Consider the following 72,089-nt stretch of genomic DNA (forward strand, 5'->3'; position numbering starts at 1 on the left):
TCTATCATCAACATAGTTTTGATATCACGACCTGCACTGACAGATGACCTCTCCCAGTGGTTTCATATAGATGTTAAACAGTACTGAAGAGAGGATCAAGTACCTGATTACCCATTGGGCTGCCCTCTCTTCCCCCATTGATACTGACTGGAACTACCCACTCATGAAAGAGTGGGACAGCTGAAGCACGTTGCCCTTAACACCAACCTTAAAAAGCAGTCAGAGGATACCTTGGTTGATAGTATACATATGCCACTGAGCAGTCAAAAAATACATGGAGAAGTGCACTCCTCCAATGAGGTCCCAACAAAGATCATCCACTAGGGTGACCAATTCCATTACTGTCTCATGCCCAGGTCTGAATCCATTCTTAAAGAATCCAGATAATCTGTTTCTTCAAGAGCACTCTGTGGCTAACTCCTCACCACATTCTTAACAACCTTCCCTAGATAAAGTTAGAGACTAGGCAATAGTTGTCCAAAACTCCCAGGTCAAGGAGGCCTTCTTGAGAAGTAGGTATCTCCCTTCACAGCAGGTGGTAACACCCCTTCCCTCAAAGAAGCATTGCCACCTTTTGAACTGATCCTGTCAGTCTCCCTACCAACTGAAGGAACCAGGAGGAGTATGGATCATAGATGGTAGAGGGTACACTAGAGAGCATTCTCTCCACTTTATTGGAGTCTACAGGCACAAAAGAGTTGCAGAGGTTGTTCCAGGCATCCCATCAGATTCTGCCCATGAAAGCCAGTGTGAAGTTTAAACTGTTGTGTTGCCCATGAAACTCAGGCACTAGTCCCTGAATTTGAGAAACACCCAATAACCTTTGCAAAGTGGCTTTTTAGCTTCCTGACTTTATTTATGTATGTATGTATGTATGTATGTATGTATGTATTTATTTATTTATCTATCTATCTATCAATCAATCAAATTTGTCACCGCCCATCTCCTCCCACAGGAGAGGTCAAATCTTTATATAGGGTACAGAAACAAATGATTACACACATTCAATATACGATATGTATATTGTCAGTCTCATTGAACATCATTGATGTTCAATAAATTCTTTGGTTTTGTTAAAGTGAGAAAAGAAAGGCATCCTTAGATAAAACTCCTCAAGTGGTAAATTATGCATCTTCGGATAGCTGATGGTCTCAGGAACCCTTTTGTCTTTTGTAAAATATGTTGCATCTCCTCCTTTCTCACCGGGGTTTGTTTCTTTCTTAGCTTTGATCAAGGACTTTAGAATACAGTCCTATTGTTTGATTGCTGAAATGGCTAGTTTTTGCACATCAAAGGAAATGGCTTTGGCTCAAAGGAAAAACATGGTTTCCTACATCTTATTCTCTAGGCCAGTGTTTCTTAATGTCCCCAAGTTTAAGATGCATGGACTTCAACTCCCAGAATTCCCCTGGCCAGGATGCTGGCTGGGGAATTCTGGGAGTTGAAGTCCATGCATCTTAAACTTGCTGACATTCTGAAACGCTGCTCTAGGCTACAGGAAAACCCCTATGCAGAATATTAGTATATCCCTTGATAAGGTCACCAGGACATTTATTCAATTAACCTCACTGTCTCCATTCACATGAAGGGATCACTCAGGCTGGGGTTGCCTAATACCCAAACCTAAAGCAGAGTTGGCTGGTCTGCGGCTCCCTGTCTCTTGCGAACGTTTTGAAAGCTTTCTTCCCCTGTTCATTGTAAACCACTGTTTATGGCTTAGCATAAACAGACAACTGCGGTTTATTCATGGCTCCCTGCAACGTGTGAACCAGCAGACGCGTGCCATACGTATCTCACTGCCTTTTGAAGCCTCCCCCACCCCAATCTTGCGGCAGAGGACCAGGATGGACAGCACACGCGGGGAGTTTTCCATCTTCTCTCGTCTGAGGACTCCAAGAGAGCCGCGGAGAACATCCCCACCCCGGGGTGGGTTCTTCCGCCGTCTGGAGGAGCACTAGCCCAAGCGGGCTGCGAGAACCATCTTCCGAAAAACAGAAATCGGAAAAATTCAGAACGAGGACACGGGAACGGCCAATTCACACGTGTTTCCCTCCCCCCCCCCCGCCCGGGCGGTCGAGCGCAACCTCCCGGCCGCGAGGCGCGTGCGCGGGTCCCTCCCTGTGAGGGAGGCGAGAACATGGCGGAAGCGGAGTGAAGGGTTCGTACGCCGAGTGAGTGCGTTTTCTGTTGCGCGGGTGCGAGGGAGCGGCCGACCGACCGGCGCGGGAGGGGAGCCTGACCGGCGGGAAGCGGGGACTGGCGCGGAGCGATCCTCGAGGCGCCCCGCCGCGGGGGTGACAGGCTGGGCAGCGGAAGCCGCTGGGCCCGGGCTTCTCTCGACCGTCCTTCCCCAACCCGGCGCCCTCCAGAGGTGCACGCGCGCTCCCTGGGGCTGCGGGCTCGGGAGTTGCGATACAGGCGCCGGTCTGGAGAAGGTTGCATTGGCCCAGCCTTGTGCCTAGGGGGAAATCCAGGCCAGAGGGTGGCCAGGATAGTCTGATGCGTAGGGAGCCATGTCCTGAGCCGCGCTTTTTTCTTGTGGGGCTCCGGCTCTTTTCTTAAGGGCGCTGACAACAACAACTGCTGTACAGAGTCTGGTATTGGGGCAGAAATGAAAGTTGCCCCTGTTTAACAGCTCTACGTGGAATGGCCTGGCCAGGCAAAGCAGGATGGAGGGTTTGACAAAGCTGGCCTATAGATGCCTTGGAGGCGGGGGAGAGAGAGAGAGAGGGGAACACGCACAAGGACACACCTATGTACACCCCTTTACTTGAGTTGCTGAGGTGGCATGGCTACTCCTTTTCCTAGAATTAAAATGAAGTTTGTGCCAGCTAGAAGTTGAAATTGGTACTGGATTCAATCTCTAGGTCCCACTGATGGGATAAAGTTGCAGCCTTTGAATTTATGTTTGCTGTCTTTCCTACAATTCCAGTAGGTTTAGAAACTACTGGTGTAAAGTGAATGATCAAGAATCTTGTGGCATCCTAAATACCATTCATTATTACTGTTGTTATTGTTTGTTAATATTGTAGGCTGCTGACTCCTATCAGCTTAATAACATGTGGCAACTTTTAAGATGCCACAATGCGCACGCTCTCTCTCTCACTAGATACTGGTGTATTTGTGAGCAGGACATACCTACTCTGTGGACATAATCCTCACTAATATTTCCTCCCAGGTAAAGTATAGACAGTACTAATGGATAAGCCCACTATATCTGGCCTGCAGAATTTTGCCTGGCCATTAAATGAGGATAGACAGAGTTTTGCTGCCCAGATATGCTCTAGCTAGCAACACATAACTTGCAGTGCTTCAGATGTTATTGGACTTGATCTCCTGTCATCCCTGATTATTTGATATGATGGCTGGACTGATAGAATTTGGAGTCTGACATCCATATCTGGAGGGCTCTATGGTGCCTACTCTTGTATAGGAGTTGCAGCCTAACCCAGAATATGAAAAAATTACAGCTTTAATATGGGATATAATTTTTACTCTGTAATATGGGATATAATTTTTACTCACTTTCCAGGGTTACACTAAGGATTGAAAATACATAATGCAGGTGAAGTGCCTTTGAACCCTTAAAAGTACCCAAATGTTAAGTATGATTATGTAAAAACAACTTGATAGGTGGTATTTGAAAAATGATAATACAGGTATTTCAACTGTTTTAACAATAGCTGCTAAATAATTAGAATTTACAGATAAAGCAGCAACTATATGCCATCTGTGATAAAAGTTGCATTCTCTCCAAAATGTTGTGAGAGGAGAGCAGCTTTTGATTTCACAAGAATCTTCTGAAAGACTTTAAATATTGTAACATTCCTGTTCTGGGTAGCTGTATGTTCATTTTGCATAGTACAACACACAGAAGAAAAATGGATCAGCTAAACACTGATGCTGTAGAGGTCAGTGTGATGCAGATATGATTGTTGGTCTTACATAGTAATCCCATGCACAATTACTTGAGAATGAGCATTATTAAACAAAGCAGGATTTAATTCTGAATATATTTGCATGAGTTGTGTTGTTAAACTTGGAGGTCCAGGTTCAAATCACTGCTCAGACATACTTTTAATAAGTTAAGAGTGGGCCATTTGTTTTCTTTCCATCTAAAATAAAACATTACATGTGCTGTCTTCAGTGTAGTTCATTCCCAAGGTAAAAAGTATTTCATTGCCATTAAATTGGACTAATACGTATGGCAACCTTCTGCACCAGCTGTGCAGAATTTTCATGGGCAGCCTCATAGAAAACAAAAGCATTGATAAGTATGATTGGAAACAGCAGAGCATCTGCAATAGGCACAGCCATTTAAAAGGAAAGAAACACCACAGTTCTAGTCCTAAAATAGGCACTCCTTATATTTTAAATGATACCTGTAACAGCGTTTTGAGATAGACATTATTCTGGCTCTTTAGCTGTGGAACTTCAGGCAAGAGATTTGGATTTGCATTATTGGATGTTGTGGAATGTGACCTTGTTTTCTACATAGAATCCTACCAAACATGTATATTTCCTTTTAGATTCTAAGCAGAAGAAAGTGGTATGAATTTGAACCATGTGTATTTTTTTAATATCTTGCTCAGAGGCAGAATCATTCCACAACTATGGAGAATGAATCAAGTGCGACAACTTCTTCCACATGCACAACAACCATTGCTACTACATCTTCCCCCTCCCGTACACAGCCACCCCAGATATCTGTCTACAGCGGCTCAGATCGACATGCTGTGCAGGTATTTAATTGAGGAAACACTGATAATATGTATTACAGTTGAAAATAAAAGCTAAAAAGATTGTAATTAAATGCAGCTTCTGTGATTTCAATAACAACTCTTCATCACCCCTTCCTCCTTGTTTTTTTCCTTTGCAACCAGTGAAGAGATTAAATGCTTGCAAACTATTTTGTGAAATGTGCAGTTTTAAGAATATCTGTGTTCTGATCTACATAGTAATCTACGAACTATTAATTAATTTACTTAAAAGCATAGACCAAATGACATCCTTTGGTATCCCTTCTTGGACTCTGCATCATTTCTGGATTTACTAGTAGGGGCAACTAGAGGGAGAAATGGGGTGATCAGAAAAGTCAGAATGGTGGCTGTGAATGCATATGCAAAAAGGCATGGGGTTTTGCCTTGACTTTTTTGACCCCCTGTGGATGCCTCTGTTTACCAGGGAAAATAAAGAATAATTAGCAAAGCTCTTAACAACCCATTCTACCTCTGCTCTCTCCTTTCATCCTTTCCTATCCTATTCTTTGTTTCTTTTTTAAAAACTTTCTACCCCTATCTCATTCCTTCTCTTCCTTTTTGACTTTTTCCAGTCTCCAGGCTCCTTCCAAATGCTAATTTATCTTTGGTCTTATTTCTGCCACTGATAGCCTATTTGGTTCATATAGAATCAGACATTCTGAACAGTTGTTTAATACAGCTTATTAATTTCTGTTTGGCAAGTAAATGCTTGATTATTACAAAACTGTGGTGCTGTGTGGAATGTTAGTAAAACGGCCTTTTGCAACCTGATACCTTCCAGGTGGGTTAGATCTTCTAGGATTCTCAGCCAGGATAGCCTGAGGCCGAGAATTCTTGAAATTGCAACTCCCACATTTTGCGAATGTGGCCTGGGGAAAGCAGAGTTAAAATACGCAGTTTCAGTTAGTTGCAAGAAGCCATGTTTATGGCCTTTTGAGAGTTCAACTGAGGGCACTAGCACCAAGAATTTAGCCCTCCCTTATCGAGCAGTGGAGCTAATTTTCTTCTGGCTCAACTGCTCAGTATCTCAAATGGCAAAACTTCATTTTTCAGTTTCAGATGCTGAAGCTCCTTGGAAGTTTGGGGGTGGGCTAAATTCCTGTTGGCAGGAATTCTCACCAATCCTGGCTTCCCAGATCCTTGGCATTTCCCACCCTCTAGACCAGTGTTTTTCAAACTTGGCAACTTTAAGATGTGTGGACTTCAACACCCAGAATTCCCCAGCCAGCATGGGAATTCTGGGAGTTGAAGTCTATACATCTTAAAGTTGCCAAGTTTGAAAAAAACTGCCCTGGACGCAGCAGACAAGCCACCATTGTGTTGTGGTGCCCCTGCAGAGATTTTGGAGCTTCTAGTTGGCCAGTGATAAGTCAGGATACAGGGGAGGGGCATAGAGCAGCAGCTGGTGGTGTTGATTTCAGCGTTCCCTCAGTGGCCCTGGATGGAATGCTGATTGGTTGCAAGGAACACTTGCAGTGCAGTGACTGTTTTGGAGATAAGCGTGGGCTGCTACAAAACTATATCTGAGGGTTTGGGGGAGTGGCAGTGGTAGTGATATAGTTCATTGGCTTTAAGCACTGGCATCTGATACAATTGTCCAGACTAAGAATGGTGAGCCTGGCCTTGTGGCATGGTGACTGCACAGCGATCCCGCTTGTCTTGCACAGATGTCTCCTCCATATACTCTGATGATGGAGATGGAAGCCTGTGTTTGTAGAGCTAGCAGTGAAGTCATTGGTCAGCTGAATTATATGGGTTGCTCAATGTAGCTAAAATTCTGGTTACTAAGGCAATGATACAGTTCCTTGGAAGTGCAGGCTATGCTGATGCTTGAATGGCTGTTGTGATAGCACTAATCTCTCCGTCTCTTTTTTTGCCATGGTTACCACTACTCAAAACCCCACAGGTCATTCAGCAGGCCTTGCATCGTCCCCCCAGCTCAGCTGCACAATACCTTCAGCAGATGTATGCAGCTCAGCAGCAGCATCTAATGTTACAAACTGCAGCTTTGCAACAGCAGCATTTGAGCAGTGCTCAGTTCCAGAGTTTGGCCAGTGTCCCACAGGTAAGACTGGGGTAGATTAGAAAATAAACATCAGGGAATTGACCTTAACTCCTCCAACAATAATCATAATCATAATAGTATAATATTTTGGTTTTAAGGGAACATTTTCCAACCTTCCCCCCCCCCAAATATTTGACTACAGTAGTAAAACAGAATGTGGTACCTAACAGCAGTGGAACTTCAATTGCCACTAGCTCCAACCATCATAATCAGTACTGAGGCATGCTGGGAATTGTAGTCATCAATAGTAAAAGATCCCAAGCTTCCTACTTCTGTTATTGATAATCAAGAAAATCTTGATATGTGGAAGGGTCAATTTAAAAAAAAATGTTTCAACCCAGCAATGTAATGGTTTGGTGATATAATAATAATAAAAAAGAAATAACTTCCTATCAAGGAACAGAAGACTGAACCAATTGTTTCCATTTTGAAACAATTTAACACCTCAATCATTAATTATGAATGTCTGATCATTTTAATCCCTTGTGCGATTGATACTGTCAGTTTCATTTCCTCTTAGTTCAGAATGTGTTCTGAGATTTTCTTCTTTAATATCTTTCTATAATATTGCATATACAAAGATTTCTAAGCATCCAACAATGTTTAAAACTAAAAAAAAAATGAAAGTGGCATATCAAAATGCAGTTAAAAGCTCGAACTCACTGATTTTTATTTATATGGAGAATATAAGCCCGTTTTCAATGCCCCAGGATTTCTCAGGGGTAGCTAACAGTGCTTCAACAAGAATAAATGATTGCATTTCTTATGAGACAAATAATGAGAGAGGCACTAGTGTCATCCAAAGGGAAGGACTCAAAGCAGGCAAGATGCCAGTCATTGCATTGTAATTGAAGGCCTGCCTCTTTGTGCATGCACATTGCTGCACATTTGTGCATGAAATTGCTGCACATACAAAAGGGGGCTTAGATTGCAACACCACAACTGCCATCTTGCCTGTTGTAACTCCCCTCTGTGGATGTCACTAATCTCTAGCAGAAAATCAGCTTTACAGGTGAGGTTAATAATAATATTTCTGCAACCACTAAGAAGGCCCTTTCCCTTGTCAAAACCATCTGTTTCCACCTGAGTTGGCAACCTAGTATTAGTGTCCTAACAAGCAGGAACCACGCCGAGACGAGGAATAGGTCTCTAGTGTTTTATTACTGCTACATTAGACAGAAAATCCTACCAAACTGAAGAAGCGTGAGAAAACCCAGACAAATAAACCCCAAAAGTCAAGGCGGGTCTGTTCGGTGTCTCTTTGGCAGCTCAGATTCTCGCTACTACGCATGCGTTTTCCCCCCTGGATAGGGGCCCCCTCCTGCTCACCATCAGTGCTCATGACAATTAGAGGTTATTTGGAACCTTGGCCATTTAGGGCTGAAATAATAATGACCCATTTTGAACTGCACACTGCAACAGGCTTGCAACTGATGAAAATATTGCAAGATGGGTTAACACAATTTTATAGGCAACTATGTAACCTTCTCCCTACTTCAGAAATCAGTCAGCTTTGGGAGAATCACTAAACTCTTTCATATTTTTCTTATTATGTGCAAATAATAACAAAAATGGAGAGCCCTACCTTTCAGTGCTTTTAAACATGTTAATCAGTAACAGGTTTCCAGTGTATATTTCCATACTAATACTTTTATCATGAAACTCCCCTGTTGCAATTATTTCTTAAATTAGAATTTAGTTGCTTCAATAATTTGTAGGTAAATTTTACCATTTTAAATACATGGAACACTTTTCATGTATTCACTAGCTAAGGATAAGTGGGGGGAAAACAGATCAGAACATTTTGAGGGATGGAGAAACACATGTACCTTTCTGCAACATTTCTAAGAGTTTAGTCAGACTGGGAGCAAATGGACAATCAGCAACTTCAAAACAGATCAGTGGATTCTTGACCTCCCTATTTTTCTGCCTTGGATCAAGGTCCTGGTAAACAGGGATATGTAGCTTGAAATCGAGCTGCCAAAATTTGGCCACAAAAAAGCCAACTTTGGCATGATTTTGTTTGTTCATTTTCAAAAATAAGCCCCTGGGATGTAAACTGACCCATGTTCACTTTGAACAGCCCCAGTCCTCTTCTAGAATGTCCAAAATCATGCCACCAAAATGTGACCTCTTGCTGCTGAACTTCAGTAGCATGATTTTGGTCCATTTTTCAGGGCTGGAAGCTTTACAAATGGGAGCAGTTTACCACCCGGAGCAGCGTTTCTCCACCTTGGCAACTCTAAGATGTGTGACCTTCAACTCCCAGACTTCCCCAGCAAGCAATGCTGACCCAGAGATTTATTGCTCCCATTTCCACCCTAGTCCTAGCAAGGAAAAGGGGGGAAAAAAGGAGGGGCGACAAAAATAGCTCCCACTATTCCAGGAACATCACCTGGATGGTGAAAGGGAATCACTATGGAATTCATGACTGGGTGGATGGATTGTTAGCTCAGGATAACATTTTCTATATTACAACTCTTTAACTAAGCTTTCAAAAGAGACAGCAAGTTGTCTGTGGGATTAAACAGAATGAGGGCCACAAAAGTGATTATGGGTATCACGTGGCCGTTGGGCTGCCATTGACTTTAGTGTGGGTACACTCAGTATTAGTCAAGGCACTTTTTATTGCAGTGAAAATGACTCATTTGACTGATGTGCTTGCTATTTAGGCAAATCTTTCAGGTGGGAGGCAGTGTGCTTCTCCTAATGGCAGTGCCTCTCAGCAGTCAAGCATGTCAGAAACCTCGGTAAGTGCCTAGTAAAAGTATTTCTCTTAATCTATACGTGCAATGTTTATTCTCTACGTTCAATCACATTGTTTACGCAAAGGCTGGAGGAACAAAAACTGGAATTCTTGTCCCATTATAGTCTCAGTGCCTTTATACTGTTAATAGTAATACAAATGTTTAAACATTAACTTGCCTTTGGAAAAGGCCCTGGTTGAGCTGACACTAAATGCAAGAATAAAAGAGATTCACTTATTTTGGGAAGATAATTAGAACCAGTTTGGTCGTATTTTGGGAAGATATTTAGAGCCAGTTTGGTCTAGTGGTTAAGGCAGCAAGCTGGAAACCAGGAGTCTGTGAGTTCTAGTCCCGCCTTAGGCATGAAAGCTGGCTGGGTGACCTTGGGCCAGTCCCTCGCTCTCAGCCCAACCCACCTCACAGGGTTGTTGTTGCGGGGAGAACAGGAGGAGGAAGGAGTAATGCGTATGTTCCCCACCTTGAGTTATTTATGAAAATAATAAAGGCAGGATAGAAAATAAAGAAATAAAGAAGGAATTTCCTAGATTTTTTGGAGAAAGAATTTACAAGAGTAATTGGAACTTTGGGGAAAGAATCCACTAAGAATGCTAACTTTATATTAGCCTATTTTAAGCAACATTTTGGTTTTAATGTGGCAGTATTGAGGAATATGTGATATTTACAATTGACCAAAAGTTGTTGGACTTTTACTGGAACCAGAGTCTTTAAGCTTTAGAACTGAGCAGCGGCACTGGCTTCTGATCAGGTAGCTCAAAAAAAAAAAAAGGGGCAAAGCTCACATAAAAATGTATGGCTGTTTAATTTCCATGTTTAAGCTTTGGAAATTGTTTTATTATTTGTTAGCAAATGTTAAAATGTAAGACTGTGTCCAGTAATCTTTTTGAAGAGGAAAGACCTCTGGTTAAAATAACAGTTTTGAAAGCTGAGACTCTTAACACTTTATGATACCCAAATTCTGCCCTACAGAGCACAATTTCAAAACAAAAACATGATTACACAGGGGACTGAATGTTACTTAGGCATCTGTTTTTAGTAGAATTTACAACTGAATTGAATTGTAGGGTGTAACTGTCTTTAGATGTATGGGATAAGATAGTTATTAGTATTATTTTTCTTCCCTAGATTAATCTCTCTGCTTCTCCTACACCTGCACAGCTAATAAGTCGTTCACAGACCTCCAACACTAGTAGCAGCAGTCTTACCCAGCAGACCATGCTATTAGGGAGCACTTCCCCTAATTTGACTGCCAGTCAAGCTCAGATGTATCTCCGAGCTCAGATGGTAAGTCTTACCAATTTAATTTTACCATTTGGGGCATTTTTGTCTTGTCCTGGCTCTATGTGTAGCTAATCGCTGCATTTTGTAAATGCACTTTATTTATTGTTTTAGAGCTTTAGAGATACATGTAGCGCAAAAAATTCGTGCTTAATCATAGTAGAAAAAACTACCTTCAAGTTCCTATATATCTAAATTTCATCATAGTCGAGAGTCTCTGATTGGTTTGGGCAGCAAATAGTGCATGTATGAGACCTAGTGCAATATAACTGTCAGAGCTAAAGGCAGGAAAGTTGACGGAGTGGATTTACAAGCCATCCACATTTATCTTGTGTGTGTTTTTGTTCATGTCCAAAGTCATCTATTAGAATCGCAACCCGCCACATATTTGATGAATGTAACTCAAAATGAATGATGTTTTTACTCCAGATATGAAGATCTATCAGATCTATGGCTTGAGCAAAACTTCCTTAGTTTCATATATGATCTTGCAATAAGGGCTGGACATCTTGGAATTCTATATGAATAATCTAATCTCAAGTTCAGAAGAACATATTTAGCTTCCTTATGGAGAAAGAAGTCATAGAATGGTTGGAGTATTTGAAGGGGAGAAGAATAAATTTCCATATTAATTTTACCCAGGCCTCACATGTTACTGCAAGTAAAACTCACTTTATTGAAATAATTGGGCGGAGGGGATGTCCACTATTCCCCCAAATCCTATAAACCAAACGATGCATCATTGCAGCAAAGCGAATGATGCAAATGGTATCATTTGTACAATGACATCATTAAACAAATGAATGACATAATTATGCAAATCAGTCTGTGGTACGCAAAGTCCATTGCATCAAATTTCAGAAAGTGAAAGTTCACTGTTTGTGATAGTGTAAAATTTCATCAGTAGAACTAAAGTTGGACCTTTTCCTGAATATAATTCTGTTTTGTCCTACATAAAATAAATGGCATCTTAAATAGCATATAGAAACACTAGGATACGTTCCAGGATTGCTTAGTTCCAAATCCAGTGGGTAAAGATTGTGAGAGATTTGATTAAATTGCTTCCTTGAATTTCTTTGCTGGGTAAATTTCATGGGTAAGATACGGTAAGAGAAGACTCTTGACTTCCATTCTTCCTGCTTCTTTTTCTCTGTCTCTCTCCTTCTCTGGTTCCCTCTCCTTTTATCTCTTTTTGCAATATTTTATGGGGCCTTTAGTGCACAGATAGGAATTGAAATAAGCTAACAATGCAAGAAGAGAGCTTTCTAATTCGTGCACTGCCAGCTAGCTGTGTTTCCCTCGACTTTTCAGATAGGAAACAAGAGATGAGAAAAGTCTGCTCTTTTGGCAGTCACTGCCTGAAACTGTTTTGGTGCCTGGTAGCAATTCTTGACAAAGTACTGCTTTTTTTGCCACCGTTGTGCTCTTTGTGTTTGCTTCCCCACCCATATGTCTAAAGCTGCCTGTGATGATGCCGCAGTGACAAAATGTGTGTTGTAATATCACAACACAAACTCCACCCTTTTGAGTTGCAAGGTCAAATATAAGCATGCAAGGGGTGGAGTTTGTGTTCCACAGTTTGTGTCATCACTTGCCTCATTTGTCCCCCAGGGATGCCTAACCCCCACTATCACACTGTTGAGAAGATTGGGAATAGGAAGTAGCTGCACTATTGTCTCAAGCTACTGAAAAGTATCTTTTAACTTCAACTTTTGCAACTGCTGTTGTGGATGGTTTAGACTCAGTGCATAAGCTCCACACTTTTGTCCATCTTTACTCACATCACTTTCTAAGGGACTATGAGTTGTCTAAAACCTAGGTGACCTGTAATTAGTTTCATGCTTTCTGGATTTATTGCTGCTGCTGCTGCTGGACTAGTAGTCTTCTGCCTGCTGAATGGGGACTACCAATTTCCTACCCTCAGGAATTATTTTACACATACACACATCTACACAAACCTGCTACATTCTGTAAGTCCAGCCATGCTACTTGCATACATCCAGATTGCACTCCCCTTTGTTCCTTTTGAATAGGTTGTGTGCTGACGTTAAAGAACCAGACTAGGATTAATCTTTTGTTTCTTTACTAAAACTCAGAAAGTTTACATAAAACCATCCATTTCTGTCTCTGCCTGAAATGTTTACGATTTGTTGTACTCTAGATTATAGAAGGGAAGGGGCAAGGAAGGGAAGAGGGCATAGGAAGGGAAGGGAAGGAAAAATGAGACATTTTTTAAGATCTTCCTGAATCAGTCTAGCTGAAGATAAATGTCTTTCACCATCCATAGTTGATCTTCAGAGATGGGATTAGATGGAGCAGGAAGCAGTTAGTAGGAGAAAACCAGAGACAGAAGAAAGTGAAATAGCTGGATCTTCTTCCTTCCTTTTGCAATGTCATCCACCTCTTTTTTAAAGCTCAACACTTCTTAGAGTGCAGTGCCATCTCTTCTTTCTCTAATTGGTTCTTTCACCCCAGTTCTCCACATATCACAAAAAACCCTTAATGTCTTGTTTTTCTGACTTTCCATCTGTCTGAATGCATGACAAATTAAAGTTTTCACACCCTGTAAGTCCTGTGAGAGACTGTGCATCAGTGTTTTTCCAACTTCTTTCTAGCTGACTCTTTGTGGTTAGCTAAGAACATTGGGAGCCTGGGGTTCAAGCTGTATTAGTTACTTGCAAGATCTGATAAGGGAGGAAGGGGAAGCATCTGTGCCTCTTTTTATAGTTTTTGGACTGCTCTGTGGAAGATCCAGGTAGAGGTCTAAGGTGCCAAGAAGTAGGTATTGCCCTTCTTGGTAACAATATAGAAATGATTTGATCTTGCCTTCTTTTGGGAGATTTCTTCTGATATTTCCTAGTGGTATCTCAACCAAGTAAGTACTTACTTCTTATGAGATCAGCCATGGTTAGCTAGGTGTTTCCACCTATTTGACAGTTTCCTTCTTAGTTCTTTTCAAATACCAATGAAGAACAGCATGTAATTAAGTTGTTTCGGGGGTGGCCTCATTCTTGTTCAAAGAGATGAAATAGCTAAGCGACTCAAAAAGGCTGAACATTCTTTCTAAGATATTAGAAGAAATATTTGTAGGTCTTGTACGAAAGAAAAAGACACACTAATTTGTCTTCGAACTATGTGTGTGCTTTGTGTGGCTTTCAATTTTCTTTTTCCTGCCTTCACAGCTGATTTTTACGCCTGCTACCACTGTGTCAGCTGTCCAGTCTGACATTCCTGTTGTGTCGTCATCATCTTCGTTTCCCTGTCAGTCTGCAGCTACTCAGGTGAGGTTGCGTGGATTGTGGGAGTGTGTGTGTCTACCTGTAACCCAGAACCATTGTGAAGAACTGGGATGCGATTCTACTCTTTGTGTTCATGTGCATTGTTGTTTGTCAAAATACTACCGTATCAGTGCTTTTCCGTGTGCAATCTCCCACAAAATGCTAGACATCCCCAATGCTAAATGGACATTAGACTTTTGCAAATGTGCATATAGCTATTTACAAACACTTTCTAGATACACATTCTTTTTTTTAATCTGTTACAAAAATTTCTAGTGTGAAGTTTGTGTATTTTTATTTTCTTGGAGATGACAATATTGATTTTTTTTCTTTTTTTAGCATGGAAAATAGGATGATCACCATAAAAGAACTGATGCATAAGGTCATACTTAGCTAGTTCATATTTAGTGAGAAAAACAACTTGGAAAGAAATGTGCCAATTATTATATAGCATACTTGCCTTAACTTTTAACACTAATTCTTTAAGTATCCAGTTAATAAATATATTTCTGCAGAGGCTGTGATCCTAACCATACCTGTATAATACTGTATTCTACTACAGGATTAATTTCTAGAAATGTTCATTAAATGTTGGCTATTATCAGCTGACTATTCAAACTTTCTTTAGTATATTTTCCTGGTAATTTAATCATATAAAATTTAAAAGTGAGTTATATTGTCTTTTCCTTTCAGGAGAAGTATTGTAGTGAAAAAAGAACTAAGGGCAAACAATGGCGTTCAGATTCTTAAGCCTTCTTTAATTCATCTTTGAGCAAATAAGACATGCATTTAAACAGTAACGAAATAGATTGCATACAGTCTGGGTATAATCTTTCAGAATAGCTCCCTTCTGGTTCCAGAGTTGAGGTAGAAGTAGGGTGGCTTCTATTACAGCTATGTGAAGCACTTTCTCAGTTACTTGTGTTTAAAAAAATTCAACACAGGCAGTGTTGGCTAATCACCTGTAATACTTGAACCATTCTCATGGTTCCTGTGCATTTCTGTCTTTAACCAAAGTAACAAAAATTGGCAATAGAGAGCTTTAACTTCCAAATAATTCAATTGTGAAAATGCCTACATTCTTCTGTTAGGTAAAATCCAATTGTTTATACAAGCATGAACATAACTTTGGCTGAATTAGTTATTAGTTAGCAGGTAATAAATAACCCCATTTCAAAGAATTGGAAAGGGTTTATGGTTTAGCGAGATGGCAAATTTTGCAGAAATTTACATAGAAGTCTGGGTGTGTGAAAGAAACTTTTCAGAAGATATAAATCACTACAATTTTTACTGTGGATTAAAATAGCCCTCTGTGTTTGCTTTAATAGTCACTGCTATTATGGATTTTTTAAAATAAACATTATTTAACAAAACACAACAAAGGGGGGAAAAATAATATAATAGTGAAAGAAAATAAAACAAAAATCGGTACAGTGGGAGAGAGAGAGAGGATTCGCCTACATGTAAATATGTTCATGAAACTTTTTGCAACAGTTTCAGTGAAGGATGACCATATTTCATTAATTTTAGTATTATGGACTTAAACCAGTGGAATGAATAAATATTGGTAAATATATTAGGATAACTATTTTCATAAAGGCGTTAAAGGTTAATAGACTTTGATTAATACACAGTAAAAATTGGAAATACAAAAAAATGTTTAGCAAGTTATCGTTCAACTTTGAATTATTTGCTAGAGTTAGTAATGAAAGGAAGGAAGAGAAAAGGAACTCTAATTATGCTCAAAGTAGAAGGATGTTATCTGATGCCTTCGAAACAAAAACAGAAGTCAAAGATGATACCATCAGTATATTAACTGCTTTCATAACAATCCAATAAAAACATACTTTTAGGATTTGTTTTACTCTGGGAACTTATTTATAATAACTACATAAAAAATAATAAACAAATAAGTAACAGTTGACATTTGTATTTTTTTATTGGTGATTTTACCCAGCTTGTGTGTGACAGCCTGTGGAATGAACTGTTGTCTATGGAAAATGAGCTGTATGGTTGTTCCATCCTATAATTAAGATGGCACTTTGCTGGGTGGAAGCAATGAGAGGGAGGTGTTGGTCCTTGTCTACAGATTAGCAAGCAACCAGTCAAGTAGTCCGCTACGAGGCATGTTTCCCACAGCGGCATCAACCTGTTGTTTCTCAAAATACCTCATTACCTCCTGCAAAATATCCCCCACACTTGCACCCTTCTTGGCTGCTTTGTCAGCCAGTTGAGGGAGCTTCTTCAGCTCCTCATCATTCTCATTCATGAAAGTGAGATTCGGCACTTGGAAATGGGAGGCAGCCATCCACTGGAGGACAGCCTGGAGTTCTCTGTTCTGTGAGCTGGTGTTGGAACTCTGGTTGTTTACTATCACCTCAGAACCAGCAGGCACAAGTGGTTTTCCAATATTATTATTAGCTCGTGGAGGTTTCTGGGGTGACATTGAATCTGGAGTTGATACACCTTTGTTTCTTGCAGTAAAGTATGTGGCTTGATCATCAGAGTAATCTTCAACAACAAAATCAGGGCTTTTAGTCATGTACATACAGAGCTTCATCACAGATTCCATCAGCTGATCAATGAATTTCTTGTTTATTTGATCCATATTTTCAGAATCCACATCTGAACCACTCTGTTTGGGTGAGGATTTTCTGCCAGATCTATCTTCAAACGAGTTTGCTTTGGAACTCTTGGTTATTTCACATTCGTCTACATTGAAACCAGCCTCTTGTAGGACCTTCTGGATGATTGATAGAAGGGCGCTTTGTATTTCTCCCCTCTGGTATTCCTGCTGTTGTGGATCACACCTGGAACTATGAGATTTAGAACCATGTTTGCCTCCCTTCTCATAAAATCCAAATGAAGACGTGTTTGACTCAGAAATGGGCTCTTTGTATTGAGTTAAGAGATGTTGCTGTATCAACATTAAAGCTGTCAAAATGAGGTCTTTTGCTAGAAACTCAGTTGTAGAGCTACCTTTTTCTGGCCTCTTATCATGACATCCCCTATCAGAACCTTTGCCTCCTGTTCTTGATCTCAGCATACTAATTCCATCCTTAATTATTGATTCACCTACTCTTTGTGCTGATGTCTGTCCTGCTTCTTGCTTTACCTTTTCCCTCATATGCACCCCACCTTTCAAAGATGCAAAGTGCATATTTGGAGCATTGGGGTCTAATGAACATCCTGTTTTCAATAAAGAGTATACAAGACTATGCCCTCTTTCCTTAGTTTCCGACGTCAAAGCATTATACATTCTTAATACCATTGCTTCTAAAATCTCAGTTGATTTCTGGGTTCCTGCATTGAAAAGATTTTTCTTCACTGTAGTAACAAAATCTGAGTCTGTCATGAGGACTCCAGTGACATTATGTAGATTTTTCATGGTAGAGTCAATTAAGTCTGATATGACATCCTTTGTGTGTTTGAGAAACACTCTCTTCAGAATCACACAGGCTGGGAGAGGTTGCCTCTTGTGTATCTTGGTGGCATTCACAAATGAAAACGTCATATCCTTAGCATTTTTATTTGCATATACCATTAGCCCTTTGTTAAAAGAACTACTGTCATTGCGAGCTGACTGTTTCCTTGGATGTATCAAGTGGGCATGTGTTGATTTTCCATCTTCATCTGGTATTGATTCGCTTTGGTTGGAACATACCTCACCATAAAAAAGGGATGTTTTCTTGGGGAGTCCTTTACCCTCATCCTTCTTGTCTTTATTACTAGAATCCTGGGCATTTTCCATAATCTCATTCACCATCTTGGATGCAACCTTACTTACAGAACCAGAGGGATTAAGAGCTTTCCCATCTTTCGTGGCATAAATTGCCTGGCGTATACATTTACTGGCAGCATCTTCCAAATTTTCAGAGATCTCTTTACTTGCCATTTGCATAACCAAAGTACACAGCTTTTGGACAGTGCTTGCTACTTCATCCGATGGTCCTTTCTGACCTTCAGAAGCTTTGAAAGCTGTATTGTTGTTATTCTGGGACATCTTGTCAGCTGCTGATGGCTTTTGTTGACGAGGGGCACTTGAAGGGGACAGTGCATGTTGAAATCCACATGCATATTTTTGCAGGTCATCAAAAAGCCAGGTCACAACATTAAGTTCTTCAGTTGAACCTTGTTTGAACAGACAAACAGCTCCTTCTGTCTTGGACTGTTCTGGTGTCTCACTATCTTTTATTACTATGACCTCTTTGTCCTGCATTTTCCCCAGATCAAGCCCTGTGACAGATTCACTGCCTTTAGACTGGCCAGCAGCATCTTTATCTGTATCATCTGTTTGTTTAATGTTCAGACTGGAAACATCAACAAAACAAATCACTTTGCGGTCCTGGTCCTTCCCTGCATCAGGATTATAGAGATCTACCTTACACACACCTGCTTGGCTGTGTAACCAGTCAACTTCCTGAGACATCTTCTGAGGCTTGGAAGTAGAACTGTACCTAGGACTGTAAGGTTGTTTCTTATCAGCTGAACTGCTTTGATGACCCTGCCAGACTGAAGATGTTGCCTCCTCTCTCAACTTTCCATGCTCTTCTGCTGCCAGATGTCATTTTCACTTGTGTGCACACATAGTTTCTATGGCAGCAGTGACATCACAAAGAAGCATCTTGTCACCCTCTGGTAATATATTTTCAGCTACTTTTTCTCATTCACCTACCCCGTTTATGAGAAATTTGTCTTGATTAGAAAAAACTAATGTTGCATTCATTAAAATAATAGTGGAGAATTAAGAGTGGTTAACTTATTTCTGTGGGACGCGGTGGCGCTGCGGGTTAAACCGCTGAGCTGCTGAGCTTGCCGATTGGAAGGTTGGCGGTTCGAATCCGCGTGACGGGGTGAGCTCCCGTTGCTAGTCCCAGCTCCTGCCAACCTAGCAGTTTGAAAACACGCAGATGTGAGTAGGTTAATAGGTACCGCTTCGGCGGGCAGGTAACGGCGTTCCGTGTAGTCATGCCGGCCACATGGCCGCGGAAGTGTCTATGGACAAACGCCGGCTCTTCGGCTTTGAAACGGAGATGAGCACCGCCCCCTAGAGTCGGACACGACTGGACTTAATGTCAAGGGAAACCTTTACTTAACTTATTTCTATACCACCTTCTATCAAATCTTACAGGACCCTTTAATTATAATGTCTTTCTAAACATCGCTACAAAAGTAGTGTGACAAATTACATAGAGTTGGCAAGCACTTACATTCAGAGAACTCTTACGCTGTTCTCTGTGTGCTCAGCTACCATACCCATGAAAAAATCCAGTGGGGAAGGCCTGCCATCTTTAGCTGCAGATCTGCTTGCAGTTCAGTACTCCAGTGGGTAAGAGCTGGAAGCAAGCACTGAGCTGCATGTGGTGCAATATGGACATGCAAGAAGCAATAAAATAGGGACAAGAAGGTGTCTGGGAAAGTTTTTACACTCCTTATATGGCAGAAAAGCAGTTTAAGGCAGCTTGTCTAGTAGTCCTTAATAAATCTGGAAATTCACTGGTAGTGCATTTGCATTGCAAGTAGAATGTCCCAGCTTCATCTCAAGGTAGATGTGGAAGCCTTGGAGAAACTCTGTCGAACGCTGCTGACAGTACTGGGAGAGTTTCTCGTGGTTCTATTATTTATTCTCCATAATCTGTGTGTGTTGCATCTATATCTCTCTCTCTGAACAACTTGGAGCTCTTCCTCTACCACTGGTTACTAAGCTCCCTGGAAGCATTCAGGGGTATGGAAGAGCCTATAGGTATGCCATCTAGCGTGACATTCTTTGGGGGGCATGGAGCAGCCATTCATGAGCAGCCACAATCAAAGTTCCAAAGAGAGCCCCTGTCAATCAACAGGGAATAACGACCAGCTGTATTGGAGCCACAGAGGTGGGGAGAAAAGATTCCCAAGCATCTGACACAACCATAAGTTTGTGGATAAAAGGAAACCTGCACACACAGACTCAGTCCTCTCTCTTTGTGTGTGTGTGTATCGTACTGTGGAAAATTGACTGGACAACAACGGAGTTCTGCAGCTACCTGTTAAAGAATACTATTAGATCCTTTTTATTTAGGAAGAAGGCATGGCTAATTTAAAAAACCCAACAAAATAAGCGGAAAGGGCACTGAAAGGGGAGGAAGGATAGATTACATGATAGCTAAACATGAGTGCAGGAAGGAATCCTTTTCCTCCAATATAATGTTTGAAATTTCAAATCTTACACATTATTGTCTCAAGTTTCTCTTTTACTGTACATTAAGAGGGGTTAGTATTTCAGAAAGCAATACTATACCACATACCTGAAAATAAGTCCCATAAAATTTGGAAATTTGGGGTGTGCAACTTTCATCAAGCCAAGGACCACAGCTTTTAAATGGCATGGTGGGGGATGTACTTTAAAAATGGATAATGCTAAACCAAAAAGAAAATTAAGATAGCTGGCGGAGAAAAAATATAATGGAGTTAAATATTTACATTATATTTAATTTATTTAAAATGTTAATGTGCACACACAGTTCTCCAAATTCTCTGGCATCTCAATTGACTGAAATAAATTAAGACTATGAGTAAAAAGAAAGAAAAATATACCATTGTCTCATTTGCTAAATATGGGAAAATGTCAAAGGCGGCACCTGAATGTTTGGCAGGCTGAAAGTTGTGCTGGTTCACATCCATCCTCACCCATGAAAACTTTAGGGTGACTTTAGGATATTAGGGCTAGTCACTCTCTCTCAGCCCAATGTGCCTCACAGTTGCTATTGGGATAAAATGAAAGGAATCCCCATGGAAGCCATCCTGAACTCTTGGAAGAAAGATAGGAAATCGAACAAATCAATACATAATGATCTTGAGGATTTCATTTCTTCCCTGAAGAATCTCATGATAATATTAATAACGTTTGTGCCTTTTTCTATAGCAGAAATTGGTGCTAGTAAACTGTTTTAGCTTGACTTCTTAATGTGTGTTATTATCTGAAGCCAGCACAGAAAATAATATTCTGTACTGGGAGAGAATAGATAAGGATAATACATCTCATTATGTGGAATTTGGGAAGGGAGTGTATGGAATCTAATAAAAGTTGGGGTGATGTTGGCATATAATTTACTTGCTCTATTAAATTTTCCTATCTGGTCTTCCAGTTGCATCACCATCCAGCTTTGTCAGGCTGAGGAAGCTATACACAATATCTTTCTGCCGCAACATTTAGGGAAGAAGCTATAGAACTGATAATTGCCATATACAGATGGGTTGCCTGAAACATATTGTTTCTTGAGAGATCAAAACCTAGGTACATTTTTTTTTTAAATTTCTAGAATTATAAATCATGCTTTGTCTTTGACCATCCTTAGCAACTGATGTAAAGCTGTATGTAGCTTTGTAGCAAGTGAATTTAATGAGTCTTGTGATTGGACATATGCAGCCCTGCAAATGACATGTGACATCTTTTCAACCAAATTTTGATAGCCTTAAGCTCCCAATGTGTTATGATTAATGTACCTAAAATTCCTACCCAATAATTTCATATATGAACATCTGCAATGGAGGCAGAGAAGTGATATGACACCTGTGACATCATGGTGGATTCTTTCAGCCTGTGATATCCCAAATTGTCTAGAGGGCAATGGGTTGGAAAAACTGTATTGAGTCTGCTTTTAATCAAAGCATTTTTGGCTTTCTGCAAGACATTCAAGCAGCAGCAACAAGAAGCCCTAAATGTAAAATGTAAAAAAAGTGTAAAATTAGGAGGAGGAGAAGAAAAAATAAAATTTCAAAGAAAAGTGGGGGAAATCATAAATAGTTCAAATTTCACAAGGACTGAATGTAATGACCTTGTGATTCCATATTCTTAACAAGGCTTCTTAATTATTTCCCTTTCTTTGTAGTTTAACTGTACATCTCATCTATCCTGTGTATTTTTCTTTTGATTTGATATTGTCCATTCAGGTGAATTCAGGGTATGCCTGACCTATGTACACTAGACTCTCAGTTATCAAGAACTCAAGCAACTGGCACTCTCAAGCAACCAGCACAAAAATCGAACCAGAAAAAAACCGGCACACTCAAGCAACCAGAAAAAAAAAATCTGTATCTCTCTGCTGCCATCTAGTGGGTTTTACGGTTTAATAGTAACTCTCAAACAACCAGAAACTAGATTTGTCCGGCATCTACCAATCCCCATGGGTGCCGGTTAACTGAGAGTCTACTGTAGTTACTTAAAGACTGGACCTGTCAATCTACCTAATATCGAAGGGTCTCAGTAGTAATCTTTTATTTAAATTAATTTTGCAGAGAACAATAGAAATACTTCAAAAATGTCATGTTTTAAAATGTAAAACATATCTTTCAATAATTTCAGGTAGCTTCTAGACATTTAAGATTTTTGGTTTAGCTTACCTCTTTGCCTTGGTACTAATTACGGCCCGCATGGAGGCACAATTTCATGTAAAGTGTTGTTTCTGAATAGTCTCTTTGCCTTTATGAAGGATAAGCAATAATTTGTGTGAGAAGAATCTTATATCACCTGTGCAGCATGTCTTCTTGTGTTACAATTTTTTGACCCTCTTCCCAATTAAGTGACAAAAGAGGCTGCTTTTGTAGTATTTATAATAGCAGACATTTTCCATTTCCAGAAATCTCTCTGGAGCCATTTATTCTAGCAAGGCTTAAGTGAATGGAGACAGGTTTGTATTGTTTGTATGTGTGACAACTGTGTATAACAAATTTATACTCCTGTATCAGAACTTGGCTCAGAGAAAAACCTGCCTTAGGAAGAAAAGTAGTACCAATATGTTGGAAAGCAGTGTTGAAATCGCTGACAAGATTCTTCCACTGATAACATTTTTTCATAAGTCGGCTCTGCTTCCCTTTCCAGCCTGGAGATTCTTTTTTTGCATCATAACATCAATGTTGTAAATGATGTTTCTAATCTGATACTTCCCCGGCTTTCTTGGTAGAGCGCTCGTACCACATCATTAACTTTAGGTTACAGGTAGTCCTTGCTTAACGACCACAATGGAGACCAGAATTTTAGTGGCTAAGTGAAGTGGGCATAAAGTGAATCTGACCCAATTTTGCAACCTTTTTTGCAATGGTCATTAAGCAAACCATCATGGTCATTAAGCAAACCATGATGTTGTTAAGTGAATCACACGGCTCCCCATTGATTTTGCTTGCCAGAAGCCAGGCAGAAAGGTCAAAAATGGCGATCACATGACCATGGAATGATGTGATAGTCATAGAAGTGAACTGGTTGCCAAGTGCCCAAATTGTGATCGCAGGGACACTGCGATGGTCGTCACGTGTGAGGATTGGTCACAAGTTGTTTTTTCTGCACTGTCGATGTCCAAACCATCACTAAACAAATGGTTGTTAAGCGAGGAGTACCTGTACTGTAAGCCCTGGGGTAGGTTCAGCAGAGCCTATGTTGAAGCTGTAATGATAGGCACAGAGGACAATCTATGTGAAAAGCCCTCTAGGAGTTTTTTTAATACATAGATTGCATGACCATTTCATTACTTCTTTGTTTGCTGAACTTCTATTCAGTACTACCTCCCCTATAATTACATCTCAGAGCGTTTACAACATCTAGGTGTAAAGCTGGAAAGATCAAAGGAAATAGTCTCAGTCCAAGTTCATATTTTAAGGTCAAGGCATAGTTTTGCCCATGTTCATCTAACACAGGCCCTGGGTGCATTTTATATAAATACTTCAGAATCAGAAAAAGAAGTTGTGCCTTGTCAAATTGTGCTTTTAAGTTGAAGAAACAGAAACCAGTGTCCCAAATAAAAGTGTGTCTAAAAGAAAGGGGAGAGGTACTTCCAAGTTGTACTTATTGTTTGTCTTAAAAAGTCTGCATTTTCATAGAATCATCAAGTTGGAAGGGGTCATTCAGGTTATCATGACTATCCCCAAGTCAGTATAGTAATCCAGATTAAAGAATTCCTGACGGATGGTTCTTCAGCCTCCACTTTGATACCTCTGGAGAAATGTTTAGCTATTACCTAGGTAATTGGTACTGCTGTAAAATTCCTCTCACTGTTAGGAAGTGTTTCCTTATATTCAAATAGAATCTGCCTTTCTTTAACTTTCTATGTACTGCTTCCTGCGGTAAGAGAAAACAAGCTGTGATTTTGTTCTGTTATTCATTGGTACTTTAAGTATCATGAAGATGCTTCGTTAATTGCAAATCACTAAAACAAACATTATAGAGTCTTTCCTCTTTCCAGGGCTTTTTCTGTATAAACATTGAAAGAGATGCATTGTGACAAATGCTTAGACAGATCAGTCAGCCAGACTGGGTTAATTTACAGAACAGAAACACGTTTTTCCCCTGTAAGTGTTAAACTCTTCCAGCTGTAATGTTTTCTGTGTTTTCTTTTTTTATAAGAAATAATTAGCGTGTAGGTCCACTGTTAATTGTACTAGCAAATGCAGATGCAAAATTCGTGTTAAGCTAGAAAAAGCATTCATACTACTTTGTTCAGATTTATTGTTAAAATAGTGCTAGCGAAGTCTTGTGTGGCGTGGAGTGGTAGGCAGCAGTACTGCAATTGAAACTCTCCCCACGACCCGAGTTCGATCCCAGCAGAAGCTGGATTCTCGGGTAGCCGGCTCAGGTCGACTCAGCCTTCCATCCTTCTGAGGTCGGTAAAATGAGTACCCGGCTTGCTGGGGAAGGTGATGGCTGGGGAAGCCAATGGCAAACCACCCTGCTATAGTCTGCCAAGAAAGCGTCGCGAAAGCAGCATCCCTCCAAAGGCTCAGATATGACTCAGCGCTGGCACAGGGGACCCTTCACCTTTTTTTCCCCCCACAGTCAGCATATGGTGGTTATTCATCTAATCTTAATTTAACTCACCATATTGTCCACTGCTGAGTTCCAGAAATGGTAGGTGCCCACCAGCTTTGTGTTACATGCTAAACTACTATAAAATGGGGTTGGGTAGTTTGCAGTTTGTATGAATACAACATTTATATTCTGTTAATCCAGATTCAGAGTATACAGTGTTGTGTAAACCTAGCCATCTAGTCCTTATTTTACCTGCTAAGACTGCAGTGAAATCTACTGCATGTCATTTAGGCATGAAATTAATGCTTAAAAGCAGGATACCATGACTGATGGAAGGTCCATGATTCTTATAATGAGGAAGTCCCATTCTCTTTCTCCTTGTTCTCAGGCTGTACATGATTGAGAACATTTCTTAGTAACTTATATCTGTTAATGAGCAATAACCTCTGGAACTGAGCAAGAGCTACAGGTATGTAGCATGGTATGATGATTCCACCTTTTCTGTTACAGTTTGCAGCTAAACTAGCTGCTTATGGGTAAGAAGAAGAAATTTCTCCTAAATGTCAGAATGAACAGTTTGCCTAATGATTTATTAATTAAATTCTTAAGCAACTGGTGCAGTATGGGGTGGGGGAATGCAACAGGATTTGGTTCCAGCCTGTTTCCCTGGGACCACCTGACATCATTGGGATAGAGTCACAGCCTAAACCATGTCCCCAGTTAAGGTGTTTGGAAATAAATGCTTCAAAAGCCAAGAATGGCTTGAAGGAACACTTTCCTGAGCATCATGTTTGGCTGTCGTATACTCCCCCTCATCATGGAAAGTGTAGGGCAACTAACGAATAACAGTTGGAAGGACGAAGAGCCCTACTTTAGACTCCCTGATGAGTGCAGGTTACTGAAACAAAGCTTTGTTTTTTTCTTACTATTGGGGAGGAAGTTGAAGTCTTGCTTAGGGTCCTGCGGGCTTCCCTGGCCCACCAATTTGGAATACAAGAGAGAGCTTCTCTATCTCTGTACAATTCACAACCTGTTAAGTGGTTGACACAACTATTATACTGACTCAGTTGCTGTGATGGAGATATGGATAGTTTCAAATGTTTCCTTGTTAAAACAGCTGAAGGATATAAAACCTATTATGAGTTTACTTTGAAATGCCACAATCTGCTGTAATGAACTCTGCCACAGCCTGGGTAGTAGCAATGAATAAGAGTCTACTACCATCCATTGTTTTGAGCTGGAAAGGTTTGTATAAACAAAATTATTGTTAGGAAAATCACATTCCAAAATTATATGCTAGAGCTAAGTGGCATTTCAGTAAAGTATACTATGAAAGTTGCACAGAAAAAAAAATTAGGGGAGTTTTATAGGAAAAAAAATAGATCAGAGTAATCATGTAAGCTACAGAAAAACATGCATATTGCAAAAATATGTGTCTTATGGTCACAATTGCAGATTTTTAGGCTATTTTTTAAAAAGAACAAAAAAAGTTTGCTGAAAATTAAATAGAATGTAATAACATTTGAGTACCCTCAATGTTAGCACCTGGTGGATTTATGGTAAGCCGCACATTCCAAAAATTCATCCTGATCTTTTATGTTTCAATTCTTTTTTCTTTGTTTTTTTCAGTAGTTTTCAATATCATTCTATGGGGATGGTAGAAATCTGAACGGCTGTAACCATGCCGCACCTTTTTTTTTTGCATATTTATTCATTGTGCAATTTCCTGGAGTCCTTGGATGGTATATAATGGTAAAGCTAGCTGGAATCTGGCTATCTGTAAAGCTTTGTTTGAAGTGATCAATAAACAGCCTGTCTCCCCCCTCACTTTTTTTTTATTCTTTTTTTATTGATGAGCTTGCCCAGCTACCCTGGTTCAATTCAGTGCGTTATTGCTTGGAATTGGGTTGCAATGGTGGTATCTGTTGCGCCAGGAAAGAATGGTGTAGGCGCCTAGGCTGGGGACATGAGAGTAACATGAGAGGGAAGAGTTGGTTCTTACAGGTTAGCAAGCAGCCAGTCGATCAATCCACACCGAGGCATGCGTCCCGACATGGCATCCACCTGTTGTTTCTCGTAATACTTCATTACTTCCTGAACAACGTCTCCCACACTGTAGCCTTTCTTGGCTGCATTATCAGCCAGCTGTGGAAGCCTGGACAGTTCCCCATCGTGCTCGTTCATGAAAGTCAGGTTTGGCACATTGAATTGTGAAGCAACCAACCACTGGAGCACAGCTTGCAGCTCTCTGTTTTGTGCACTGTTGTTGCAGTTCTGGTTGTTCACAATCACCTCAGATCCTGCACCTACTAATGGTCTCCCATTGTATCTTCCATCAGAGTCACTGCCTTTAGCCATCAACATGCACAACTTCATCACAGACTCCACCAACTGGTCAATAAATTGTCTGTTGATCTGTTCCATATTGTCATACATATCAGGGCACCCATTTGATTTTGATAAGGCTCTTTGTGGTCTGCTCTCAGGGAAAGCAGGTTGTTTGTAGCCTTTGTCAAAACACTCATCTGCACAACCAGCTTCTCTTAGTACTTTCTGGATGATTGATAAAAGGATGCTTGAGATATCACCTTTTTGTGACTCGAGGTTATCCTGCCTTCCTCCACCTGGCCTTGAACTATATTTGGAACCACTAGATCTGTCATGGACATAGCCAAATGATGTAGTGTTTGTCTCACGGCATGCTTGTTCTTTGTTTTTTTCTAATAGGTGTTGCTGTATTAACATTAATGCTGTTACAATAAGGTCTTTAGCATACACGTCCATTGAACAGTGCCTATCTGAACCCTTGCTTCCAGATGGAAGAGGCCTCATTTGTCCATTTCCTCTGCCACCTCCAGGGCCATGCATCTCACCCTTTAGTGTTGCGAACTGCAGTCCTTGAGATCTGGAGTCACAGTGAGCACCCGCTTTCAGTGCTGCAAAAGCTAAGCTTTGAGATCTTTTATCGTCCCCTGAAAGTGCTTTAAATAAGCGTTTCACCATTGCTTCCAGAATCTCAGTTGATTTCTGTGTTCCAGCATTGAAAAGGTTCTTTTTCACAGTATTAATGAAATCTGAATCTGTCATGAGCACTCCTGTAACATTGTGTAAGTTTTTCATGGTGGAATCAATTAAGTCAGATATGACTTCTCTAGTATGTTTGAGGAGAACCTTCTTTAATACCACACAAGCTGGTGGAGGATGCTTTCCCTTTTGGACTTTCATTGTTTTCATGAATGAGAACATCATATCTGAAGCTACCTGGTTTGCATACACCATCAGTCCTTTGCTTACAGAACCGTCATCTTGTCCTGACTGTTTTCTTTCCAACATTTGTCTCTCTGCTCCCTGTCTGTAGCCATTCTGATTAGACATCTGATTAGACATCTCACCATAAAAAAGTGAAGCCTTTCTGGGGTCGTCATGAGATGACTTGGGAGATAACTTGCCGTAGTCATCACCATTCTTGCCATTAGATCCTCTAATTGACTGACGAATGCACCTTCCACTGCTTTCGAGTTTATCCTTCATTTCTTTATGGGCCATTTGAACCACTAAGGAACAAAGCTTGTTAACATAATATGAAAGGTCGTCTCCTCTCTGGCTACAAGAGCCTCTGAAAGATGTGTCACTGCCCTGGGACATCTTGTCAAGTGTAGGCGTATCGTAAGCTGATCTATGAGGGCCTGAGGGGGTTAGTGCATGCTGGAACCCGACTGCGTATTTCTGAAGATCGTTGCTGAGCCAGCTCACAACGTTGACTTCTTCAGAGGAGCCTTGTTTGAAAAGGCAGACTGCTCCTTCAGTATTGCTGTGCTGGTCTCGGTCGTTGTCCTTAATTACAATGACTTCTTTTTCTTCAAGATTACGTAGGTCAGCAGCACTTCTCTTACGTCTGTCTCTATCCTTTATGTTAAGGCTGGCAACATCAACAAAACAGATAACTTTACGATCTTGATCCCTTTGTTCTTCAGGGCTATAGAGGTCTACCTTGCAAAGGCCGGATTGACTGTGTAACCAGTCAATCTCATCAGCCATACTATTTTGACGAAAACAGAATTGAACCCCGGGTCATTGACCACTTTTCTTCCAGTTTTTGTTGACCCTGACCCTGCCCCACTCAAGATGTTGCCTCCTCTCTTAGCTTTCCATGCTCTTGTACTGGCTGATGGCATATTCATTTGTGTGCACACATTGTTTCTATGACAGCAGTGACATCATAAAGCAGTAATATCATCCACCAGCCAATCATCCCTTGGCCATGGTTAACATAAGATTGTTTTGCAGTTCTCATTGCTTAACCTGTACAAAAAGTATATCCAAAGGATTAAAATCTTTTTGAGGACTTGGAATTTAAAAGGAAGTGTTCTTTGCTTTTTAAATAACCCTCTTTTTAGAATACTATCAACAAAGCAAATGACATTGATCCAAAATTTGTTTTATTTCCCGAAAATTTATATTTTGTTGCCTTTCACAAAGCTTAATATACTACAGATCTGAGTGTGTTTGAGAACTGAAGCATAATCACTTCTAATGTAGGATCTTTGACCTCCATCCTTATAGTGACTTCAACAAAAAAGGAAACCTTACTATGTCAATTAAGCCTTCCCTGTTTTAAAAATTTACTCACTTATTTCCAAATCACCTTTCCATTATAGTATTATGGTCTTCTTTTTTTCTTTTCTCATTCTCTTTGTACGATATACATTTGCAGCTTCTTTGTATTTATTTATTTATTTATTATTCCAATTTCTATCACTGCCCATCTCCCCCCGTATATTGTCTTTGCTTGCCTTTATACAATTTATATCCATGGATATAACTGGTAAGTTAAATGAATGAGAAAAGAGTCCAAGATGGGTGGGAGTTCTAAAAAAAGGGAGACTAAAAAGTATAATAATAAAACATGTTAGTATCATAATAAATCCTAACAATAAAAGCCAGTGTTGCCACACAGAATGAATGAAAATAAAAAAGGACAATTACAGGAGGTAATAAGAGGGGCAAATCATCAAGGAAGTTTACATACAGGTAGTTCAGATTTGTAAAAATGGTGTTAGTAAAACTAAAATTTGGTATCAGTTGAGGTATCCAAAGAGGTAAAAATAGCAAAGGGGCTTCTTCAGATATGATGCAGTGATTTCTAGAAGTCAGGATGAATTTATCAAAAGTCAACTTATTTCATCTTTTGACCAGTTACCTTCCATAGCAAATTGTGGAACGCAATGGACAAAATATATTTTGACATTGCAAGATATATAACAAAGTGCTTTATGGCAATCTGACTAGCAGCTAGTTAAATGTGGTCTGGATAGCATGTCTAATCACTGGGTCAACAATTGGTTTGAAAATGACTGAGTATCATTTTCAAACCAATTGTTGACCCAGTGATTAGACATGCTATCCAGACCACATTTAACTAGCTGCTAGTCAGATTATCATAGAACAAACTAAAATATCAAGTCAGAAGCTATGGAGTTGGATTCTGGACTGATATTCCTCAAAATTTTCATTAATGACTTGGACAAAGAGGTGGAAAAATAGCTTATCATATTTGTGGATGATCTAAAACTGGACAAGATTGCTAATACTCCAAAAGAAAGAAAAAAAGTGATATTGGTAGGTTAGAGCAGTAGGCTGAAAATAACAGAATGGAATTTAATAGAAACAAGTGCAATGTTCTTAGGGAAAAGAAACCTAAGAGGGTGAAGGGAATAAAATGCAGTGGAGGATAAATGAATCAGTCACATCACAGAATGTAGAAGTTGCACTATATTTTGCAGTGTTCAAACTTTACCTCAAATTCTGGACATCATGTTTTAAGAACGATTCAGAGAAAATGGAACAAATTCAGATAAGGGCAATGAGGATGATCACGAGACTAGAAACAGAGTCTTATAAGAGAGACTGAAGAAACTGAATATATTTAGCCTTAGGAAAAGTTTACTGAGGGGCAACACTTTCAAAATACATGAAGGTCAAAACCTGCTCTATAATCGAAGAGTGCAAGACATATAGTATTGGTCTTAAGTTACAGAAAGGCAAATTTGAGTTGAAAAACTTCTAACAACAGACGTTTAACATTGGAACCAGTAACCCCCCCCCAAAAAAAAATCACGGTTACCCTTCACTGCATGTATTCAAGTAACGCTAATTAATCATCTATCAGGGATGCTTTAATTATATTCCTCCATAAAAAGTGGCAGTACCTAGCCAGTTGTGGCTACTCTCAAAAATAAAGAGTTGGATCTGTTCAGTATTTGGATAGGAAACAACTCAGCAGTCCCAAGGCATAGATTAGACAATGTCCCAGGAAAAGGCAGTGGTAAACCATTTCTGTATCATTGACCAAAAATACCCCCAAAACAAAACAAAACCCTAGCTGTGAGCAAAATGTGGAAGAATCTTTACCTTTTTTCTGAGATATAAGAAATACCTCAGGGGATTAAACTCAGCAGCCTACATTACCCTTTCCATCTCTCTTGTTGTTTAGTTCATTGTTCTCTGAAGATTTTAAATAATAAATTAATAAATGGGACTTTCACCTGAACCAAATTAGTTTCAGGACCACACTTCTACACAGAACTGCATTCAACAACATATTGCCAATGGCACCAAGGGATCAGTCGCTCCAAAAATGTTGGTTGCAAATCCGAAAGGCAGAAATAAACTTAAAATATGTTTAATGTTTAAAAATGCAGAAAATTGTTTGCCAAATTTTCCAAGATGTTAGCAATACCGTGCAAATTATAGTGAGACCCTACATGAAAACACCGAAAATGTACAAAATTTCATAGTACTTGAGTGTTCTTACCTAAGATCTTGTGAGATAGGGAGGTGACTGGAGCCAATGGCGTGACTAGACAGTACCCAAGTTGCCTTTACAGCTTGATCTATTAATACTGAGAAATTCATGAGGAAAACAACTGTTTCCCCCCCCCAAAAAAAAGCTCTTGTAAACATGTCATAGAGAGTGGGGGTTATGCAAAAGTTTCCATTATAGTTGTTTTGACTTGGAAGTTGTCCAGTCTCAAAACAAGCCTACTCTGAGATTGCACCATTTATGGACCACTTGGAACTGCCTGGTGGGAATAGTTCATGATGGTACTTTTGAACTCACTTGCTACTTTTAGCCCTTTCAGTGAGCCAAGAAGCCTCAAACTACTTGGAAAAAAAATGATACAGAACTGTAACACATGTTAATTTCATATTCCTTCCTTGTAGTATATCAGGAAGCATTTTTCTCTACAGATATATTTTTCTATATTTTTAATATAATCATAAGCATTTTGGAAAGAAATTCTGTATACCAATCCTTCTCAGCTTTTCTCCTCCTTTTTGCTTTCCTGCATTCATTGTCTCTCCAGACCTCCACAAAGCACAAGTATAGACTTGCACTAAATGGACAGAAAATTGAGAAAAATAATGTGCTTTGCTTCAGCAAAGGATCGTTACCTTGTCGTGGTGCTGAAGCTTGAGCACCTCAATGATGCCATGAGCTAAACCATGAAGGGCCACCCAAGACGGGAAGGTCATGACAGAGAGGTCAGACTAAATGCGATCCCTGGGGAAGGTAATGGCAACCCACCCCAGGATTCTTGCCATGAAAACTAAATGGATCAGTACAACCAGAGATATGTCAGTATACCATTGGAAGATGAGACCCCCAGGTCGGAAGATGGTCAAAATGCTACTGGGGAGGAACAGAGGATGAGTTCAACTAGCCCCAGACGTGATGACACAGCTAGCTCAAAGCCGAAAGGACGGTTAGCGGCCGACGGTGCTGGTGGTGAACGGCGAATCCGATGTTCTAAGGATCAACAGGCCATTGAAACCTGGAATGTAAGATCTATGAGCCAGGGCAAATTGGATGTGGTTATTGGTGAGATGTCAAGATTAAAGATAGACATTTTGGGCATCAGCGAACTGAAATGGACTGGAATGGGCCACTTCACATCAAATGACCACCAGATCTACTACTGTGGACAAGAGGACCACAGAAGAAATGGAGTAGCCTTCATAATTAATAGTAAAGTGGCTAAAGCAGTGCTTGGATACAATCCAAAAAACGATAGAATGATCTCAATTCGAATTCAGGGCAAGCCATCTAACATCACAGTGATCCAAATATACGCCCCAACCACAGATGCTGAAGAAGCTGAAGTAGAGCAGTTCTATGAGGATCTGCAGCACCTACTGGACAGCACGCCTAAAAGAGATGTTATTTTCATCACGGGAGCCTGGAATGCTAAGGTGGGCAGTCAAATGACACCTGGAATTACAGGTAAGCATGGCCTGGGAGAACAAAATGAAGCAGGACATAGGCTGATAGAATTTTGCCAAGACAACTCACTCTGCATAATGAACACTCTCTTCCAACAACCTAAGAGACGGCTTTATACATGGACTTCACCAGATGGACAACACCGAAATCAGATTGACTACATCCTTTGCAGCCAAAGGTGGCGGTCATCTATACAGTCGGTAAAAACAAGACCTGGAGCTGACTGTAGTTCTGATCACGAACTTCTTCTTGCACAATTTAGGATCAGACTAAAGAGATTAGGGAAGACCCACAGATCAGCTAGATGTGAGCTCACTAATATCCCTCAGGAATATGCAGTGGAGGTAAAGAATTGATTTAAGGGACTGGACTTAGTAGATAGGGTCCCGGAATAACTCTGGACAGAAGTTGGCAGCATTGTTCAGGAGGTGGCAACAAAATACATCCCAAAGAAAGAGAAAACCAAGAAGGCAAAGTGGCTGTCTGCTGAGACACTAGAAGTAGCCCAAGAAAGAAGGAAAGCAAAAGGCAACAGTGATAGGGGGAGATATGCCCAATTAAATGCAACATTCCAGAGGTTAGCCAGAAGAGATAAGGAATTATTTTTAAACAAGCAATGCACAGAAGTGGAAGAAGGCAATAGAATAAGAAGGACAAGAGACCTCTTCCAGAAAATTAGAAACATTGGAGGTAAATTCCAGGCAAAAATTGGTATGATCAAAAACAAAGATGGCAAGGGCCTAACAGAAGAAGAAGAGATCAAGAAAAGGTGGCAAGAATATACGGAAGATCTGTATAGGAAGGATAACAATATCGGGGATAGCTTTGACGGTGTGGTCAGTGAGCTAGAGCCAGACATCCTGAAGAGTGAGGTTGAATGGGCCTTAAGAAGCATTGCTAATAACAAGGCAGCAGGAGACGACGGCATCCCAGCTGAACTGTTCAAAATCTTGCGAGATGATGCTGTCAAGGTAATGCATGTTATATGCCAGCAAATTTGGAAAACACAGGAATGGCCATCAGATTGGAAAAAATCAACTTACATCCCCATACCAAAAAAGGGAAACACTAAAGAATGTTCAAACTATCGAACAGTGGCACTCATTTCACATGCCAGCAAGGTAATGCTCAAGATCCTGCAAGGTAGACTTCAGCAATTCATGGAGAGAGAATTGCCAGATGTACAAGCTGGGTTTAGAAAAGGCAGAGGAACTAGGGACCGAATTGCCAATATCCGCTGGATATTTTTCCAAGCCAGGGAGTTTCAGAAAAACATCTATTTCTGTTTTATTGACTGTTCTAAAGCCTTTGACTGTGTGGACCATAACAAATTGTGGCAAGTTCTTAGTGGTATGGGGATACCAAGTCATCTTGTCTGCCTCCTGAAGAATCTGTATAACGACCAAGTAGCAACAGTAAGAACAGACCACGGAACAACGGACTGGTTTAAGATTGGGAAAGGAGTACGGCAGGGCTGTATACTCTCACCCTACCTATTCAACTTGTATGCAGAACACATCATGCGACATGCTGGGCTTGAGGAATCCAAGGCTGGAGTTAAAGTCGCTGGAAGAAACATTAACAATCTCAGATATGCAGATGATACCACTTTGATGGCTGAAAGCAAAGAGGAACTGAGGAGCCTTATGATGAAGGTGAAAGAAGAAAGTGCAAAAGCTGGCTTGCAACTAAACCTCAAAAAAACCAAGATTATGGCAACCAGCTTGATCGATAACTGGCAAATAGAGGGAGAAAATGTAGAAGCAGTGAAAGACTTTGTATTTCTAGGTGTGAAGATTACTGCAGATGCTGACTGCAGTCAGGAAATCAGAAGACGCTTAATCCTTGGGAGAAGAGCAATGACAAATCTCGATAAAATAGTCAAGAGCAGAGACATCACACTGACAACAAAGGCCCGCATAGTTAAAGCAATGGTGTTCCCCGTAGTAACATATGGCTGCGAGAGCTGGACCATAAGGAAGGCTGAGAGAAGGAAGATCGATGCTTTTGAACTGTGGTGTTGGAGGAAAATTCTGAGAGTGCCCTGGACTGCCAGAAGATCAAACCAGTCCATCCTCCAGGAAATAAAGCCAGACTGCTCACTTGAGGGAATGATATTCAAGGCAAAACCGAAATACTTTGGCCACACAATGAGAAGACAGGACACCCTGGAGAAGATGCTGATGCTAGGGAGAGTGGAGGGCAAAAGGAAGAGGGGCCGACCAAGGGCAAGGTGGATGGATGATATTCTAGAGGTGACGGACTCGTCCCTGGGGGAGCTGGGGGTGTTGACGACCGACAGGAAGCTCTGGCGTGGGCTGGTCCATGAAGTCACGAAGAGTCGGAAGCGACTGAATGAATAAACAACAACAAAAATGTGCTTTGTGTCAGCCTGTTGCCTTGGTTGTGGCTCTTCCTCCTGTTCCTCAAGGTTATTCCCACTGCCTATTACACTTGGTCTATTTGAAGACTGCCCCTCGCTGCCAATATATGGCTTGTCAATTCAATTTAGGCTATACTCTTTTCCTCAGCTAAGGCAGTGCTTTTGTTTCATACAACATCTGGCACATCATTGACACTGTAAATATTAAATACTTGTTAATGCGAAGCTTGATCCTAAATTGTTTTTCTGTCACATACTGAAGATGCCAAAAATATCTTCAAGATTAGAAAATACTTCTTTAATCCAGGTTTGTGTGTGTGTGTCTTTAAATGATTTATAGAGCCTCCCATCTCACAGCAGCAACTCTGGGCAGCGTACAAGATTAAAACCATCATAACAATATACTGTATAATCCATGACACCCTGGTTAAAACAATAACCCTCAAAACAAAAAGCTGCTTCACCAACAGAGCTCACCTAATGTCCTGGCTAAACAGGCTGCAGGAACAGTCAGGCTTTCAATGCCCTATGAAAGGCTAACAGGGTCAGAGCCATCCAGATCTTGAGGGTGTGGGGGGATGTTGTTCCACAGAGCAGGCACAGCCACAGAGAAGGCATGTAGGCACACAAAAGCATACATATATGTTTATATATTTTAAAATATTTCTTTGCTTTCTTTTAGGTCCAGAATTTGACTTTGCGCAGCCAGAAGCTGGGTGTATTGTCTAGTTCTCAAAATGGGACTCCAAAAATCTGTAGTCAACCCCAGACATTAGCTGTGTGTCCTAGCAAACCTATAACCAGTGCCAAAGCCAGCCAGTCAGATCTTCTAGAAAGCAAAAGGAAAGGAGACAGCCCAAATGCTGAGCCTCGAAGTCCAGCTGTTACCCGTACATCAAGCATTCATCAATTAATGGCACCAGGTAGGACAATCCAATTACTTTTTTAAAGGATGCCCTTTTACAATGAAGACTTATTTGTGCACTTGTCGATTTGTATGCCACCTCAGTCACCAAGTAATGAAAATACTTGATTTGTAATCCAGTAATGTGTGGGATGGGCCACAGAATCTGAAGCTCTACAAAACTCTAGAATGCTCTTCATTGGTTGGAACTCATTTTGTGTGAAGTGATTGAACTAAGGTTGCTGAAGTCTCTGCTCTCTTTTCTCCCTCTCTCCTGTATCTCAGATACTGTTATCGGCACCTCGCTGTGATAATAGGAGCAGTGATGTGATTTTTCCAAAGAAGGAATCCAACTTATCTAAATTATTAGATATGGAATGACAGTGTTTATAGTATTTTAATTTATCAAAGAAAGAAAAGAAAGGAATCCTCTGTGTATAAACATCTGAAAAGATTTCATCACTTACCAGGACTAGTTGAACTGATTAGAAGAAATTCAGTTCAGGGGCATTAGTAGGCATCAAATGTTAGATTCAAAGCTCTACCTGAAAACTATCCTTGACTTACTTGTACAGATTAAACGGCATTGACAACTCAGTACATTTACTTTCCTTGCACTGGATTGGCTCCAGGAAATCATAGTCATTGTTTTATTGTTTAATAAATAAAAATGAAGTAGGATTTATTTACTCCTTGCTGTTAAAATTCAGAGCGTGACGTCTATTATAAGTCACTTAAGATAAAAGATTTTTTTCTTGCTTTGCAATGTGTTGTTTCCTTAGAAATTCAGTTGCATAAAAATCCTTTGATAAAGCTGCTTATGTTAAAGGTATCTAAAATTATTTTTAGAAAACCAGTCAAATCAAAACATTTTAGGGATTAATTTATATGAACTTAGTTTCATTCTACATGTTCACAGATGTATTTCTGTTAAGGATTTATCAAATTTAAGTATCATATTAAATATAATGGGTGTTAAACAGCAAACACTAGGTAGACGTATTGGTATTTATCTGCAAATAAGCATATTTTTATGGATTAAGGAAATATTAATTGTAAATTTTCCCATTTCTATTCTGTAGCCTCATATTCTCCGGTGCAACCTCATTCCCTGTTAAAACATCAGCAGCCTCCTCTTCACTCACCACCTTCAAAGATTTCTCACCATCAGTTAATCTTTCAGCAGCAGCAAGTTCAACCAATCACACTCCAGCTGCCTCCCACCCAGGAAGCCCCTCCATCCCAGCACTGTGCACCCCTTCAGAGCCATTCTCTGACTCCAGATCCCACCAGTACCCCATCCCAGCACTGCACTCCTGTCCATGTCCATCCTCCTCCCCTTTCTCCAACCCCATCCCCATCCTCACAGCAATCTGTGGTAGTATCCCCACCACCACCCACATCACCCAGCCAGTCCCCAAGTATAATTATCCACCCCCAAACTCTTCTTCAGTCACAGCCACATCCACTGACATCGTCAGCACTCCAGTCAGAGCATAACTCAGTGCAGGCTGATGACAGTCCGACAGAATCAGTATCACAGTCCGCTACCCTTCCTCCCCAGTTGTCACCTTCCCCAGTTGTACACGTTGGACCGACAGATCATCCTTCCATGCTGTCCCCCAGCCAACAGATAACTTCGCCATCATCTCATCAACAGTACCCAGCTTTGCAGCCAGTGCCAGTTCCACTTGCAGCCTCTCCACAGCTGTCATCAGCGCCAACCCACACTCAGCAGATGCCCCTTCCTCCTGTTCCATCTTTGCAAGTCCAGCCTGAACTTTTGTCCCAAGATCAGGTTTTGGTACAAAATACCTTAGTTTCTGAAGAGGAGCTTCCTGCTGCTGAAGCTTTGGTCCAGCTGCCACTTCAGACTCTTCCGCCTCCCCAAACAGTTGCAGTAAACCTCCAAGTGCAACAAGCAGTACCCATTGAAACCCCAGTGGTAAGCCTCTGGTGAATGACTTCCTTTCTAGTTTTAAAACTATGTGAAAGATGGACAAGTGAAAGCTGTCTGAAATACTTATTGGCATTAGGTTCCTGCTGAGGAAGCAGAATTTTGAAGCAATGTAAGCACTGTTTTAATTGGGACTCTGCAGAGCTTTACAAAGCAGACCTAGGCAAAGCACTTTGTGCAGAAGAAGCACATCCATCTTTTGGAGCATTAAAATGACTGTGTGCTTCAGAAGGCTCATTATGATTGTCTTAGCTATGCAGAGCCTTCCGAAGGGAGCAGCTATTTTAATGAGGAGAGAGGCTTTGCCTGCCCCAGCGTGCTTTGCAAAACCCCCTTACTAATGCTCTGCAAAACCCTAATAAAACTTAGTTTGCGCTTACCTGTTTGAGAGGTAATTGATGATACAATAAATCCTTTTGTCTATTTATGGTTTCCTTCCTAAAATGTCAAGAGACTTTATCAGGGATGAATCCCAATTTTAAATTTAGTATAGTTTTATACGTTTATGTATTTTCTGTTACAGAAACACGAATTTATAATTCAGTATGCATAGTTTTTCTTTACTGTTACATTTCTGTCCATCCAGTGACCGGAATTCTGTAGATGGTTCACACAAAAAAAAAAGAAAGCAGGAATAATAGAAACATACCAATGTCTGAGGTAAAGTTTTAAAACCCACAGAATAAAAGCAAAGTAATTCATGAGCAATAGTGCTTGGCAAGCGTGAGGGCAGAACAGTGGTCAAGATGGATGTAGAGAGATTACAGGATTATCCTAGATAGAAGAGCTGAAAATTATTTCCACAGAAAAGTCGAGATGGGGAGCATTTATTCATGCAATCACCAGAAATCATGCTTGATTCAGTGCTCCCTAAGTGATAGAAGACTAGAAGACGACAATAACACAAGTATCTGAAAACCACAAATACACCTTTAAAACTTGAGTTCTCAATATAAACACACAATTATCAAAATGTGTCTTCAGCAAAGGACCGTTACCTTGTCGTGGTACTGGAGCTTGAGCACCTCAATGATGCCATGAGCTAAACCGTGAAGGGCCACCCAAGACAGGAAGGTCATGACAGAGAGGCCAGACTAAATGCGATCCCTGGGGAAGGTAATGGCAACCCACCCCAGTATTCTTGCCTTGAAAACTAAATGGATCAGTACAACCAGAGATATGTCGGTATACCATCGGAAGATGAGACCCCCAGGTCGGAAGATGGTCAAAATGCTACTGGGGAGGAACAGAGGATGAGTTCAACTAGCCCCAGACGTGATGACGCAGCTAGCTCAAAGCCAAAAGGACGGCTAGCGGCCGACGGTGCTGGTGGTGAACGGCGAATCCGATGTTCTAAGGATCAACACACCATTGGAACCTGGAATGTAAGATCTATGAGCCAGGGCAAATTGGATGTGGTTATTGGTGAGATGTCAAGATTAAAGATAGACATTTTGGGCGTCAGTGAACTGAAATGGACTGGAATGGGCCACTTCACATCAGATGACCACCAGATCTACTACTGTGGACAAGAGGACCACAGAAGAAATGGAGTAGCCTTCATAATTAATAGTAAAGTGGCTAAAGCAGTGCTTGGATACAATCCAAAAAACGATAGAATGATCTCAATTTGAATTCAGGGCAAGCCATCTAACATCACAGTGATCCAAATATACGCCCGAACCACAGATGCTGAGGAAGCTGAAGTAGAGCAGTTCTATGAGGATCTGCAGCACCTACTGCACAGCATGTCAAAAAGAGATGTTATTTTCATCACAGGAGACTGGAATGCTAAGGTGGGCAGTCAAATGACACCTGGAATTACAGGTAAGCATGGCCTGGGAGAACAAAATGAAGCAGGACATAGGCTGATAGAATTTTGCCAAGACAACTCACTCTGCATAACAAACTCTCTCTTCCAACAACCTAAGAGACGGCTTTATACATGGACTTGACCAGATGGACAACACCGAAATCAGATTGACTACATCCTTTGCAGCCAAAGGTGGCGGACATCTGTACAGTCGGTAAAAACAAGACCTGGAGCTGACTGTAGTTCCGATCACGAACTTCTTGCACAATATAGGATCAGACTAAAGAGATTAGGGAAGACCCACAGATCAGCTAGATATGAGCTCACTAATATTCCTAAGGAATATGCAGTGGAGGTGAAGAATCGATTTAAGGGACTGGACTTAGTAGATAGGGTCCCGGAAGAACTCTGGACAGAAGTTGGCAGCATTGTTCAGGAGGCGGCAACAAAATACATCCCAAAGAAAGAGAAAACCAAGAAGGCAAAATGGCTGTCTGCTGAGACACTAGAAGTAGGTAATGCATGCTATATGCCAGCAAATTTGGAAAACACAAGAATGGCCATCAGACTGGAAAAAATCAACTTATATCCCCATACCAAAAAAGGGAAACACTAAAGAATGTTCAAACTATCGAACAGTGGCACTCATTTCACATGCCAGCAAGGCAATGCTCAAGATCCTGCAAGGTAGACTTCAGCAGTTCATGGAGCAAGAATTGCCAGATGTACAAGTTGGGTTTAGAAAAGGCAGAGGAAGTAGGGACCAAAAGGCCAATATCCAATGGATAATGGAAAAGGCCAGGGAGTTTCAGAAAAACATCTATTTCTGTTTTATTGACTATTCTAAAGCCTTTGACTGTGTGGACCATAACAAATTGTGGCAAGTTCTTAGTGGTATGGGGATACCAAGTCATCTTGTATGCCTCCTGAAGGATCTGTATAACGACCAAGTAGCAACAGTAAGAACAGACCACGGAACAACAGACTGGTTTAAGATTGGGAAAGGAGTACGGCAGGGCTGTATACTCTCACTCTAGCTATTCAACTTGTACGCTGAACACATCATGCGACATGCTGGGCTTGAGGAATCCAAGGCTGGAGTTAAAATTGCTGGAAGAAACATTAACAATCTCATATATGCAGATGATACCACTTTGATGGCTGAAAGCGAAGAGGAACTGAGGAGCCTTGTGATGAAGGTGAAAGAAGAAAGTGCAAAAGCTGGTTTGCAGCTAAACCTCAAAAAAAACCAAGATTATGGCAACCAGCTTGATTGATAACTGGCAAATAGAGGGAGAAAATGTAGAAGCAGTGAAAGACTTTGTATTTCTAGGTGCGAAGATTACTGCAGATGCTGACTGCAGTCAGGAAATCAGAAGACGCTTAATCCTTGGGAGAAGAGCAATGACAAATCTCAATAAAATAGTTAAGAGCAGAGACATCACGCTGACAACAAAAGTCCGCATAGTTAAAGCAATGGTGTTCCCCGTAGTAACATATGGCTACGAGAGCTGGACCATAAGGAAGGCTGAGAGAAGGAAGATCGATGCTTTTGAACTGTGGTGTTGGAGGAAAATTCTGAGAGTGCCTTGGACTGCAAGAAGACCAAACCAGTCCATCCTCCAGGAAATAAAGCCAGACTGCTCACTTGAGGGAATGATATTAAAGGCCAAACTGAAATACTTTGGCCACATAATGAGAAGACAGGACACCCTGGAGAAGATGCTGATGCTAGGGGGAGAGGAGGGCAAAAGGAAGAGAGCCCAACCAAGGGCAAGGTGGAAGGATGATATTCTAGAGGTGATGGACTTGTCCCTGGGGGAGCTGGGGGTGTTGACCAACAGGAAGCTCTGGTGTGGGCTGGTCCATGAAGTCACGAAGAGTCGGAAGCAACTAAACAAATAAACAACAAAATCAAAATGTGTATGAGTGAGCTTGCTTTTATTGGTATTTACAGTTTTTGATCCTCCTCTTAGCTATTCTGAGGAATTATCAATCTCTCTTTTCATCTGTTCACTTGCATCCGACTTTCAGAGGCTTTATAGATTAGTCCTCTTTCTGGTATTTTACAGCTTCATCTAATGTTTCTTGGATTAAACCAGTATCTTGCTTGATGGTATCTATCCAGTGTGTTCTTTGCCAGCCTCATTTTGTAGCATCTCCAATTATTTGCAGCATAATTGAGTTTTCTAAGGAATTTGACTACATGACATGAGCAAAATAAAACAGCCTTAGCTTGGTAATCTTAGCTTCCAGTGATATTTCTGGTTTGATCAGGTCTAAAATGTCCTTGTTCATTATTTTTGCTGTCCAAGGTATGTGTAGTAGACATTTCCAGAGACATAATCCAAAGGAATCTAATGGTCTTCTGTCTACTTTTTTTTTATCATCCAGCTTTCACAATGGCAGGTAATTATTGGAAAAGCAATAGCATTTAGCGCCCTGCAAATATTGTTAAGATGATGTCCTTACTTTTCCAGATCTTTTCCATGCTAGTCATTGTGGTGCACCCTCATGATATTCTGATCCAACATCTCCTCATTGGTCACTTTTAGAACTGAGAAAAATAAAATCCTGGACCAATTCAGTTTCTTCATTGACGATTTTATCTTGATGTCACCATCTCCAGCTGTTGTCATTATTTTTAATTTGATGTTTAGATGCAATCCAGCCTTTTCACTTTCTGCCTTGAATTTTAGGATAAATTATTTTATATCCTCTTCATTTTCTGCCAGTGGAATGATGTTGTCTGCGTATCTTAGACTGTTAATGTTTCTGCTGCCAATTCTTACTTTATTTTAATTTCTAATTTGACTAAGTTAAGGTTCCTCAAAACTGCCTCTGTATATAAATTGAATCAAAGTGGCAATAGATTACAGCCTTGCCACACAGCTTTTCCAATCTATGTCTCCATAGGTTACCCTGAAATTGGCTTCTTAGTTGTTGTACAGTTGTACAGTTATTGTGATTTATTAAATGAATCAAGTGTTCTGGAATATCCCATTCTTTTAGGTACTTCCATAACTGTTTGTGTTCAAAGCAGTTGGAGGTTTTGTTATAGCTGATGAAGCATAAATATACATAAGTTTTAAATGTACTTTGATCAGAATAAAGATTTTCTTCTACATCTTTTTGAAAATTGTGCGCTTGCTCCAAGATTTGCCAAATGGTCTCATGTACTTCTTCCTCTTCTAAAACCAGCTTATCAGGATAATCCCACTTAAGGTAGCCAACTCTGAAAAGTAATGTTAAATTTCTGATTAATTTTTTTATCCCAAGAAACACGTTTAGGCAAGACAGGTTTAAAACACAAGCATCTTGTAAATTAATTTTTTCCTGAATGATACATATTTGTGCTGTTGCATCATTTTTACTTGTCCTTTTTCGTAAATAATAATTTGATTACTCAGCCTGCCAAATGTAATGTTTTTTTAAGGTTCCACCTTTAAAATGATGAAATCCATTTTTCTGAGAATTCATTTTAATAGTAAATTGACAGTAGTTGCATTTACTTTTCATAATTTTTCAAACTGTCTCCTAGAAAGCTAACAAAATTCACAAAATACCCAGAAGACTTGCTTCTAAAGTATGTCTGTTTGTTCAATGCAGCTTTATCAAGAAGAAGATATATGTGAAGATGAGATGCCTGAGGACTCAGATGGTGTTCGTATGGCTAGGACTCCCACCCCACCAACGCTGTCACCACCAGCTATAACCTTGAGAAACAGAGAAGAACTTACTTACGAGGAGCCTTTTCCAGGTGAAAAAGAACACACTGTGGGATTGTTACTGAGCCCAGTTTCTGGTTCTGATTTCTTATTTCATTGGGTCGTCTTTAAGGCTAAAGACTGTGCAGTAAGATCAAGGGAACAACTCCAACACATAGTCCTGAACTACTGAATTCTTTCTTGGCTTTAGCAAATTGCTGAAAGCATTTTGAAAGTCATGCTTGTTGCCTTTTAGATAGAAGCCACGTTGCATAGCAAGAGTGTAGGGCTCCATACATTGGGTTCCTTGTCTTAAAAGCATGAAGCAAGGCAGAAGGAAGAGGGGAAATGGCATCAGCTGAACTGTCTTGACTTTATAATGGACACCTCAGGCTTATGGCTTAAAATAAGCATATGTCTGAAGCCTTCTCTTTTTTGCACTTCTATTTTTGCAGTTCAAAAATACTAGAGGCAAAGGAGAGAGCTAATTGTGTTATTGTAAACAAGCATATGGGGGCCACACAGCTGGCAAGGAATTCCAACATCTGTGCAATCAAGTGAGGAAAATAGTAAGAGACAAGCTTGACAGGAAAGGCAACATAAAGCCCTCAGTTACTTGTCAGATCTCCCTGATCAAAGGTTTTGCAGAACCCCTTATCAGAGCATCTACCATCATTTCCTTCTCTGAGGAATCGAGAATGTGAATGCTCGAATGGTCAGGTGCTGACAAACTGATGGTTGGATGACTGAGTTTTGCTGAACTGTAGGAGTTAGAGAAAACATGGGACTCAGTATATTGCCTAAGGTAGTATTTTTATTCCTACCTGGTCAAAGGGAACCATTAGGAATATTCATCATCTATCTGAAACTCCAAAACTCTCTAGAGCTACAAAACCCTGACCTTCTGCAAGCCAGATATCTGCAATCAACTTAGAATATATCATGGCTATAATTGTTCCTCCTTGCATGCTAAATTCCCACAGTGAACGTTGCATTTCAACACCATTTTAGCCCACTGATTCATTTGGTTGGTTAAGTAATCTTTCATTACTGCACTTATTTGCACAGGCAATTCCCCAGCATCAAAACTGAAGCAAGATTCAGACAAATTGGAACAGTACCAGAGAAAGGCAGTGAGGCTAATCAGAGGATTAGAAATGAAGTCCTATGAAGAGAGGGTGAAGGGACTGGGAACGTTCAGCTTTGAGAAGAGAATGCTAAGAGGGGATAGGATAGCTCTCTTTATATACCTGAAGAGAAGCCACAGGAAAGAAGGTCAAGACCTGTTATCTATTGTTTCAGAATTCAAGACATGGAATAATTAAGTTACAGGAAAAAGATAGCTAAGAGCAGTGCAGGTTAACAGAGGATACTTGAGCCCAAAGCTGTTTCACTTAAGCTGTCTGTAAACCTCAGAAGAGCAGAAGATAGGAGTGCACAACTGGAATTACTCCTTGTGCATTTTCTTAAAAGCATCCAGGTTTTCAGAGGTAGAACATTGGGGTAACTCAGTGGTGATGGGAAACTCTTGTGGCCACACGGGCTGTACACAAGGCTTTGTTGGTAGGCTGGGCATTATTCAGAATACATTCACGATGTTTGCATACAGGAAGCCTTGAGATTATTAGGGAGGAGGGGATAAAGCCATCCTGCTCCTCCTCCATTGGTTCTCCCTCCCTACCTTGTCAGTCTTGAACTGGTGATTCTGATTTGTCAAAGTCCTCTTCTGCAAAGGCGAACAGCCATAGAGTCCTTTTAGTCAAGAACCTTGGATACTCTAGAATCTGTACAGAGAATACTTTACATTCATCAGGACCTGCAAGTCAAAGAAGCCTAATTTGATAGTTATTGGGTCTTGCGGAAGTAGAACCTTCTAGAAATCTAGCAGTGGCTGCAAGTGGCTAAGTAAATTTGCTGGAACAGGTAAGTTAAGAGGAAGCAGGGGAGATATGGACAACCTCATGAGGGCAGCAAAGTCCCAAGAGAACCATAGGCTGCCTGCTCCAGAATAAATTAAGAGGACACTATACATTCCCTGAAGCTTTGATGTGGCCCCCGGATCTACTTCATTTTCCAAAATTATCTGTCAGTTGATAAAATAAATATTGGAAGAGACTTCTGTAGTGGCCAAGCTATGAATAAAAGTGATGCTTTCTATTATTATGAAGATACTTATTTAAAAAACACACATTACTTTTTTTCCAGAACAAGAGGGACATCCTTCAATGGCCTCATCAGTCAGCGCATCTGTAATTAAATCACCATCAGACCCTTCACATGCCTCTATTCCACAGCCACCTCTTTTGCTTCCAGCAGTTGCAACAAGAACTAACAGTGCATCAATGTCCAATAGAAACCCTAGTATTGAAAACAAACTTCCACAGGCTATCGTTAAACCACAAATCCTGACTCATGTTATTGAGGGCTTTGTGATCCAAGAGGGTTTAGAACCATTTCCTGTAAGTGTAAAATGCATTGTTGCGCCTTGTATGTGTGATATTTTTCTTTTAAAAGGCAACTTATTGTGGTTATTTGGGGCGTTTGCTTATCTAATTTTTATTATTCTGAATAATTTTACACAGAATTGTCTTGTTAGTAATTGTTGTCAGGTCTTGATGAAATCAGTAGAGTTTCCTATCCAACATTGTTCCAAACCTTAGTTGCTGGGGTCAGAATTACCTCTGCTGGAAAGAATCAGACAGCTCACAAAAGTGAATGCCTTTTAATAAAATTTGTTAGTTGGAAAAGGTGCTACTAGTTTCCTTCTGAATTTTGCCACCATAGACTCTTCCTACAATCTCTGTCTGAAAGGTTAGTGTTCCTACCCACCAAATTCTGTAACATAAGACTTAATACATGATTGTTTGGGCGCCCCATGAAAGAAGAAAATATGTGAGGTCATAAAACACAAGTTTAAAGAGAAGACTCCTTATTCCTTTGGCTCATGCTGAGTGCATGAACTCTTCCTTCAGAATAACCATAAAAGCAAAATGTCTAGATCCCCTTCCCCCAACATGAACAGCATTCTGATGGATTTCACCCCCCCAAATTCTTGGCAATTACTGTATTTATTCCCCATAAGTCTGTGTGAACCAGAGCGTGTTGATTCTGTGAGGAAAAATGCATAACTGAAAATAAATGTCTTGGGTTGGTTCATCAATAATTTTGGATTGGCGATTTAGAAAAGAAAATAAGATCTGCGTCTTACATAATGTCTTATTGTTTTTAAGTTACATTTTAAATTATATTTTAAAACTGATTTGTTTTTAGTTATTTTTGTTTTGAGACTTTTTAATACTTTTTGTTTTGAGACTTTTTAATGCTGGGGGCAGGGGTTCAAGAGAGATTGGATCCATAGCTGAGGAATGTTCAAGTGTGGTTTGTCATGTTGATTTTTCTTTGTCTTTTCCATTGTCTTGTGAGTGAAAATCAGTTCCTCCCCAGGTGTAGGTTGTTTCTCAAAGAAGATAAGCCACCAGGGTAGATGTATGGTGACATTTTCCACTGGGCAGGCAGCATGGGCACTTCTGTCATTTTGCTGAAGATAGCTTTCAAATACAACTAAGGCTCAGTCCTTTTCTGTTTCATAAAGACAATTATTCATATTCCTTTATGTATTAATAAATTTATACCTCAACTTTTTGCTTATGTACTGTAAGCATTCAGTGCAGTCTACAAAATTGGGCATAAGAGCTGTGTATCCAAAGGCAAATGGAAAATACCTATATGCAGACATGCCCGTGTGTATATGTACTGTATGTGTGCTTTCCGCTTATGGCCCTTCATCCAAATGTTTGTTATGACTTCTTTCATAACAGAAAAGTTATCATTCTCAGTGCATGTCAGGGCTGGCAAGAGACAGCAGAAAATAAACCACTTCTTTGAAAGGAGCAGGACAGTAGCTCCGAATGTGTTGAGGAGGTAACATTTTTGTTTTTCAGTGACATCTCATTTCAAAGCCACAAATGGAAGTTTCAAAAAGCAAAGATTATTTCAAATTAAAAATCCCTTTTCCCTCTTCATATCTCCATCTCTCATTTCATATTTTCTTCCATATGTTGGTTCATCCACAGCCTCTGGACACCAAATGGCTACGCTAGTGCCTTCTTTGAAATTGATGGAAGCATCTAATCTGTGGCTCTGTATGTCCTTGTAGCAGTAAACAGTAAACAGACTATAAGACTAGCAAAGCCTTGAAATCCACAAAGACACCTGCTTGATAAAACATACTGTTTTCATTGCTTAATGATTTCATCTTTCTCTCTTAACAGGTAAGTTGTTCATCTCTTCTGGTTGAGCAGCCTGCAAAAAAGAGACTCTTGTTGGAGGGGCAAGTTGTGAATGTTATGTGTGTTGAACCAGAGCTTCAGAACAATGCAAAACATGCAGACAACTCCTCGGACACTGAGCTGGAGGACATAATTACTGAAGGTATTTGTATTTCTTTTAATCCGTATGAATAGTTATTTCTCTACTTTCCCAGGAGCTTTAAACATCAGCCCGACTTGCCTTCCCACCTAGCAGCCCGTTTGATCTAGTGGTTAAGGTGCTGGGCTAGAAATCAGGAGATTGAGAGTTCTAGTCCCACCTTAGGCGTGAAAGCTGGCTAAGTGACCTTGGGCCAGTCCCTCTCTCTCAGCCCAAGAGCCAATCAGGCATGGTATGAGAGTTCTAGTCCCTCCTTAGGCATGAAAGCCGGCTGGGTGACCGTGGGCCAGTCCCTCTCTCTCTCAGCCCAACTCGCCTCACAGGGTTGTTGTTGTGGGGAGAACAGGAGGAGGAGGGGGTGCTAGGTAAGTTTGCCACCTTGAGTCATTTATAAAAATAATAAAGGCGAGATAGAAAATAAAATAAATAAAATAGAAGGTTGTCATTTGAGATACCAAATTCTTGAGAGAGTTTGTTGCAAAGAAGTTACAAATCAAAACCATCTGTTAGGTGTAGATGCTGAAACTGCAAGGGAACATCCTAACTCTGTCTTTGGGTTTTTATGTTAGATGAACTTACAGGCTCTGGAAGATGTATACCCCCATCTGCATCAGCAGCACTGTTGTAACTAAATGGGGATAAAAGTTTCATTGGCTGCATGAATGGATCACTTGAATCCATCTTAAATTCCTGCTGGTGGTGGTCTGGTGATCAAAGGCTTCAGCTCATCCAAGGTTTATTGAATATTAAAAGAATGTTCAAATAAAGTGGCTGCCAACTTGCACTGCACAGAATAAGGGGGAAAAACCTGAATGTTTATAGCTTAAAAGTTACATTATTATGAACATACCAGAGGCCAGTAGCATATTCATTCTGGGCCTCTCTAAATTGGGTATCTTTCAGGGCATGATTCAGTGAGTTAAATACTTTGAACTACCTTTCATTTTAAACTTGCATCTGGGATATAATATGGTTAAATTTGGCCCTACCATGTAGTTAATACATATTACAGGCTTTTTTTTCCTCATTCTGTAAAAGTCAGAGGTCTGATCAACATATGACTGAGAAGTGATGGAAACTGATACTAAAATTTTGTTTTTTTGCTTTTAATCCAAATATATGAACTTCATTATGTGAACTTACTTGGAAAATGTCATGTCTCTTTCATTAGTCCTAGATTTACTAATTTGGAGTACTATGTTGCTATTGATTTTATTTTTAATTTTGATAAGACTTACTCTTGGGAAGTGAACATAGGATTGTAGTTTTGAGTGCTGAAATTTGGAAATATGTGTATATAGGAACCCTGTTTTATTTGCTGAAGTATGTGTTTAAAATGGTCAAAAGATGCACATTTTCAAGCTAAAATGGATGGAATAAAATAGTGTGCCTGTTTCTATATCCTAGACACTAGACAGTGTCTAGGGACGCGGTGGCGCTGTGGGTTAAACCGCTGAGCTGTCGATCGGAAGGTCGGCGGTTCGAAACCGCGCGGCGGGGTGAGCTCCCGTTGCTCGTCCCAGCTCCTGCTCACCTAGCAGTTCGAAAACATGCAAATGTGAGTAGATCAATAGGTACCGCTTCGGCAGGAAGGTAACGGCGTTCCGAGTCGTCATGCTGGCCACATGACCCGGAAGTGTCTATGACAATGCCGGCTCCAAGGCTTAGAAACGGAGATGAGCACCGCCCCCTAGAGTCGGATTTGACTGGACTTTACGTCAAGGGAAACCTTTACCTTTACCTAGACAGTGTAAAATACTTCAGTGGTAAAGCATGTGGATGGTCTTTGGATTACATTTCCATTTCACATGCACAAGTATGCCAAGGTTCCTGGGATGAGGCAGTCCACGGTGGATAGATTTTTTGTTTTTAATCTTTATCTGACAGAACTAATGCTGTGTTCTTGATTTACTTTCAATTTTTTTTCCTTATTAAAAAAAACCTTGTTCTTAAATCAATGAAGGTACTAACATGAGGAAAGGTGTTCCTCTTCACCAACAGCTTTCCAGTTCCAGCTGCCAAATACCAGATCATTTTGGCATATAATTCCCCAAGACTTGAGATCTTCAGATATTTTTGTTGTAATGAAATGGTTCAAACTAACTGCATTTATTCTGCTGTTTCCTTTAGAGGGGCTAGATGAGATGGAAACAGATCTCCTTAAGTGTGAGTTTTGTGGGAAAATGGGGTACGCAAACAAGTTCCTGAGGTCGAAACGATTCTGCACCATGTCCTGTGCTAAGAGGTATTCTGCATTAGTTATATTAAAGATTGTAAAAACCCTGAATATAGCACAGGATTTGGAATCAAATTCTTATGTACTAAACAGTCAGATGGGTTCCAAACATAGGAGGTCACTGTTGATGATCCTGAGTCAAGGCTTTGCTGGTTCTATTCATAAGGATATTGTATTAAAGGGTTGGGTATAATTTTTTTTAAAGACAACCTTGGGGATCAGAAATATTATTTATGTATTGGAACAGACTAATACCTGTGCTTGAATCAAAGGAGTACAAACTCAAAGAAAAAGTTGAACATTATACAAAATAGTCTCTCTCTCTCTCTCTCCCCCACCCCAAAGTTTCACTAAGGTGAATTTGGAGAGTTTTGCCAATGCAAATGGATTTTTGCTTCTCAATTTCAATTCTCTCTCTTCAGATTTTTAAGCTGTTTGGTCAATTGGATTTAATCAAAAGCTTTTAACACAATAGACAACATCGTTGCAAGAAAGAGAAAAATAGTATTTTCAAGATCAATACATTGGAAAAATGATTCTTTGTAAATCAAAAGCAATTAGAACAAAAGAAGTAAAAAGGTTGTTTAAACTAAGGGATATGGGGGGATGGGGGGGTCAACCAAACCTTATTTTAAACTATAGTAGTATTAACAAGCTGGTACATTTTTAGACTTAATAATTGAAAAAAAGTGTCGTAAGAGCATACAATCAATCAAAAACAATAAATCTCTACCTAGTACAGAGTGTCAGATGAGGAATGGAGACACCCAGCTTCTAGTCTGTCCTCAGCCAAGTCTGTGAGCCAATCACTGTCCCTCATCCCAACCTATCTCATGGGTTGGTATTGTAGGAACAAAATAATGACCACTGTATTAGCCACAGTGAACCTTTGGGGGACAGGCAAGCTATACATATTAAAAAATACATACATGCATGGGATTTAATATAGAAGTTTCAAATCAATTCCTTAAAAATTGTTTTCCTTGTTTGTAAATATATTATGTAATTAATTGACTACATCAGTTAAAGCCGTAACAGGTAATGAGTAAATTACTTTCAAAGTATGCATAGTTGTATGTACTGTATTTCGTCCAGAGTATTGAAACAAGTATGATTCTTTTGAACTTTGAGTTGTCACTGTATCTTAACATCTTTTTATGATGGAACTAAAGGCACTAACCCATCAGTTCTAACCAAATTTTGATAGTTTACTTTCTAGAAGCATTAGTGTATGTAATAATAATGGCATATCTTTAATCATTTACATTTAGGTATAATGTGAGTTGCAGTAAGAAATTTGGATTATATGCATCGGACAAGAGCAGCCGTTGGAGCCGTAGTCCAGATAGTCAAAGCCTTGGGCGACGAGGGCGGCGGCCAAGTGGCACTGATGGAGGTCCAAGAGAACACTTCCTTAGACAGGTCTGTAGAATGCTAAGTGAACTCCATGGTGTCCTTTTGTAAGAGTCATAAAGGAAAATGGTTATACTGTGGTTTGTCTGTACTGCATTTTCCAGCTACCAATTACTTATCCATCTGCAGAAGAAGACTTGGCCTCTCAGGAAGACAACGTGCCAGTTGCCATGACCACTCGCCTGCGAAGGCAAAGTGAGAGAGAAAGGGAGCGTGAGCTTAGGGAACTGAGAATTCGGAAAACAGCAGACAACATGGATTTGTTGCCAGCCTTGCAGTCTGTTCCATCAGTATGGACCGTTGAAGATGTTTGGGCCTTCATCCATTCTTTGCCTGGTATGCAGCTGGAATCTGTATGAATTTGCTAAGAATGTTAGAGAACAGGTTTGCTGGGAAGGGAATATATGAGGTTCATACTCTTTTGCAGAAACGCTGGGAAAATGTTGATTGTTCAACCTATTTCATGTTATATATCTAGAATTTACTTTCAGAATGCTTTGAGAAGATTTGCTTGTCTTTTCCTATTTTAAGGATTAGAGCCTAGCTCTTCAGCAAATTCCCATGGTGGCTTATAAAAAAATTATGCCTCCCCAAGTCAAATCAAACATTACATCACAGTTTAAAAGAGCACTGTATCATCAGTCAGCTAAATAAAATAAAAATAAAGTAATTTGCACAGGTAGAGCAATCATATTTGAATCCCTGGGGAAATGAAAAAAGTTTTATCTGGTACCAAAATGACATCTATGTAGGTAAAGAGATGCTTCCTTGGCCTGAATATTTCATTGTCAGAATGCCATCTTCAACAGATTCTTTCTGTGTTACCTACCTCTCATAAATCTAATGGAAATAAAAGTAACAGATCCCCCAGCATGGCTTTATTACATAAATCTCCAACCTCACTCTGGTATCTGCCTTTGAAAAAGAATGGAATGGAGCCACTTTCTTCGTAGCATAATTGTTCTACCATTCCAAAGTTAACTATCTCCCTGCTGGCAATAGTAATACCTCTGCAAAAATTACGGTGTGCCTATCCTACAATGGAGCTACTGTTGAATTCCACAAAGAGTTAAGGGCTTCAGGTAAAACTTAGCTGGCCTTCTATCACAGTTAGCAAAACTTGTATCTTCTATCTTATGTCTATGTGACTGTATTTCTGTATCTCTTCTCCATCTGGATATATGTACTAGGTAAACAGGTCCCACACTGCATAATTTTCCCAAGTCCTCTTCAGTAATTTTGAGTCACCTTGAACATTTCTTCAGCAGCCAGAGACTCCGTAATTCCAACTTTCCTTGATAGCCATCTTCCTTTTTTCTTTCCTTCTTCACCTTCTGTACAACTAACTTCCTGGCAGCTTCTTAGTTTGTTCTCAGTTATCCTTCTTCCATGATACCTTATCAGTGTGTGAAAACTCTTTTTCTGGTTCTTTTCTCAGATTCTGGCAGTCATCCACACGAACAATTTGTATGTGTGACAGGTGACATGACAGGATGCCAGATTGTCTTTACCTTCTCCAGTCTGTCACAACTCATCTGCCACGAGGCAATCAAAAACACTGGGATGTACCCCCACACCATTTTATTTTATCAGAATGCCTCTGTGGTCCATGTGACACCCCATGGGGTCATAAGTTAATATAGGTTGTTCTTGAGGTTGGTGCTTTTCTTTTGCAACAGACAAGGTTCTATTTTTTAAATGAAAAATAAATTAGGTAGACCTGGGGAGCTTAATGTTGTTGTTTATTCGTTTAGTCGCTTCCGACTCTTCATGACTTCATCGACCAGCCCACGCCAGAGCTTCCTGTCAGTCGTCAACACCCCCAGCTCCCCCAGGGATGAGTCCATCACCTCTAGAACATCATCCATCCAGCTTGCCCTTGGTCGGGCTCTCTTCCTATTGCCCTCCACTCTCCCTAGCATCAGCATCTTCTCCAGGGTGTCCTGTCTTCTCATTATGTGGCCAAAGTATTTCAGTTTGGCCTTTAATATCATTCCCTCAAGTGAGCAGTCTGGCTTTATTTCCTGGAGGATGGACTGGTTTGGTCTTCTTGCAGTCCAAGGCACTCTCAGAATTTTCCTCCAACACCACAGTTCAAAACCATCGATCTTCCTTCTCTCAGCCTTCCTTATGGTCCAGCTCTCGCAGCCATACATTACTACGGGGAACACCATTGCTTTAACTATGCGGACCTTTGTTGTCAGCATGATGTCTCTGCTCTTAACTATTTTATTGAGATTTGTCATTGCTCTTCTCCCAAGGATTAAGCGTCTTCTGATTTCCTGACTGCAGTCAGCATCTGCACTAATCTTCGCACCTAGAAATACAAAGTCTTTCACTGCTTCTACATTTTCTCCCTCTATTTGCCAGTTATCAATCAAGCTGGTTGCCATAATCTTGATTTTTTTGAGGTTTAGCTGCAAGCCAGCTTTTGCCCTTTCTTCTTTCACCTTCATCATAAGGCTCCTCAGTTCTTCTTTGCTTTCAGCCATCAAAGTGGTATCATCTGCATATCTGAGTTGGTTAATGTTTCTTCCAGCGACTTTAACTCCAGCCTTGGATTCCTCAAGGCCAGCATGTCACATGATGTGTTCAGCGTACAAGTTGAATAGCTAGGGTGAGAGTGTACAGCCCTGCCATACTCCTTTCCCAATCTTAAACCAGTCCGTTGTTCCGTGGTCTGTTCTTACTGTTGCTACTTGGTCGTTATACAGATTCTTCAGGAGGCATACAAGATGACTTGGTATCCCCATACCACTAAGAACTTGCCACAATTTGTTATGGTCCACACAGTCAAAGGCTTTAGAATAGTCAATAAAACAGAAATAGATGTTTTTCTGAAACTCCCTGGCTTTTTCCATTATCCATGGGATATTGGCAATTTGGTCCCTAGTTCCTCTGCCTTTTCTAAACCCAGCTTGTACACCTGGCAATTCTCACTCCATGAATTGCTGAAGTCTACCTTGCAGGATCTTGAGCATTGCCTTACTGGCATGTGAAATGAGTGCCACTGTTCGATAGTTTGAACATTCTTTAGTGTTTCCCTTTTTTGGTATGGGGATATAAGTTGATTTTTTCCAGTCTGATGGCCATTCTTGTGTTTTCCAAATTTGCTGGCATATAGCATGCATTACCTTGACAGCATCATCTTGCAAGATTTTGAACAGTTCAGCTGGGATGCTGTCTTCTCCTGCTGCCTTGTTATTAGCAATGCTTCTTAAGGCCCATTCAACCTCACTCTTCAGTTATGTCTGGCTCTAGCTCACTGACCACACCGTCAAAGCTATCCCCGATATTGTTATCCTTCCTATATCCTTTTGGTTCCCTTCTTTCTTGGGCTACTTCTAGTGTCTCAGCAGACAGCCATTTTGCCTTCTTGGTTTTCTCTTTCTTTGGGATATATTTTGTTGCCACCTCCTGAGCAATGTTCCGAACTTCTGTCCATAGTTCTTCCGGGACCCTATCTACTAAGTCCAGTCCCTTAAATCTATTCTTCACCTCCACTGCATATTCCTTAGGAATATTAGTGAGCTCATATCTAGCTGATCTGTGGGTCTTCCCTAATCTCTTTAGTCTGATCCTAAATTGTGCAAGAAGAAGTTCGTGATCGGAACTACAGTCAGCTCCAGGCCTTGTTTTTACCGACTGTACAGATGTCCGCCACCTTTGGCTGCAAAGGATGTAGTCAATCTGATTTCGGTGTTGTCCATCTGGTCAAGTCCATGTATAAAGCCGTCTCTTAGGTTGTTGGAAGAGAGTGTTTGTTATGTAGAGTGAGTTGTCTTGGCAACATTCTATCAGCCTATGTCCTGCTTCATTTTGTTCTCCCAGGCCATGCTTACCTGTAATTCCAGGTGTCATTTGACTGCCCACCTTAGCATTCCAGTCTCCTGTGATGAAAATAACATCTCTTTTAGGCGTGTTGTCCAGTAGGTGCTGCAGATCCTCATAGAACTGCTCTACCTCAGCTTCTTCAGCATCTGTGGTTGGGGCGTATATTTGGATCACTGTGATGTTAGATGGCTTGCCCTGAATTCGAATTGAGATCATTCTATCGTTTTTTGGATTGTATCCAAGCACTGCTTTAGCCACTTTACTATTAATTATGAAGGCTACTCCATTTCTTCTGTGGTCCTCTTGTCCACAGTAGTAGATCTGGTGGTCATCTGATGTGAAGTGGCCCATTCCAGTCCATTTCAGTTCACTGACGCCCAAAATGTCTATCTTTAATCTTGACATCTCACCAATAACCACATCCAATTTGCCCTGGCTCATAGATCTTACATTCCAGGTTCCAATGGTGTGTTGATCCTTAGAACATCGGATTCGCCGTTCACCACCAGCACCGTCGGCCGCTAGCCGTCCTTTTGGCTTTGAGCTAGCTGCGTCATCACGTCTGGGGCTAGTTGAACTCGTCCTCTGTTCCTCCCCAGTAGCATTTTGACCATCTTCCGACCTGGGGGTCTCATCTTCCGATGGTATACCGACATATCTCTGGTTGTACTGATCCATTTAGTTTTCATGGCAAGAATACTGGGGTGGGTTGCCATTACCTTCCCCAGGGATCGCATTTAGTCTGACCTCTCTGTCATGACCTTCCCGTCTTGGGTAGCCCTTCACAGTTTAGCTCATGGCATCATTGAGGTGCTCAAGCTTCAGCACCACAACAAGGTAACGATCCTTTGCTGAAGGGGGAGCTTAATAGACAGCAAGAAATATGTGATGAATGGTACATTGTTGCTCCTAGATGCCTATTTATGCCATTCTTTTTATTATTATAAATTTAGTTATAACTTTTTTTCTTTTGCATCTACATACCTTAGCATTTCCATTGCTGTACTGAATGTTATATAACTGCATATCAGTGGGAGATAAAATGTTATAATATAAACAAACATGTATCAACGTTTCCCTGTCTGTCTCTACCTAAGTTTCCATTTTAAACATTCCAAATATCTCTTGTTCATATTGGATGTTGCAAAATGGTACTGCTGCAGTGTCTCTCAGGATCTTATCCACAGATCCAGGATCTCTCCCACCTTGAGCAGCCCCAGGTAACCCAATTATGCAGGTACATTCCCTGGATGCCTGAATAACCGCACTAAAACCGCTGTTACTTCAAAGCAGAGGACAGCCCAGTCATACCATTTGAGTAAGAGATTATGGCCTAATATAATTCCTGTCCTCTGCAGGATCTGTTCAGCAGAACATAAGATTAAGCAGATCTCTAGGAGAGCCTTGGGCTTGTCATTTTTGTGACAGGAACAGGAAAAACGAGTTTCTTACTCTTACAATTCTTTTGTAACTCAAGCCTTATTCAACATTTTGAATACATAGTCAGCTAATACCTAAAGCAGTGTTTCTCAACCTTGGCAACATTAAGTGATGTGGATTTAAACTCCCAGAATTCCCCAGCCAGCATGGCTGGCTAGGGAATTCTGGGAGTTGAAGTCCACATCGCTTAACATTGCCGAGGTTGAGAAACACTGACCTAAAGGGTGAAGTAAAATTGAAAAGTAGCCAGCTCCCTGACTTCATATGCACCAGGTAACCCTGCCTTATGGTGTCTGAGCATCACAGCATCCAGCGGGTTTGCCAGGTTTCTGATTACGCAGAACTCCTCAAATGTGTAATTGTACATAAAGGAGTTTCATCCTGCAGACATTCAGACTGCCTACCCAGATGTCAGAAGAAAAAGGAAGTTCACACCTGTAACATGGTGTCTAGAGCAGTTCAGCCTCCTCCTCATGCGTTGGATAAATATGTTGATAAAAGTTGTGACCAGAACATCTGTGCTACCTAAAATAGAATATCACCATTGCAGGGCTGATAGATACGCAACAGAATGCATTTTACAACTGGTGCTCCTTTTCCATATGCATCATCACTATATCTAAAGCAACACTTTGATGATTCTATAATAGCCTTTCCCAGTCCTGGCATCCCACATATGTGTTGCAGCTGCAACTTACTGGGCATTCTGGGAATTGCAGTCCTAACAAATCTGGGGAGCATCAAAATAGATGTTTGTTCTACACTGGTAGAAACTGAAGTGTAGTTCATTAAAGGACAGAGATCCCTGAGAATGAAATTCAATCTGTTCTATAAACAGAAATGCAAACCTAAACTGAAATTCAGACTAGATTCTGATAAATATGATCCTATTTATATACCGAAAATTTCTGAGCCAGGCTTGAAAATCCCTGATTTCAAGACAGCCATTACTTCCTTTTTTGGTAATGTTTGTTATTTGTTGCAGGTTGTCAAGATATTGCGGATGAATTTCGAGCCCAAGAGATCGATGGGCAGGCTCTTCTCTTATTAAAAGAGGATCATCTCATGAGTGCAATGAATATTAAGCTAGGACCTGCGCTAAAAATCTGTGCGCGGATCAACTCTTTGAAGGAATTGTAGTGGAAAACCAAGGCTTAAACCACAGATTTAAATAGACTTGTAAAGTAATAAGCCAACATCTCAGTGTTCGATGCAATTATTACTGCTTTGCTTTGCTAAGCACTTTTTTCCACATGAAAACTATTGGGGGAGCATTTTTAATATGATCTTCCAGACTTTCCAGCTATTCAGGAAGCTATAAGCTGTGCTGGTTTAAAATGATTTAGTGAAAACCAGAGTGAGGTAGTGTCAGTGGGAAGCTCTAGGAAGTGTATGTAATACGTTGTGGGTGATGCTTATTCCAAGAAGGCAATTATTTACCATACAAGAATTAAGCTTTTTTTGAATATATAACCTTGATTCCAGTTTTACATTGTGTTTCTATACACTTTTTCCTTTATAGAAAGCTTTTACAAATACAGATTAACAGAAGAGTCCACAGAGTCTGTGGAAGCATTGACTATGGTAAAATGCTATGCATTTAATTGTGCTCATTGGGTTTCAGTTAATCTTGAGCATAAGGTTTGAAGAGAAGCTGTAGTTCACCTTCTCTTCTTTCTCAATCCTACAGCTCACCCACCATTATTCCATTTCCTTTAAGTGCGGAAGCTTTTCTGTAAACACGTGAGATATTCTGGGAATTCTGCAAACCTTCCACCATTAGAAATATTGATCTTATGGATCACATGTGGCCTCCTTGCCAGTTTAAGCAGAACCCCCACCAGTGTCTAGATTTTTTTTGTTCCTTAAATTGGGCAACGGGGAGGGATGAATGAGTGGAGCTCCAGACTGAGCCTGATGCACTAGTAAAGCTGCATGGCACACTTTCTAGGTCACTGTTTCTCAACCTTGGCAACTTTAAGACGTGGGGACTTCAGCTCCCAGAATTCCCCAGCCAGCATGCTGGCTGGGGAATTCTGGGAGTCGAAGTCCCCACGTCTTAAAGTTGCCAAGGTTGAGAAATCCTGTTCTAGATAATAAAAGCACATACATTATCCCCTTGTATGGTGCTATGTACTGAAGAGGGCATTATGTTATTGTCTTTTTTCCCCCTTGCTGCTGGTTAATGTAGACCAAAGGAGTTAACACACATCTGTCCACTCCCTAGAGTAGAGTCCCACTTTCATCCATATGCTAGTGTGCTGCTCTGATTTACTGAATAGCTTATAAAGAAGTAAAATGGATACTATGCTTTGTTTCCACCTGCCTCTTGTGTCTCCTTCCTTCCTTCCTTCCTTCCTCAACTCCTCTGCTGAATGCTGTTAGGGATGTTATTGGAAGAAGCACAGTTTGAAATTACACTGGCTTCAGCTCTCACATTTTTTCATAGCTCAGTGTTATCTGCAGAAGCTGCTCACCTCAAAGGCGAGGACCCTAAATCAGTGGCACCAAAGTATTATTAGTAAGTGGTCCGATGTTTGTCCTCTGCATCTGCTTAATATTTTGCACTGTAAACCAAAAGATCTTGTTGCCCTGATACGGCTCATTCAAGCAGGGCCCAGTTCATCAGTATTTTTTCTTGCGTAAGATACACTGATACAGGTGACTTTCATCTGGTAGACCGGGTAGAAAAGAAATTCCTTGTAGCAGCCTTCTTCCAATTCACAGCTCACCAGAGAATTACAGTTTCCTTCAGCCCTAGCTAGGACTGCCAGGTGAGGGGAAGCCTCCATGTAACTGAATGTAAATCTTTCATAAGGTCCTGTCTGTATTCATTTGAGACATAGGTAGATTTTAGTAACAATATAATTAGTATACATTTGTTTCTCGGAAAGCACTTACAGAAGGCTATTGTAGTTAATTTCCTGGTACTAGCAAAGATATCCTGTTACTGTCATTCCACTGAAGGAATCTGTCAGAATGGAGAAAGGGTGATTTTATTTCCTCTCTGCCTATCTGCATAGCTGTCCCAAAATTGCTCTGTAAAGCTGGGAGACCCTCCAAAATCAGTTTGGTTGGGGAGCAAATAATCACTCCACTCACCCACCTTTCACTGACTGATGGAAAGTCAGTGATATCTGGGTATCATCCTGTATATAAATGATAAATATAATAGTATTATAGTTATAAATCTCTTTCTTTGCTTTAAGTGGAGACCAGCGTACCAAAAATATTTATATTTATGACTTGTTCTGGTAAAATGGTTTTGTTTTATTATCTCTTTATTCGTTGATTGAAGGTTATTTAGAGCTAGCAAAGGCACTTAAGATTTGCACAGTGTTTTACCGGTTTAATATCTGGAATTAGCACTTTCAGAAGGATTTGTGGCTATTAATGTTAATTATTGACAGATGAATTATTGGAGATTATTAGAAGCTCAAAGCAATCCATATCTGTACAAGTTAAGGTCACCTGCTAGTGTTGAAACATACATAGAAAAAAGCATAGGTTAGAAAGTATTTCATCATTCTTCCAATTGTTCATTTTTACTCTACTGTGATTAGATTATTCTTCAAATAGCATGGCTTAAATGGTTATATAGCAAAAGCTGCCAATTTGTTTTTAGCCAAGCAAAGATTGTGATCAGCTAATTGGAAATAAAGACAGCTTGTGAAGGGAACTTATGCCAAAGCAGAATTAAAGATATGGCCCTATCTGTTGAAATTCCAAACAGAAATAGGTCAAGCCACTTCAGTCCCATTCATTTCAAAGAATTTAAGGGTGCAGTCCTCTAAACTCTTATTTATGAGTATACACATGCTGGTTTGTAAATCATTTTTATTAAAAGATTTCAGTTTTACTAAGTTGTATATCAGGCTGATTTTGTTTTGAGAATGACTTCTTTGAATGTTTATCTGTTAAATCTCTGGATACTGCAGCATTTTTTCCCGTATTCTGCAGTTACCAGCAGAGCACAATTTCATATTCATAGTAGTATGATCAGTATTATATATTTTATACTGAACACACGCTTGACTTTCATTAGCTGGGCAATGTATAACGTTACAGTAATTTTCTAAAGAGGATTATGGTATTACTGTTATATAATATATAGTAGTATTGCTCCTCTGAAGGTACAGAGTATAAAAAGAAGCATGAAGGATTCTGTCCTTGAGAGAAAATGGATTTTGTTCTAGCTTAATCCCCAAGAATCAATTTGACATGGGCAATCTATGTGATTGCAAGCAACTGCTGAAAGAACCAAATCATTCCCAGTATTCAGATGGTAGGCATCCAGATAGTTTGATAGGCATGCTTCCTTCCTCTTGCATTAGGAGGTGGTGATGTTTTGATAAGATCAGATTGTCAGGCTACTAAGGAACCTGTTTGCATTCAACTCCTTCCCTCTCTTGCCATCCATTGGGGGACCAGTCGTGTGGAGGATTAATCTCAGTGGCCCAAAAACAACCAGCCCCACTTTCCCCAGGATGCAGAGTTTAGTCCTGGGTTAGTAAAAGGGTTGTGCTTGCTGCCCTCTGACTAGGCAGTCCCCTGCTTGGAAGGGACTTGGCTTGGAGAAAGCTGTTGCACCACATGCAATTAAGGTGCTTTCCTGTTCGCTTTTTGGCATTGTCTGCTGCAATTTCTTTAAGTGTGATGAGAAGCTGCACAAAAATAATTATGCAAGTTTTACTCACAGTGACTTGTCTGAACATAACCAAGCAGGGAAAGCACTTATTTGGGGGTTACTAATTTTCTTTAGCTTTCTTTTGTTTTATTTCTTGCTTTACACTTTGTGCTTGCATCTGTTTATTAAAGTGAAAAATGAGAACAAGCCATGATGTATTGAAACCTTTAGTGCTACTCACTGTCACGGTATGATCTGATTAATTATGTTCTTGTCAACAGCATGAAAACCAGCTTTCTAATCCATTGGTACAGAACTTACTTGTTATATAGGAGCTATTTACCGGCAGTGTAAGTAATGTGGCTACTGAAGCTCATGGCTTGAAGAATGTCTTCGCGTGCAGAGTTTCCTTTAATAAAATTTGGAGGGGCTTTTAGCGGCTTATTTATACTCTGTAGTCAGTCCTGTGGTCATTTTGGTTAAATGCCTTTTGTAATACACCCCTCACTTCTTTGTGTTATACATTTTCGGTCCTCATTTGTTTGCTTAAATGATAGCGGTTGTGAGATGGGGAAATGAAGTACTGAAACTTGTAGGGACTTTCATTGCTCTTGTGGGCAGTCTAGGACTAGACTTTTCTTCCTGGGCTTGCCTCACTAATGCTTTGTATCTACTGTGCAATTTTAGCAAGCATTAGCACAAGGATAGGCCTTTTGCTCACGTGGCATTCACTTCTGTAGAGTGCAATCCCCTGAGTGTCTCTCTTAAAAATATTTTCTTGGAAGGCTTGGTTGCACTCTAGATAATTCTCTTGATTAGAAAAATCAGATGTGGAACCGCCCCTTCTCGGTCTCTTTCGTACTATGTGCAATTACACGGCTTTTACTGGTGTTTGACCTTTGTGACCCACATAGGTTAAAAGCTCTTGAGTGTGAACAGTTATGAAGGCTCAGCATGGAGACAATAATATATAGTATGTGATATAATGATCTTCAGGAAAGGCATTGTAGGACCCAATATACCAGCTTTCTAACTGCTGCTTATGTTGAAGACAAAATCAACAGTATTAGGCAGAGTAAATGCTTGAGGACCATCCAAATAATGATATTTAAATATTTAATTGGGTGACATAGTTGCAGGGGCCTTAATGGAACCCAGATGCTCTTGCTCTGGATGGTTTGTCAAACAAAAAGTAAGGGATTAATTGCATGAGGGAACATTTCAGAAGATTTTGTCTGTATGGGGGATTTTTTCCCCTTCTCTTTCCAGCAGTGTCCACAACCCTATTTCCTTAAATTCATTTGGTGATGCATCAGCAGAGTCTCCCCATAAAAAGTGCAACAACTGATAATTCAGGTATTTCTTATGTTGGCAAATTGGGGCTGCTGCTGTAGGTGTCTGCGGAATAACTCTTAGCATACAAGGGACTTCCTCAGAGTTATTGTATCCAAAGATAACTTAGTTGTAACAACAACAGAACTTCCCAATGCACAGAAGACACCTAATTTGTGGCCAGCTTTTCTAATTCTACTTTAGTTCCTAGGATCCCTGAAAAGCTGTTTCTAGTTAGGGGACCATTTAGAAAATAACGAGATAGGATGGCAAGGGATAGGAGAAAATTGGGGAAGACGAGTTCCCTGATTCGCATAGCACTTCTCTACTAAGGCTATCCATTGTTGGATGCACCTCACAAACTTGAACACAGCACAGCTAGAAAGCTTACTTTGGAGAAAGAGTCATGTGAAACTGTTTTTCGGCTGCTGCTCTGCATTGAAAGGAATACTGTGCATTACAGTATGTATTTTGAATGGGATACAGCTTTTCCAGAGGGGGCTGGCAAAGTAACTTCTGCATGTGGTTTGATTCCAGTTGCTTCACTTTCTTGAACAGGATTGTGAAACAAGTTTTTTTTAAGGGTACTTTCCCTGCAGAATGAAAAGTTCGGTATAAGGAAACAGGTCCTTTAGTACCTTCTTTGCAAACAAACCTGTTACGCGTTAACTACCCAGAAATGCAAATCTAAAACAGTAAGAGGTAGTAAGTCCTCAATTTAATGGACTCTGCCTATTATTTGGGAAGGGGCACATATCCACTCAGGATTTCCCCTGCTGCATCTGAAATCCATTAAATAGAAGTCCATTAAACAGAGACTTGACCGTATGTTCTTCCCAGAATATTTGCATGATAGTTTTTTGTAAAATTTCCCAGCATTGAATCTTCCTCTAAAATGTTTATAAGTATTATTCTCCTTACTGAATGTGTTACTACTCTGTATCAGTCATGACAGGCTTGACGTTGCACCCAATTATGGTTCCAGTAATGGAAGGAAACAAGCTATAGAAATCCAGATTGCTATTGAGGGCAGGAGGAGGGAGTTTCTTCTTGTGGCCATGGAGTGTATTTGCTAAAGGAAAACGGCTTTATGTTGCACAGTAATCTGCACTGCTTTTGGACTTAGAAATAGTCATAACAAGTAAAATGATACATGACCAATTCCTTGCAATAGTGCTACACCTTAGAAAGATTCCATGTAAGACAGTTTTTCTCAACCTTGACCATTTGAAGATGTGTGCTGGCTGGGGAATTCTGGTAGTTGAAGTCCACACATCTTCAGGTTGTCACCGTTGAAAAACACTGACGTAAGAGTTCCATGAATTATCCCCTACCTTGCAATACAGTCTACTCAGAGAAGAATTTCTGTGGTTATAGCTAGTGGTTTAAGACACAAACGTTTTCAGAAATGATGCTAAAAGCACTTAGTCTGAATACAAAGGGAGGAGGCTGAGGGGAGCATGTCAACATGATGCTTCTTCCCATCTTTATAAACAATGGTTTATTGAGTCGGGTTCATTACATACCAATTCCTTATAGAGGTCTAAGCTCTTTTCCAGCTTAATAAAAGACTCAAGTGAACCTCTTAACTGGGCATCAGTATCTGGAATCTAGATGGTTGAAGAAAGAAAAAAAATCTATTATTTATATTAAAGGATGTTTTATCTACATAACATTTGATAAATTTCATGCTTTTAAAGGACCTTTATAGTATAATTTTTTCATAAGGGTTCACCTGATAAATATTTAAACCACTTTCAGGAATGTCAAGTTTATTAAGTTGAGTAAGACCTGTGTCCTGCAAAAGATGACAAGTTTAACCTGCACAAGATGACCTGTAACCTTAAATGTTTCTAAAAGCTTATTGTCTCTAATTTTGTAAAATTAGTATTTTATATTCCCTTTTCTCTGTTGATGAAACAAGAGTATAGGGACCAGCAAAATGGATGAAGTTACAGTTTGTTGCAACAAACGGGCTTATCTTAATTTTATTCCCCCTTCTACTGTGCTGGTTTTTGAAAGGCTATTTAAGTATGTTATATTTGACTATAGTTTATTTGCTTCCAAGCTACTCTTGCCAATATGTTCTCACCCTCTTTTTTTTTTTTTAGGGGTCACTTTTCCCCTCTTCAATACTCCGTTTACCTGAAAGGAAGATTTGCCTGATTTTAATTTTCCTCCTTAAAAAAAAAAGGAAGAATAGGGAATATATATCAATACATACTGTACATATAAATAAAGAACACAGACAAAAATCTAAGAAATGGCCAGCTTTCCAGCCTTGTCAACTTCACTTGAAATCAGTTCAGGATATTTTCTTCCTCCAAATCTGTGAGTTTGACCACTTGTATGTATGTGTCCATACAGTATACATATGTATGTATAATTGTCAGAATAAATTAATATTGAATTAATAGCTATAGATTAAAATTAATACCCTATAAAAGTACCACATTTATGAATTCATTTGATCCCCAATCTCTTTAAACAAACTATTCCCACAAAACCAGGCAAGTACACATAGACAAACATGCATATAGGTAGTCTTCACTTAATGACCACAATTGGGACTGGAATTTCGGTTCCTAAGTGAAGTGGTCATTAAGCAAATCTGACCCAATTTTACAACCTTTTTTGCATTGGTCATTAAGCAAGTCACTGCAGGTGTTAAGCAAACCATGTTGTCGTTAAGTGAATCACACAGTTCCCCATTGATTTTGCTTGCCAGAAGCCGGCCGGGAAGGTAAAAAATGGTGATCGTGTGACACTGTGACAGTCATAAATGTAAACTGGTTGCCTAGTGCCCAAATTGTGATCATGTGACTGCAGGGATACTGCGATCATCATAAGTGTGAGGACTGGTGGTACAGTAAGTCTGAGCCATGACTAAACGAAAGGTTGTTAAGCAAGGACTACCTGTACCCTTTTTCCTCTTTTTCAGTAGAAACAGCAAAAGAAAGTAGCATAGGAGCATCGGAAAGGGGGTGGACAGGGAGTGTTCAGGATGACGAAAGCAGCATTGCAGCATTGTGATGTAAGCCTTGTCCCTTGTTTAAGTGCTTCATTCACATGTTGCACTCACCCCAAGGGGCAGAGCATGCAGTGCTGCAACCCTGCTTTTGTCATTCTGGCAAAAGCAGTAGGATCCTGTATCCTGCTGAGGCAGTAAATGGGGTGAAGGTATAAGCATCCAGGGGTTGGGTGGGGTGAGCAGATGATGAAACATGCCTGATGACATTATCACCAAAATGCTGCAACTTACGTACTTGCATCAGATACCAGAACACAAATGTATAATAGCCACCTTTCAATGGTGACACCACAGTTTGCTGCAAAGGCTGCTGGGTGAGTGAAAGGGAGAGCTACACTGGGAATGCATGGGAAGAGAAAGGCAGGGACAATGGATAGGAAGCAATAACTGCACAGGAAAGAGAGGAGTCCGGTTTATGAAAAGATGAAATTCAACCAGGCCAGCAATAAGCAATGTGCAAGTTGGTTAGCATAGCTGATGTTATTTTCAAGCACCCCCGAAGCCTTTTCTGCCTCCCTGCCCAGTAGTCCCTTTTCAACAGTATCTTCTAGTCATAGCCAATGTATGGTGCAGCCCCTTCCCCCCACTATGCACACAGGCACAATTTACAGGGGAAAACCGCTTCTTCCTATCAGGTAAATGCAGTCTCTGTAAAAACCAATAGAGAAAACCTGTTAGGGATGAGCAGATCTGTGTGAGAATGAGGTAGAACTGAGGATATTTGCAAATAAACTAATACGAGATTATAAAGATAGCTCCGTTTGTATCATGGAACATTTGAATTTTTCTGAATATGTGTGGCACTAATTTGGGACTTGGGTTTTTTCCAGTGTTGTTTTTAATTACTACTCGTTCCCAAACGAAGCTGAATCATTTTTAAAGAAAAATGTCACACAATGAATGAGGTAAAGTTTAAGCTATATGTATCTTGTATGTATGAATACGTACATACATATATACATACTATGTATAGCATGTGGATGAATTTTAAATTCTCATATTTGTTATGGTCTGTAAAAGTGATGTAAAATTTACTTGTTATTATTCTGTCTGTTGATAAACTGATTATATAAATGAAAAATCAAAGCACCTTATACTATTGCTGCTTCAATTTGCTTGTAATTGCACCTTTGTTATCAGCACACTTCTTTTTTATTGGACATTTTTATGTGGTAAGATTGCTTTCTGTGAGATTACTGACAGTATCATCAAATTGGTTTATATTTCAATTTTACATTAAAATTGTGAATACACAGCTTCAGAAATAAAAGTGACTTTCATTTATCTCCTTTGTTTATTAGACTCCCTTTTTTCACATTTCAGTAATAAAAGACCAGCTAAGTATGTTACTTCAATATATCTTAGGAACTCCAACACAGACCTCAAATAATTTACAATAATATAGAATTTAAAAAGAATTGATAGATGTAAATACATTTAATAGTGTTTTTCTCCCATTAAAATTAATGAGAATCAAAATGAGATGAAGGTATCATCCTCACTTTTATATCACAAGTAGTCCTCGTTTAGCTACTGCCACAGACAGCGACCATGATGGTGATTAAAAAGTAACTTTATGACCAGTCCTTGTATTTATGACCTTCGCAGGTCTGTAAAGCAAGGAAAGCTGAAGTAACATTATAAGCACAGTCATGGTTTCACTTAGCAACTGCTTTGCTTGATGACCAAGTTGCCAGTCCCAATTGTGGTCACTAAACAAGGACTACCTGTATTTTTTAATGGTGAGTAAAGGTGGAAGATACTTTAATGTAGCTTCTTAGTAGGAGTTTTAGTAACTAGAGCAGTTGCACCTAGACCAAGAGTGCTGTGACATTTGAGGGAAGTGTCAGAGTAGGATTTGATAAAGTAATACATTTGTTGACTCAATATCATTCGGCTGCAATAAAGATCTCTCATACATTGCACAAAATATCTGGACAATTATATTTCTGGGTTTGATCTGAATACACAAGTCTCTTATTTGTATTTGCCCCCTACAATTTACTTTCTTCAGTGTATGAGGAATTTAGATTAAATGGAGTGATATGATCACTTGACTTCAGTGGAATTGTCTTCCTTAGAGATGAAACTGATTACGGCTGAGCACTGCTCATTCTGGAAAGCAAGAATATGAATCCCTTCTCCCCAAGTCAGTTCTCCAGCCTCTTGGCTCATGTCAAAACCAGTAAAGTGTGGCCTTTTAAATAAGTTTCCCTAAGACGATTCAAATATGGGAGCTCTAAGGAAGGGTCTCTTAGCATCCTCAATGTCCTGATAAGTCGCCTGTTGTGAATCTGTTAATTGAGGAAGAGATGAGGGACGCACAGGAAAGGAATCCCTTGAGTTGTAGTTAGCTAGAAAATGAGAATCCTTCATATGCCCACAGCTTGCCTTTTGAGAATACTTGGGAGGCAATCCATATCCATATTTGTCTACAGAATACTAAGATTGTTTCAAACCCAGTTCCTAATTGGGACTATCCTCTAGTTCTTGCAGCCTCATCTAAAAACCTCCCAAGCTAACTTGAAGACAGCCAAGGTGGTTGAAAACCATATCTTGGGATGATTTCAATAGTGACAATAATCTTTGTTCAAATAGCCAAAGCCAATGTAGACCAGAAAGTATAACTGATCCTCAAGAAATCATAACCAGACGTAATAGAAATCATTGAGGTCTCACACTGAGATCTATCAACTTGATAAATCAAAGCTTGGGACAAGGGGCTGCCTCCACCAATGCAGTGGCTGTAGATCTTGGATCTTGTTCCTTGACAAAAGGGGATAGGATAGAAAAGCATAGAGAAGCTAAAGGTCATCATCATTCAATACAGTACCAATAGCTTCTGCATCTAAATTGTGCTTTCTTAAGAAAATCAGTTTTAATCTGGCTTTCATTGCAAACAGATTGGTCCACCCCAATGCCCAATTATATTCCAGAGGATAATAGGATTGAGGGACAATTGGTCTTGGTCCCCTGTCCCCCCACTCAGCCAATCTGCTTGAGTGTTGAGCTTTTCCTTGTTTACAGGAATGGCAATTAGATGTCTGTCTATCCAGAACACAAGCAAGGTACATTGCAGCCACATTTGCAAGGCAAATAATTGTTAAACCCAAGCAACGGATCAAATACTTTCCTGTTGCTTCTTGGCCTCAGAAGTTTGGACTCCTGCCTTTACCATAGCTGGCAATTCCACTATTGTGCTTCCTCTCTGCTTTTGCATATACCTGGTCTGAGAGTACACCTGGATCTAGCTAAATTTGGTTTCTTAAAAACAAGGTTAAAGAAACTCTGGTTAGCACAATGAGATGGTTGCTTTATGGGAAATGGCAAAAGTGACCTGTCTGGTCAGGGAGGAAAGAATAAGTCCTTTTATTTAAAAAAAAAAACTGAAAACCTTTCATGGACTTTTTGCTGCAAACAGAAAAAAGTGAATGGTGATTTGTGGCTTTGCTGATTGAAAAAGGAGTTGAATATGGGACAGAAGGGAACTCTAATGTAATTTGAGTGAGGGAGGAGGGATAATTTTATTTGTAACTGCTGCGAAGATCGGAAGTCACTAATTTTCTTTTTTTAATTGCATTGCTTTCTTCACTCTTACCTTTTTTTTTCTTTCTCTAATTTTTCTTTATGTATTTTCATGTTTATCTTTTATCTATCTAAATATCTTCAAATAGATAGATGATAGATGATAGATAGATAGATAGATAGATAAAGAGAGAGTTCCTTTATGGCAGAAGTCTTGTCCAGGAAGACCCATTAATGAAGGGTGTGTTGCAGCTTGGGTTTGAAATGAGCTTACTCTAGAAAGAAAAATCCTCTATCTCTTGCGAGCCTGGGATATACTGTAATCTGAAAACAGTGGTTTATTTGTACATGTGTTAGTATATGTTCTTTCTGCTTTTTTCTGGGATGTGGACCTGACCAATAGATGTCTACCTTAGTTTTTCTCAGTTGTTGGTAGGGGTACAACTAATGGATCCTGGGTGGGATGTGATTAATCTCCCCAAACCTGTGCAGAGAAGAAGAGCAGAGATACTTGTCTCTCAGTTTGTTGGCTTCTTGGTTACTGGGAAAGCTGCCTCACCCCTGTCGCCTTTTTTTGGCATATACTTTTGGGGTTTGGAGTGAGAAAGCAAGTGAGACTTGGGACTGGCTGGTAAGCACAGGGCTGGGAGAACAGAAGGATTTTGCACAGGTACTTCTTCCTATAACTCTTGGAGAAAACATTTGACTAGATTATAAATCATAGGGCTGGAAGATACTTTAGAGGTCTTCTAGTCCAAATCCCTGGCCAGGGCAGGAAACCTCATACGATCCCAGACAAATGGCTGTCCAACCTTTAATTGAAAAACTCCAGTGATGGAATACACAGGATTCCAGAAAGCAGGCTGTTCCACTCCTTAATAGCTGTCATAGCAAAACTGCTCTTTATTTTAGTTTGGCTTTCCTTCCTTCCTTCCCCATCATTGGTGCTTCATAGCACCTCCCCTTGGGAGTTATGAAGAATCAATCAACTTCCTTTTCATTGTGACAGCCCTTCAAGCATTGGAAGACTGCTATCATGTCTCTTCTTGGCCTTCTCTTCTTTAGGCTAATCACACCTGGTCCCTTTAATCATTCTTCAGAGGATTTAGCCCCCAAGCTCCTCACCATCTTTGTCACGCTTTTGTCACTTTTTCTAGTTCCTCAGTATCTTTCTTGCATTGTGGCAACCAGAACTGGACACAGGATTCCAGGTACAGTCTGACTTCCTGTGATCTTCATAATATACCTCTATTGATACAGCTCAAGACCCCATTACTGTTTTGGCAACTACAGCACACTGCTGGCTCATTTATTTTATTTATTTATATTTCAAATTTCTATCACCGCCCATCTCCCCCAAAAAGGTCTAGAAGCTGAGGTCTAGAAGACATCCTGATCCTTCTCACAAGAACTCCTACCAAGCCAGGTTCCACCTGTGCATCTGATTTTCCCTACCTTGGAGCAGAACTCCACATTTCTTGCCACTGAACTGCATTTTGTTAGTTAGGGCCAACGTTCAGATCTATCAAAATCCTTGAATCTTGAGTCTGTCTTCTGAAGTGTTAGCAATCCTCCCACCTGCCAGCATACCAAGTTATCCCTCAGAAGGGGAAGTCATGGCTATGGTCCCCATTTGTATTTTTTTTCCCTCATCCTAAAGCAGTAAAAAAAAACCTGGAATTGTTTACGTTTCCCCATTTTCCTTTGGTATGAGACAAAAGATCAAGAAGATGCTAGAAATTTCAATATAGAAAAATACCCATAATTACTGGCACAGATGGCAAACTTTGGTTCTGCAGCAGAATATAGCCCCCCATGCCTTTTTTACCCTCACCAGGAACCTGCTTTGAATAGCATTGCTGAAAATGTACAGCAATGGTGCCATGCCATTTTCAGGCAAGAAGCATGCAAAATGTGTACATGCTAAATAAGTTTAAACTAGTTTTTTAGATCCTCAAATTTCCCCTTGAAAATGTGTGTTCTGCTGTGAAGTGCTATGGTTCCATAGCCTTCACCCTCCTAAAAAAATGTCATCTGTGGCCCTTGAAATTTTATGGTGTTAAACAAACAAAAATACTGTAGTACAAATGTAGGAAGCAATCTTTGAAAACTGTTCTGAATTTGAGAGAATAACTGTGCCTTTCTTCTTGATGGTGGGGAATTCCTAGAAGAGGTGGTTTCTCCTATCTTATTTAAGCCATCATCAAGCCAAGGACGATTTTATTGTTTCCTCTTGGACAGCTTTATAAAAACTG

General features: G+C 40.2%; 3 protein-coding genes across 5 annotated transcripts; 1 reads left to right on the plus strand and 2 right to left on the minus strand.

Annotated features, from left to right (window-relative positions):
* Nucleotides 1–2,119: 2,119 nt before the first annotated feature.
* PHC3 (polyhomeotic homolog 3) lies at nucleotides 2,120–59,322 on the plus strand. Of its 3 annotated transcripts, none has more exons than XM_063306454.1 (15): nucleotides 2,120–2,158; nucleotides 4,530–4,742; nucleotides 6,667–6,825; nucleotides 9,498–9,575; nucleotides 10,716–10,874; nucleotides 14,051–14,149; nucleotides 36,270–36,510; nucleotides 37,574–38,436; nucleotides 43,871–44,021; nucleotides 46,174–46,427; nucleotides 48,240–48,399; nucleotides 50,527–50,641; nucleotides 51,904–52,054; nucleotides 52,150–52,381; nucleotides 58,305–59,322. In XM_063306454.1, the coding sequence occupies exons 2-15, from the start codon at nucleotides 4,614–4,616 to the stop codon at nucleotides 58,457–58,459; spliced, it is 2,946 nt and encodes a 981-aa protein (XP_063162524.1). In that variant the 5' UTR covers nucleotides 2,120–2,158; nucleotides 4,530–4,613; the 3' UTR covers nucleotides 58,460–59,322. The 3 variants fall into 3 exon arrangements, with proteins under 3 accessions (XP_063162524.1, XP_063162525.1, XP_063162527.1); XM_063306455.1 differs by having other exon boundaries at nucleotides 2,124–2,171; nucleotides 4,593–4,742; XM_063306457.1 differs by lacking the exons at nucleotides 2,120–2,158; nucleotides 58,305–59,322 and having other exon boundaries at nucleotides 4,465–4,742; nucleotides 52,175–52,339.
* Nucleotides 16,143–18,597, minus strand: LOC134500534 (A-kinase anchor protein 4-like). Its single transcript, XM_063307871.1, has one exon. It carries the CDS (start codon nucleotides 18,573–18,575, stop codon nucleotides 16,230–16,232), a length of 2,346 nt encoding a protein of 781 aa, XP_063163941.1. The 5' UTR covers nucleotides 18,576–18,597; the 3' UTR covers nucleotides 16,143–16,229.
* On the minus strand, nucleotides 26,919–28,958 carry LOC134500535 (A-kinase anchor protein 4-like). The gene has a single exon (XM_063307872.1). It carries the CDS (start codon nucleotides 28,956–28,958, stop codon nucleotides 26,919–26,921), a length of 2,040 nt encoding a protein of 679 aa, XP_063163942.1.
* Nucleotides 59,323–72,089: the final 12,767 nt, after the last annotated feature.

This window comes from Candoia aspera, chromosome 6, assembly GCF_035149785.1.
Source record: "Candoia aspera isolate rCanAsp1 chromosome 6, rCanAsp1.hap2, whole genome shotgun sequence".
Lineage (NCBI taxonomy): Eukaryota > Metazoa > Chordata > Lepidosauria > Squamata > Boidae > Candoia > Candoia aspera.

Bases quoted from the DNA above. Each gene is read 5' to 3' on its own strand.
- PHC3 (XM_063306454.1), top strand. From the start codon at position 4,614: ATGGAGAATGAATCAAGTGCGACAACTTCTTCCACATGCACAACAACC. The intron at 9,576-10,715 runs GTAAGTGCCTAG...TTTCTTCCCTAG, and splicing joins CAAGCATGTCAGAAACCTCG to ATTAATCTCTCTGCTTCTCC. The intron at 14,150-36,269 runs GTGAGGTTGCGT...GCTTTCTTTTAG, and splicing joins GTCAGTCTGCAGCTACTCAG to GTCCAGAATTTGACTTTGCG.
- LOC134500534 (XM_063307871.1), bottom strand. From the start codon at position 18,575: ATGTCTCAGGAAGTTGACTGGTTACACAGCCAAGCAGGTGTGTGTAAG.
- LOC134500535 (XM_063307872.1), bottom strand. From the start codon at position 28,958: ATGGCTGATGAGATTGACTGGTTACACAGTCAATCCGGCCTTTGCAAG.